The 66,871-nt window shown below is 40.4% G+C and overlaps 1 long non-coding RNA gene and 1 pseudogene across 1 annotated transcript; one reads left to right on the top strand and one right to left on the bottom strand.

Annotated features, from left to right (window-relative positions):
• Positions 1–37,646: 37,646 nt before the first annotated feature.
• Positions 37,647–60,430, bottom strand: LOC116656630 (annotated as a pseudogene).
• A 1,884-nt stretch (positions 60,431–62,314) lies between these two features.
• LOC116667631 lies at positions 62,315–66,539 on the top strand. Its single transcript, XR_004324550.1, has 3 exons — positions 62,315–62,523; positions 64,462–64,650; positions 65,776–66,539. It is a non-coding gene; the product is annotated as an uncharacterized LOC116667631 (long non-coding RNA).
• Positions 66,540–66,871: the final 332 nt, after the last annotated feature.

Below are 66,871 nucleotides of genomic sequence, written 5' to 3'. Positions count from 1 at the left end.
TTTTTTGAGAGGTGAAATGTTCCAGAATTAGTGGTAATGGTTACACAACCTAAAAACCACTGAACTGTACAGTTTTAAAGGGTGAATTTTGTGGTATGTGAATTAAATCTCAATTAAAAAGTAAACAATAAGTAAATTTCACCAGTTTACTTTAGAAATAAAAACAGAAAAATCATGAATCAAGATCTATGCCTATAAGAGAGAACCCAAAATTGCACGTGGAAATAGCAGGTGGAAGTTTCTCAACTATATACTGTGCAAATAAATTTGATAATCAAATAGAGAAGGTCAATTACCTACCCTAACCAGTACTTAGCAGTGGCATTGGGTATGCGAGACTAGATTGGGTTGTAAAAGAGGTGTCTAAAGTATTAATTTGTAGTTTAACTCAGACAGTTATTTCTCTCTCTACAGTCATTTGGGCATAAGCAGTTCAGGGTGGTACGGCACCTTCAGGATGTCGGAAATCCTGGCTCCTTAGACCTTGTTGCATCTCTAAGTGTTGCCCTTGTTAAGTGGTCCAGTTTGACTCATCATCAAGTCTTCACTCCAACCAACTGAAAGGGAAAAACTGGAAGTTGTTCCCTGTTGTTCCCTAACTCTCTCACTGAGACGGTCTGGGAGCAGCAACGTTTCAATATCAATGAGAACCACTAGCATCCAGATCTTGGCTTTTAAATACCATCATCCACTAAAAAGAAACAAGATAGTGATTTCAGGGTTGATGCAGGGAAAGTAAAAAAATGAGTGTGGAACACATTTTTATGCCAGGAAGTAAGAAAATGCTCAGAGATGATGGGAACATGACACTTAGCCAACAGAAAGTGGTTTGAAGGGGGTCCCACTTGTTACATGGATGACAAATTGAGCATCAATAAATATTAAAGTTAGTAGAAAATAACCAATTGAATAAAATAGGAAACCATGACCTCATGTTGATATTAATTAGCTAATAAGTAATAGAATGTTTTCATAGTTTCACAGTTCTCTCACTACAAAACCCTTGCTAATTACAAAGAGAAATAACGCAACTTTATAGTAGAGAAGACAGACAACACCTGAATCAAGTGATGAACGTGAACCTTGTCAGTAACGGGACAGGTAGAAATCATGCACCACCTGAGGGGATGCAACGACAGGAACGTAGCTGCACCTGTGTGATATTCCTGCCAAAGATAACATATGAATCCAACCTTGAGGAAATCGCAGACACAACCAAATTGAGGGATGTTCTACAACATAACTTGTCTGTAATCTTCAAAATGTTTAGGTCATGAAAGTCAAGAAAAGACTGAGGAACTGTTCCAGACTGAAGGAGATTAAGGGACATGACAACTAAATAAACAACATGTGATTCTTAACTGGATTTTGCCTGCCAAGAACAGTATTAGGACAATGGGCAAAACGTAAACAGGGCCTAAGATTAGATGGTAGTAAAGTAACACTGTTAATCTCATTATGATATTGTGGTTGTGTAGAATGATCCTGTGAGTAGGAAACACAACTAAAGATTTTTAAAGAAATTTTAAAATTTTCCTTTTCTGATTTTTCACTGTTAGTGTAAAGAAATGCAGCAGATTTCTGTGTATTAATCTTGTAACCTGCTACATTGCTGAATTCATATATCAGCTCTAGTAGTTTTTGTGTGGAGTCTGTAGGGTTTTCTATATACAGTATCATGTCATCTCTGTTTTTCAGGGCTGTGAAATCATATATCTCATACATTTGACTCTTAGCTTACTATTTAAATGGTAGTGATATTCATGTGTATAGGAAATCTCCAGCTTAGGAGGACCCTAACATATGACCATCTATTTATGATGGCTTGATTTGTTGGATACCCCATTTTAGACCTAGTCTTATTGAAAAGAAAGGCACAACAGTGGTGACAAAAGCTTGCTTTGTAACTGTTGACTTTATTAGGACCAGGCCAGTGCAATCAAAGATAGCAAGAAATCATATACTCTCATTTGTATAGTGGAGTAATTTGATAGGATGAAGGTATTATCCAAGAAAGCAAATTCCCATGTCTCCAAACATTGCAATAATTCCAGCACAGACGTTATTTTCTCTTTGAAATACCTAAGATCATGCCTGGATGAGGCATCAGATGAATAAGTTGTCACTGTGAGAAAAGTGTGGTTTTATCACTACAGAAACAGAAACGTTGGCAAAACACCAGAGTTCTATTAATCCATTTAGGCAGCCACGGATGGGACTTGGGGTCAGGAGACCTGCCCTACCCTTAGCTAGGGATCCTCAGAACTCAGAGAAGTGAGCCTCTCTCAGTTTCAGTTTTCATACTGGTAAAGGAGGGATAATAAGGGAATGCCCGCCTCAGAGCATTATCACATGAGCTAAGTGTTTTTAAATGTGGGCATGGTGTGATGAGTACCAGGCATGAAGCAATTAGAAATTGCTAAGAGAGACACAAGGAGAAACAGTTAGTTTTAGACTAGTTGAAGCATAGCTTCCCAGAAGATCCTCCAGTGGGAAAAGAAGGACCCATTTCCAGGCACCTTGGCCTACTGTCTCTTTGAACTCTTGACATTGACCTATGGGACAATATTATTCTCATTTAAGAGATGAGGAAACAAACTCAGAGCAGTACCTTTGCCTAGAGTTACACTGTTGAAGGTGGCAGAGCTGGGTTCTGACCACAACCCTTTTTGACTCGAAAGCCAGATTTCTTAACACTCAACCGTCTCTCCCCAAAGCTGGGGAGGAAGCAGGCAGAGCTGAGAGGAAGGGGAGGAGAGTGATGTTGATCTGGGGCAGAGCAGGAGTCAAAAAACAAAGCATGGACTAGGGGAACACTTTCACTGAAAGAGGTATCCACTGCCAGAGAGTCTGGGCAGAGGTAGTTAAGTCCGGGTATTTCAAAAGTTTAGAGGAAGAGGACTAAATTATTTAATTTAATAATTTATTTGATAAACTGATTTAGTGATTAGCTTATTTAATTTTTGGAAGACTAAGGTTTTGGTTTTTTTTAAAAACACTGCTAGAAAAAACCTGTACATCTAAAATAGACCACCACTAACAATGTGTGATTCTCATTAGTAGCTGTGACCTTGCCCACATCTTTTACACCAGGTTGTTAAGAGACCCTGCAACCCTTTACATTTTAATAATTTTCTCAGTGCAGTCATCCCACACTGTGCGATCCAGCTAGAATGTGAGTACCATGAGGAAGGGGCCCTGTTTGGTGTACAGATGAATCTTTAGCACCCAGAACTCTGCCTGGAGTATGGGAGGTGCTCACCAAGCATTTTTTGAGAAAATGAATATGGAAATTTATGAACTAAAATATGGCATGCTCTCTGAGAACCTGTTGAAGTAGGGAGCTACACATTCCTCTGGTTCTTTCTCCTTTCAAGAGGAAAATCTGACTCATTGCCCCCATGTAGCATCAAGTGTTTAGATTGAAACTATAGACTACACAGCATCAGCAGGCCTTACTGAATTTGAAGTAAGACAAAGAACTAAGTCTGCCACTGGTGTCGGTAAATAAGACAGAGGGAGAGAAGCACTTGGCGTCCCAGCCAGCAGAGTAGTGGGTCCGAGGCTGAACAGTGGTCAGAGCGTGCTCCATGCAGTTGGTGACCAGGCTCAGATTCTTCTGTCCTTTAGAAACAAGTTTATTAAAATACTGGCAATCTGTTATAGAGGGACAATGTTAGAGCTGTAAAAACACATTAACATGAAAAGAAGCAGGATAAAATACAAGGTACAAACAGTATTGGAGGGGTGGGAGAGTGCAGGACACGAAGAGGAGGGCTCTGTGTTCCAGGTCTGATGGCTGGGTGGTGGCTGCTGGAGGGCTCTGTGAGAGAAGGCAGGCACAGGGCTCGGGGCACAGGCTTTGCGGCTGTGTTATCCTGTACAGCAGCCCCAAGCCACACGTAGCAATTTAAAATAAGAAATGAGGCCAGTCTGATTGAGATGTTCAGCAAGTGTAAGATTCACATTGTGTCTCAAAGACTTAGTACAAAGAAAGAATGTAAAATATCTCAATTGCAATTTTCACGTTGATTATTTGTTGAAATGACAGTATTCTGGAAATGGTCTGCTCTGGATTAAATTCATGTGTCCATTGGTTTTTGGTTTTTTTTTTAAATGTGGCTTATGTTTGTGGCTGGCATTCTATTTCTATTGGGCTAACATCTATAGCAACATTGCCAGGGTTCAGTTCATCACTTTGCACTGTTTTGCTGAGTGATCTTGGGAAATCACTCAACATTTCAGGCCTCAATTTCCTTATCTGTAAATGAGGACTAGCAGCAGCACTTTCCTTCTAGGGTTATGAGGACTGACTGAGTTAGTCCTTCCACAATGCCTCGTGTGTGTTGAGTATGTGTTGGGGCTCAGGGGAAGCCGGCAGCCTGGGCGAGGCAGGAGGGGCAGCAGCAAGTGAGCATAGCCTCGTGCTGGCATGGAGCAAGCAGTCAAGAAGTTTTCTCAAGTTAATAACTTTGCCGTCCCTGCGCTGTGGGGACCGAGGAACTTACAGCCTTTGAAGTGCTTGTCTCCGTGACTCTCCTTCACCTCTGGGGACGCTTGGCCCCAGATCCCCTTGAGTACACCCTGTCTATTGTCATGGCAAATGGATGTTTTAAACTTCCCAGGTGCTGTGTTAGCGACGTGAACAGCAAAAGGACAGAGCTCCCTTCTGAAACACAAGGCAAGGGACTGTTAACCAAGGAAACAGCATCATTCTGTGACCTTATCAGTCCCACCCCTTCTTAAACTAGAATGCTGCAGGCAGTGTTTCAAGAAAGGCATTTAGGCCAAGGAAGAAAATGAAAGAGTACACCCAAGTATCTGGGGAAGATGTTCAAATAAAATTCAAAAGGACAACGCCCATAGACTGCTTTCTGAGAAGCTTCAGATCTGGGCCGGAGGCACTGGTGCTGCCTCTTCCTGCCCACCTCACACCTCTCTCCCACAGAGCCACCCTCTGTGACAGCTCCCTGAGCCCTCACGCCCCGGCCTCCTCCTCCTTACCTACTTGCTCAGTTCCTTTGTGAGGCTTAGGCCTCCTTTGGCCTCTGCTGCACAAAAAGGTAAGTCACCCCCTCATCATTGCCTCTATGTACCTGCACACACCCGTGTTCATATTTGCTGAATACCCACTACAGAAGATTTTCTCCCACAGAACTGAGTTCAGATTCTTGTTTGACCTCACACTTAACCGTAGAGAATCACATTTAACACGCAGGCTTTCTGTAAGGAGTAAATGGAACACTTGGCACAGAGCTTTACCTTTAAATTAACCCGCCAGTGTTCATTCTCCCCTCCTGAGAACCATCAGTCAGGTTTAGTGACTTAAAGCACCTAACTAATAAGGCAAATAATGTGTTAGTAACAAACTCTTAACATTCCCATGTGGGATATACATTATATACATAATATTCATATATATATATATGAATATTATATATATATGTCTTACAGAAATACATTAAATTTGTTTGAAACATATAGACATCTTATAGGAACAGCAATAAAACAAAGTAAGTCAAAAGAATATGAAAAGGAATATATATGAATATATATGTATAAATGAATCACTCTGCTGTACACCAGAAGTTAACACAGCATTGTAAGTCAACTATATTTCAATTAAAAAAAAAGGCCTAATACATTTTTCACATTCCGTAATGTATGACCTTATATTATCGAAAGATTTAGACATTCCATTCCCAAAGTCCTTCATTTCAGTCAGCACCAATAGATCTGGAGCCCAGGCCCATCACTCGCAGATACACTCCCAGCCACAGTCAGGTCTTCCTCAGAGGCTGGTCCTTGCCTCAGGCTGTCAGAAGAAGCTTCTACACTGTATTTAGAAATGCAGTCCACCACCCAACACAGACATTCTCCCATTTGGGCTAGAATCATTGACTGTTCTTCCTCTGGCCTTTCTGACCAGGGGAAGAAAGCTCAAGGTCACCTCGACGAGGCTAATCAAGTTCACATTCAAGATCTTTAAGAAGTCGTCTTTGGTCAGCCATTGATTTGGGACAATAGGCGGGGCAATGCCGGCATTGTTCACCAAACCCAAGAGGCCTGGTAAAAGCCAAAGAGTATTAGTTAGAAATAGGAAACTCATTTAAGAATCATTTCAGTGTTCAAATTACATTCTCTTGAGGAAGATAAACAATGAATTCAATAAACTGGTAAGTTAGTTATAAAGTATGTTAGAAAGTGGAAAGTAGTAATGGATTAAAAAAACAAATGAGCAGGTGAGGAATGTGTGCCATCATATTGAGTCAGGTGGTCAGGACAAGCTTCCTTGAAAAGTTGAGAACTGAGCAAACTTGCAGAAGGAAAATGGGTCAAAGGGACAATCTGGAGCAGGTAGTTCCAGGGGAAGAACAGCTGCAATAAATACCTTAAGGCCGGGGGATGCCTGGCCTGTTGGAGGAGCAGTAGGAAGACCAGTGTGTCTGGGGCAGTAGCAATAGTTGAGAAATAGTAGAGAACTGGTCAGGGGAGCCATGGGATGCCAGGTCATGCAATGCTTTGTACGCCATTTTAGAGTTTAGCTTTTACTTCAGGTGAAAAGGGAAACCACTGCAGGGTTTTGAGTAGAATTGCGAATGATCTAATTTATTTTTTAAAAGGTCATCTGTGTCTGCTCTGTTAAACTGACTGAGGGTAGACAAGAGTAGGTACAGGGGCAGCTAGTAGGAAGTTACTGCAGTGATCCAAGCATGAAATGATGACTGTTAGAACTGGATTGGTGGCAACAGCAGTAGCAAAAAGAACTCAAACTCTCAACAAATTTTAAAGACACAGTATAAATTTCTGACTTTTTGAATATGGTGAGGGAGAGGAAGAGTGATTTTGCTGAAATGAGCAACAGAATAGAGTTACCACTAACTGAGATGGGAAAGGTTTGGAGACGGGCAACAGTCAGGAGTTCAGTTCACTAAGATTAAATCTGAGACGTCTCCCAGATATTCAACTGGAAATATGGAGGAAGCTTTTGTATATTTGAGTCTGAAGCTAAGGAGAGAGTTCTGGGTTGGGGTTGGAGATATAAGTATAGATACCTTGGATATCCAAAAATTGAGGCCTGAGGGCATTCTACATTAAGGATCTGGGGGAAGTGGAGAAACCAGCAAAGGAAGCTGAGTGGGAACATTGAGGGAAGAGGAAATACATTCTAAGAGAGTGGTGTCCTGGAAGCCATAGAAAGGAGGTATATCAAGAAGGAGAGAGAGAGAAAGTGGTCAAATGTTGCTATGGCAAGTAGGGTGAGGCCTGAGAATTGACCTTTAGATGTAGAAGTTGAAAGTCATTGGACACGTTGTTAAAAGCAGTTTGGGAAGAGTGTTGGGTGTTGGAGCATGATTGGAAATGCTCCGGTAGGAAATAGGAAGAGGGGCTGGAGGCAGTGAATATAGACAGATCCATAGAGGAATTTTGTGGCAACAAGAAAAAGATTTCATGGTGGTGATGGAGGTGACAGTTAAGGGATGGGAAGATGGGAGAAATAAATAGTAGAGAGTAAAAAATTAATGATTTAAAAAAAGAAAGAGAATAGAATTGCGGGGTGGGGGGTGCTGAACAGGCTGAGAGGAGTATGCTCTAGAGCACAAGTAAATGGCCTGGGTTTACACAAGGGGAAGGTAGGACAGGCTGTGCTGGTGCAGGTGATGGTAGGCAGATGGAGGCGGTAGGAAGAGTCCTGGGGAAGTTATCTTCCAGTTGCTTCAGTTTTTCTCAGTCAAGTTGGTCATCAGCTCAGAGCTAGGATAGGAGAGAACAAGTTGGAGGTATGAAGAGAGGAAAGATTTGAAATGGTTGTTTGGAAATTAGGACAATGAATGGAGTATAACCATATGACAATAGCATAAAAGCCCACTAAAGGTTTGTGGTCATGAATTTTTCATAAGACTAATCACGTGTGGATTCAGGTTTCTCCATCCACAGTCAACTCCGCAAGGTCAGGCATGGGGAAGTGAGAGGTGGTGGTTGCAAGAATGAGTTGCCGCATGCTTCTAGGAGTGAGACCAGTAGGCCTCAGCCCCGCTGCCCTGTATGTGCCTTGAAAAACTTGCAGAGTTCAAAAAGTATTTATTTTTATAATTATTAAGCTTTGGGTGCAATATCCTGAAGCAGGGTGGAAACATGTCTCAGATATTACCTTTCTCACTCTCCCATACCTGAGAGATAATGGTACTACCCTTCCCTTCCTTTTAAAAACCGATTGGGATGTGATTGGCCAAAAGAGAGTGAGGTCATAGATAATTTCAACTCCTTTCCAATCTGTCTTGAACCCCATACATCCTTTGTAATTCAGATGTTAAGTGTTAATAAATTGCTGCACTGTTCCCATGAATTTTGACCCAGCCTGGTAATTTCACACACCCTGACTAAGAATTGCTAATGTTAGGCAGTGTGCAGAGTGAACTGGCCCAGACAACAGGGTCCTGGCAAAGGGACAGTGACTCAGGGAAAACAGATAAACATATTGCAGTTTGCAAAAATAAACATTCGTTCATTATCTCACAATTCCTGGTCTTCTTCCCACTACCCTCATAACCCAAAACGACTGGAAGGAGAGGGATTTTCTCTCTTGCTTGGTGAAGATGGCCCTCGGGTGCTGACTTTCCAATATCAGTATTACTTTTTCTTTGACAATTACTGTATTTCCTATTTTCATTTTTTAGAACTTTGTGGGGTTGTGGGGAGGTGTGAATAGAAAAGAAGTGACATCTACCACAATTTATACCCTTGGCTTAAAATCCCAACAGAAGCCACTTTCCGCTAGAGAGAGCCTATGCTCAAAAGGGAGAGGGTGAGGGATCTGTGCTGTGTCTGCACTGGCAGACACCACACAGGGAGGGTTGACTGATTCTCACGTGCTGGTGTCATCCAGTCTTACAGGAGACCATATGCGTAAATAGGGCATCCGTAAATGTTTTTTAAGCCATCAGTCCTTCTCTCAAAGGATTTAAAACTGCTTGTGATAAAAGTTATGTTGGGAAAGGGGAATACATGAATAATTATTACAATCAAGATTAAATACCGTAAGAGTCAGAAAAGTATATGTAACTAGATTTACAAAGAAGGCTTTATGCTGGGGTGGGGGTGGGGGGTGGCCTTTAAAGGAAAGGCTCCAATTCAGCATTGCAGAAAGAAGAAACCGTGGACATCAGCAGTCCCCAGATGCATCAGATTTAGCTCCTTAAGTGTAAGAGGCTTATTTCTGAAATGTTGACCTTGTGAGGTCTTGTGGCTTCAAACTTTCATTAACACGTGCAGACTTGTCTCTGGAAGAGCCAAGCCCCTTTTTCATTTTTCTCTCATTACCACTTCACAGGAGACACGCCTCCTGGGGCCTAAGGAATGTTTAGGTGTTTTTGGAAATGCTGGAGGCAGTAAAAGGTCTTTATTCACACTAGGATCTTGAAGTAAAATGGCCAAATAGAGCCTTTATTGAACTAAATGATTAAAAAATGTGCGCCAACCTCATTGATGCTTCACTGTTCTGTAAACAATTCAGGAGTTAAAATTCCTCACATCAACAGATTTCTGAGTGTGTGTGATGATTGCTATAGAGTCACAGCCAATCACCAATTAAAATGAATTATGAGTAGTGCTGATGGTTAGTTTTACTTTTAGCACTAGTTTATTTTCAAATAAAACTTTATTTTAAAATTTACTACTATCTAAGAGAAAATCTTTTTTTTTCCTATGTGGGTATGGGCACATTTCCATGCATTTGACTTGGTGTGTGATGCGAGACCTCCATGGTAAATTGCTGGGCATCCAGGCTGAAGCGAGGCAATATCTTACCCTCTTTTATTCGGCCTCAGTAGCTCCGCAGCTGAGACAGGAAATTTAACCAGTTTTCATGTCATGAATTTAAACCAGAAAATAATGCTGCTGTCAGCAATTGTGAACAAGCATTGTTGTAAAAGTCCCAAAGGAAGACATTTAACTCCCCCACCCCAAAATTGTCCCAGTGCCTTATACAAAAAATGGTAATAAAGTGTTGTCTTCCTGCACTGCCAGGACTGGAGCCCTTGGGAGTGGGAGGACCACACAGCGTGGGCAGAGGGGATTAATTCTTGATCTCCTTCTCAGAACTGGGAGTGGGAGGGCTCTGCAAGGAAGGAACATGCAGGAGAATTTGAGAGTGAATTACAGAGAAAGCAGCAGTTCCTTTATGGTTAGCGCAGCACAGGAGGAGGGGCCAACAGCATGCCTTTCCTTGGCACAGCCTCTCCTTCGGGGATTCCCTGTGCTCCCACTCAAAGTTTTTGCCCAGGATGCATTTGGGCCAAGGCCAAGTGAGTGCAGGAAAGGGAGAAAGAGTCAACACCTACAGCTGCTAGTCTACTAGATGCTCACTCAGTTGTCCTTGGTGGGTTCTCTGCTTCCAGTTCCCAAATGGCCTGCCATGGACTTTCTTCTTGAAGACTGGGAAGTTTGTCTGCTCCCTTGCCAGAGGTCAGGCACCTGCTTAGGCTCACAGGAAACCCTCTCTGTTCCTTGTCTGGGTTTCCTCAGAATCTCATCCCAGGACTGATAAGAGGGAATAAAACACAGGAAGATGTTGCTCTGGTCTTGTGATCAGAGTTTCGGTATAACTTGATCTAACTTATTTTCTCAAAATTGCCTCATCATAAACTCACCTGTGGGCACTGGTGAGCAGTAAAGACATTCCCAGAACCCCTCCTGGATGCAGTAGGTTATTCTGATTTTCACCATCTGCTGAGTTTGAGAAAGACAGGTATATACTGTTTTCAGGAAAAGACATATACAGTGACATGTAGGGAGCATGAATGGCAGCCTGCACTAAAGGAACCAGAGTTAACATTTTTGCTTCGGATTTTCAGAGGATACTACACCTGCAAATTAAAGTTTCTACACCGACAGTCACTCTTTCTTTTCCTTCATTGCCCTTCTACACTAGAAGGAATCAGTAGAACATATTTGAAGATGTAATAGCCAAAAACTTACCTAACCTGGGAAAGGAAACAGACTTCCCAGTCCAGAAAGCACAGAGAATTCCAAACAGGATCAACCCAAAGGGGAACACACCAAGACACACTGTAATTAAAATGGCAAAAAAATTAAAGAGAATATTAAAAGCAGCACAAGGGGAAAGCAACAAGTTATGTACAAGGGAACTCTCATAAAGCAATCATCTGGCTTTTCAGCAGAAATTCTGCAGGCCAGAAGGGAGTGACATGATACAGTCAAAGTGACAGAAGGGTGAAACCTACAACCAAGAATACTCTACCTATCAAGGCTGTCATTCAAATTTGATAGAGAGATGAAAAGTTTTATAGATAAGCAAAAACTTAGAGTTCAGAACCACCAAACCATCTTTACAAGAATGGTTAAAGGGACTTCGTGAAGTGAAAAAGAAAGGCCACAACTAGAAACATGGAATTACAAAAGGAAAAAGGCAAATATACAATAAAGGAAGTAAATGAACCATATCAAAGCTAGTAGTAAGGTTAAATGACAAAAGGAGTAAAATCATTTATATCTACAATAAACAGTTAAGAGGTACACAAAACAATTAGATGTAAAAATGATGTCAAAAACAATAATCATGAGGGAAGGAGAGTACAAATTCAGGGTTGCTAAAATGCATTTGAAATTAAAAGACACAGTGCCAGAGAGATATGAGCAATATGAAGAAGCAGAATAACCACTCCCAATTAAAAGATCAAGAGAAATCCCCTGAAAGTACGAGCAAGGAAATAGACACTGATGGTCTACTAGATCAAAACTTCAAAAAAGAGCTGATCAAAGTACTGAAGGAACTAAAACAGATAGTGTTTAGAGATATAAAATATGTCAAAAATGAAATAGAAGCTGTAAAGAAGAACCAAGCAGAATTAGTAAACTCATTTGCTGAGATGAGAGCTGACCTAAAGGCTGTGCAAAGCAGGCTAAATAATGCAGAGGAACGAATAAGTGACCTAGAAGACAGGACAACAGAAAGCACCCAATCAGAACAGCTGAGAGAAAAACAAATAAAAAACAATGAAAACAATATAAGGGACCGATGGGATAATATAAAGCATGCCAATCTACACATAATAGGGGTTCCAGAAGGGGAAGAAACAACAAAGGGAATTGAAAAGGTCTTTGAAGAAATCATGACTGAAAACTTCCCAAACCTAAAGAAGGAATCAGATATCCAAGTACAGGAGGCTCAGAGGGTCCCAAACAGGAAGAACCCAAACAGACCCACACCAAGACATACCATAATCAAGATGGCCAGAGTCAAGGATAAAGAAATGATCCTAAAGGCAGCAAGAGAAAAACAAATTGTGAGTTACAAGGGAACCCCCATCAGGCTCTCAGCTGATTTTCGACACAAACTCTACAGGCCAGAAGGGAGAGGCAAGATACATTCAAAGTCCTGAATGAAAAGAAGATGCAGCCGAGGATACTCTATCCAGCAAGGCTGTCCTTCAGAATAGAAGGAGAGATAAAGAACTTCACAGAGACAAGCAAAAACTAAAAGAGTTTAGCAACACTAAACCCATGCTAAAAGAAATATTGACAGGTCTACTCTAAATAGAAAAGAAGCAGGATGCTACAAAAATGAGAAACTCATAACTGGAAAGGAGATGACTGCCATGAATTCTGAATAGAATAAACACAGAATTGTAAAAGAAGACATCTAAATCACTGAGAGTAAGAGAGGAAAGCAAGGAAAGCCACTGTGGAAAACAGTATGGAGATTCCTCAAGAGACTAGGAATAGACTTACCATGTGACCCAGGAATCCCGCTCCTGGGCGTATATCCAGAAGGAACCCTACTTCAAAATGACACCTGCACCCCAATGTTCATAGCAGCACTATTTACAATAGCCAAGACATGGAAACAACTTAAATGTCCATCAACAGATGACTGGATGAAGAAGAAGTGGTATATTTATACAATGGAATACTATTCAGCCATAAAAACTTGACAACATTAATGCCATTTGCAGCAACATGGGTGTTCCTAGAGAATGTCATTCTAAGTGAAGTAAGCCAGAAAGAGAAAGAAAAATAGCATATAAGATCACTCATGTGGAATCTAAAAAACAAACAAACAAACAAAACAGAAACAGACTCATAGACATAGAATACAAACTTGTGGTTGCCAAGGGGGCGGGGGATGGGAAGGGACAGACTGGGATTTCAAAATGTGGAATAAATAAACAAGATTATACTGTATAGCACAGGGAAATATATACAAGATCTTGTGGTGGCTCACAGTGAAAAAAATGTGACAATGAATATATATATGTTCAAGTATAACTGAAAAATTGTGCTCTACACTGGAATTTGACAGAACATTGTAAAATGACTAGTACTCAATAAAAAATGTTAAAAAAAAAAAAAGAAAAAGAAAAAGAAAATATAGTGTATACGAGAAAGTTTTCCTAAACTTTAGCAGCCTTACTTTTAAAAGTTGTTTCTAGATGGCTTGTATCATGCTGCCATCCTGTTATTAAAGTTTAAAAGGCACAGGGAAAGCTGGGACACAGGAAGTACAGCATGTAATAACTTTGAGAACATGAGCTGCAGAAGTAAAGCTGGTTGCACCCTCACCCATCATTACTCAGCGTCTGGGTGTACCTTTATAATAGCAGCTTTGTTTGTCTCATGCAGTGGGTCTCAAGGGGGCTGCAGGGGACGTCAAAAGAGATTGTTCCTTGAACATAATAGTTGCTTCATAAATAGTCATTAAGTGAGAAAGCAGAGACAGGTGCTTCAGAGCTTTGCAGATATGAAGAGTTGTTCACTGAGACGTGCTGCAGGTTTTTGGCATGGGTGGAAGAGATAATAAGATGGTGGGTTTATGTGGAATATGCAGGACACAGAGGCAATTTGATGGAAAATAGTGCCATGAAAAACTTCTATGTGCTTATGTAACAAAGTTACCCAGAGCTGACGTCTCTTTATTTAGTCTACACGCAAGGAAATATTGTGCCCCCTAAATTTTTCTTACATTCCTTTTGCTTTTATTTTTTTGAAGTAGTGTCCATTTAACAATACTAAGCTTCTTGGAGCCAGGCACTGGGACCACAGAGCCAAGGAGGCAGGATCCCTCCTTTGGGAGAACATATTGTTAAGACTACAGCAAGCAACTATAACCCTGGGTGGGGTGACAATGGCTGGTACTGGGACAGTGGGGCTCAGAGAAAGGATCCGTTACTTAGAGGGGTAGGAGGAAAGAAAAGAACTTTGGGGAAGGTTTCTTAGCAAATGTAACAGAGAGATGAGCTAGGCCATGGAAGTGAAGCAGAAATTTGCTACCAAAGAAATTGTATGTGTTTATAAGCAGCTACTTGTGTGTGCTTATAAGTAGCAATTGACAAAGTATGAAGCAGGCGATGAATCAAATATGAAGTTGCCAAAGACCATTTTCAAGGATTTTAAATCAGTTAAAAGTTATGCTGAATCACCCTCCTTGTGGCTGGAGGTTCTTCAGGCTGGTCTTTTTCTGAAGGAGTTGTGAGAAAATAAAGGAGAACGAGTCTCCATACGGAAAGAGGAGTAAGGAAGAGGACTTCCTACTCTCATTTGAAAGAGTAGAAAATGATGACTAACAGATGATGGACAGAAGGGAGAAGGCCTAAGTCCACACATAATTTTTCAAGAGGGCCTTTACTTGCTGAGCCCCCTTGTCCCGTTTGCCACCCCCTGTCCCTTTCCTCTGGGAGGCCCTGCCAGACCCCGGCTCCTACCCTCTTCTGAGTTCTCACAGTACTTGTTCCTGGATTCACCCTGTGGTGCTTTGCACTGTACATCTTCTTGTGCACACTTGCTTTGCTGCCCTTGAGGGCTAAGACCTGTTTTCATTTCTCAAGGTCTCTCCCAGAGCTCCCAAGGCACTGGGAAGGCAGCCAGGGCACAGATAATTACACTGGCCTCTGAAGTGGCCCTCTACATTTAGCTTCCTCTGCCCCAATTTTCTTTTCAGAATGCTTTTTCATGACAACCTCAGTTGTCTTCCTCAAAAATTTTAGGTGTCCATCAACTATTAGAGAGTAAAAAATAGTCATTAAAAATCAAGTTGTAGAAGGATGAAGCTTACTGAATAGGGAGATATTCATGCAATATTGTTAAGTAAAATGTGGATTGTGTTCAGTATGATCCACATTTTGTTAAAAAATGGGCTAAAATGACTGAAAACATATAAATCAAGATGCTGACAGTAGTGAGATTTCAAACAATTTTTATCATCTTTTGTATCTTCCAATTATCTACAACAAATATATCTTACTTTTGTAATCTCACAATAAATTTTTTCAAAGACAGAAAGTGACCATCAGTAGAAAAACGGAGAAATACATTGCAGTATAGTCATAAAATGGAAACTATTTAGTAGTGAAAATGAATGAACTGTCCTGTCTAACATCAATGGATTAATGTTAGAAATACAAGGTTAAGTGACAAAAGCAAGTTTAGAAGACAGTAGTATGAAAAGATTTTTATAAAGTTTAAACACAAGAAAACAGAAAGAATATGTTGTTTAGGAATGTGTGTATATATATATGTATATATGTGTATATGTGTGTGTGTGTATGTGTGTGTGTGTATGGTAAGTACACAAAGAAAAAGAGGGGAAAAGACAAAGTTCAGGATGATGGTTACCTCTGGGAGAGGAAGGAGCTTGGGATGGGAAGGAGTCATGTGGAACTTCAATAATACTGGTAATATTCTAGTTCTCAGATTGGTGGAGGCCTCATGGCTGTTTAGTTATTTTGCTTCTGAACTTACCTATGCACACTACACATATTCTCTTGCATATGCAAATAATTATAATTAAAAAGTGGGGGGATACATAGCTTGAAAAGGATTTTGACCTGCTGCTTCTTTGGCCCCCTGCCTGAGACTTTCACCTCAGCTGCCATGCAGCACCGCCAGCAGCCAGGGGTAGCTGAGGGTTAAGAGGGTGAAGCCAAGCTACAGAACATGAAAGCCTCAGGGAATCTCAGGCTCTGGAGCACTCTGGAACGGAGGAGCTGCGTCCTGGCCATGAAAGGAGGCACTGTGGCATTTGGGGAACAGGCTGTAGCAGGTGTTTTTTCCTTCTCTAACTCTGCTGACTGAAGATCCTGAAGCCTTCATCCAGCTTCCTTCACATGGCTCCCCACTCCTTAGCAGAAAAGACTGGCCTCCTCGCTTTCCCTGTATATGCCAGCTCACTCTTATCCCCATCTTTGTTCACGCCATCCCCTCTGGATCGTCTTCCCTTCCCTTTTCTCTCATGGGCCTCTAGGAAGCCTGTTCTGACTCTTCTCACCCCAACTCCTTCCTCCCTAGTTTGCTCCCTGTGGAACTCACAGTCTACACCATGCACTTCGGCACTGTGCAAGGATTGAAGCTTGTTTAAAGATGAAAAACAAAAAATGTGTATAAAGGGCCTAGTGTTTAAAACATAAGATAAACTCAAAAAGAGTTGCTTTAGTTGATTGATCTAGCTCTGTACCCTAGCTCTGGTAGGCATGTCTGGTTTTGCCCCCACATAAACCCCAAAGCAGAACTCAGAATCTCACTACTTTCCCCCCAAAGAATCCACTTACAAAAGAGTAGAGTGGGCAACACAGCTTTTACTGAGGATTTTGTAGGGGGGAAGATGGAAGTTGTTTACATGCCTTGAAGCAAGCAATTTAAAATCCAGAATAGGCTGGTTTGACTCCCCCAAACCTCTCCTCTGCTATCTTCATCACAGGGGCTTCTCGGCCTGAAGCTCTTCCCCCTGCTTCCAGCCTTTTGACTTCTTCCCATTGCTCTTGGTGTCTCCCTGGAAACATCAGCTTCTCCATCATGTAGATTAACTTAGTTTGGTCCCATTTCCTGCCCCAGGTGGCAAACCCAGGTCCCTCTGGGTGCTCAGCAAACAAAGGGTCCTTCAGTTACCCAGATCTGATCTCCTTATGGGGTCCGTATGCCCTTTTTTGCCCAGTTTACTCCTATTGCCCCAGCATAACTATTAATACCCTCCTTCATACTCTCAAAAATGGATTGGTTTGGACGATAAATTATATATTCCAAGTTGTAGATAACTTTTCTCCCTTAAGCAGATAGTTTTTAGAGTCTACCTGGTTTCTCAGATGAGACTGACAACTCTTTTAGGCAAGGAACTCAATCTTTATATGTTCGTATCATGTTTCTTGGCGGCTGTTCAATAGGTACTTGTTAGATTGGACAACACGTGTCAAAGTGTTTGAGCAGGACTGTGCAGCTAGCTGTGTGCGGGCTGAAGGAACCTTCCCTGAAGAGAAAGTTTATGCTGGGGAACCCTGGGGAGACAGCAGGTTGAATGGAAAAGATGGGGCCTGCAAGGGGCAGGAACAGAATGAAGATAAATGAGACTGTGTGTTTGTGTGCATGCGTGTGTGCATGTGCGTGAATGCAGACAGCTCCTAGCACAGTGGCATGTAGTAGGTCTCTACATTTGCCTTTTGTTGGGCAGTTTCCAAAACGCTGGTTAAAAAAAAAAAAGTCTAACTTTAAGCCTCAACATCTCTGTGAGGTGTGTATTGTTTTTATCCCTATTTTACAGAAGGTAAAATAACAAAATAACTTTGTTTTAAATAATCAATAGCTAGATTCTTCAAAAAAAAAAAAGCAGTTTAGAATTTTGCATGAACAGCCTTCATGGAAATGAAAATAAAAGAAAGAGAAGAAGACACTTTAACACCCCAAAAATCAGAGTCTGAGCTTTTCCACATTTCCTTCTAATTCTTGTCACTTCATAGACAGAATTTTAATGTTTTAATTATAGTGTCAAATAATGTTTTATTTTCACTTAATAATCTATCATTCTACACAATCTTTATATATTTTAATAAACTGTATTATAATTCATAGTCCATGGAACTTCTAGTAATTGGACATTAGGACATAACAAATATCTGTGATTGTAAATAATGTTGCAGTAAGAAACACTGGGACTATAGATCTGTTGTCTTTTGTATTATTTTCTTGGGAGGAGGTCAGGGAGCATAAATATTTTTATAGCTTCTCAACAGGTAGCTGAAGAGAGAAAAGTTCCTTTAAATTATAGTAAAGGAGCCTGAGGTCTCCATAGATCCATGTATGTTCTGTCTCACGGTACGTAATTCTGTGGCCCTTTATCTAATGTTGTTTTAATGCTTTTGTCTACCAACATGCATGGATCTCTATATGATATAGCTGTTAAGTATTTGCTTGTCATATTTGCTACCACGTCCATGTCCCAGAGAAGAGATACACTTGTGACCAAGATACTTAAGGTCTTTCACGTCAAATTAGTGGGAACAAGAAGAGGGTAAGACTGGAGAAAGGGGAATCAGAAGGGTACACAGACCTAAAGAGAAGGTAATGATGTTAATGTTCTAGAGAAAGGAGACTATAGTGGGAATAAAAATATCTTGCATTTGTGTAGTATTTTCCAGTTTATAGAAAACATGAAGAAAGTCTATGATCTTATTTTGAAATGGAGAGGAAAAATGCATCCTAGAGGCACTGCAAAGAAAGAATGAGTAGGGTTTTGGTGATGTTATACAAAGCGGTGAGGAAGGACTCCAGTGATTTAAAATGGACCAAGTGTAAGTATCTTGAGCACTTACCATATAGTTTTCTATGAAAAGGTGAAAAGGTGTTTCTTTTTACCAGTGTCATCATTCTCATCTATAAGATATGACTTGTGAACTTTTGTAAATTGCTTAGTGTGTATATGTGAAAACAAGTTTCTTTGCTTCTATTTCTTAAAAGATAAAGTAATTTGGAGTTAGGTTAGAATATAAACTATCTGACAAAATTCAATAACGCCAGCTAGGAAAACACCTAGCTCAACTTATATAACACTTACATAACACTGACACCTTTTTACAAACATGGTATGTTGACAAATGTATTGAAATATGTGGTTCTGATAACGTAGGTCATGGGTCACATGGCTCTGGGCAGAGATATCACAAGGCACTATTTGAACTAAAAAGACTTAAAATATCAAGATGTTTATCTTGAGTGAGCAGGTTAATGTTCAGAATTAATGTTTTCACAGATTAATGTTTTCACATTATTTCAGAATAATGTACTTTAGGAACAGAAAAGGAGTGGATTTGAGAAGAAACATTCCAAAGCATCAATGTGATTAAGACTAACATAGCCACAAGCTGTATATTAAATTCATCCACTAAGTTTTCTAACCCACGTTGGCTGAGGTGGAGCTGCCTTTAAGGGCTTCTCACGACTGGGTTCTTTCTCTGTACCTTTTCCCTCCCGGTGAAGCCAAACTCCTGTCTTAGATGTCTAGTTACTTCCGCCTATGGTTTCTCAAGGGGAAAGTCTTTTCTGTCTTTAATCCATGTCATTTTAAGTCCAAAATCTCATATCCCATTTGAAGATTTGGAACCTAAAATGAAAAAGTCAGAAGAAGGAAGTCTCCCCTGGGATGGGAAGAGTGGCCAAGATAGCAGAGTAGGAAGACCCTGAGCTCACTTCCTTACATTCACTGAGACCACGAGTATTTACAGGTAACTATTGATGAGAATAACATGAAGACTACAGAAAAGATTTCCCACAACTGCAGTTATAAAGAAGGAACCATACTGAGATGGGTAGGAGGGGTAGAGACCTGTAATAGTCAAGAGCCACACTATCCGGTAGGTGACTGAGGAATGGGAGGGTAATCACAACTGCAGAGGTGTTCCCAAAGGAGCGGGCTCTGAGCCCCACACTGGGCTCCATAGACTGGGAGCTCTGCACCGTGAAGATAAGCCCCTAGAATGTATGACTTTTAAGGTCAGTGGGGCTTGAATACTATCCGCAACTAAAGGGACAACTAGAGGGCTTAGGAAACAGAGCCCTTAAAGGACACATGCAAAATCTCACATACTCTGTGACCTAGTACAGAGGCAGTAATTTGAAAGGAGCCTGGGTCAGACTCACTTGTTGATCTTGGAGTGCCTCCCAGAGAGGCAGGAGGCAACTGGGACGCCCCTGGGACCATGGATGCTGGTGGCAGCCATTCTGGGGAGCTTGTTCTACTATGAGGACACTGGTGCTGGCAAGTGCCATTCTGGAGTCCTCTCTCTAGCACACTCGTGCTGTGGGCTTACCCCTCCCCCCACCAGCCAGTCGGCACTAGTCCCAGGACTCCTCAGGCCAAGTCGCCAGCCATGTGGGAACCAGCCCCAACCACAGTGGACCAGCACCATCCCCAGGACTCCCTGGGCAGTGTAGTCTGCAATGCCAGGACCCAGCCCTACCCACCAGTGGGCCAGGAAACCGTAAACAAAATGGAAAGGCCACCTACTGAATGGGAGAAGTTTATTATTTACAAATGATATATCTGACAAGAGTTTAATATCCAAAAAATACAGCGAACACATACAACTCAAGGTCAAACAAATAAACAATCTGATTTAAAAAATGGGCAGAGGACCTGAATAGGTGTTTTTCTAAAGACATACAGATGGCCAATAGACACGTGAAAAGATGCTCAACATCACTAATAATCAGGGAAATGCAAATCAAAGCCACAATGAGATATATTCTCACACCTATCAGAATGGCTATTATCAAAAAGACAATAAATAACAAGTGTTGGGGAGGATGTGGAGAAAGGAGAACCCTTGTGCACTACTGGTGGGAATGGAAATTGGTACAACCACTGGGAAAATGGCATGAAGTTTCCTAAAAAAACTAAAAATAGAACTACCATATGATACAGCAATTCTACTTCTGGGTGTTTTTCTAAAGGAAATAAAAACATTAATTTGAAAAGATACATGCACCACTGTGTTCACTGAAGCATTATTTAACAATAACCAAGAGATAGAAGCAATCTAAGTGTCCATCAGTAGATGAATGGATAAAGAGGAGGAATATAACTCAGCCATTAAAAAGAATGAAATCTTGCCATTTGTGGCAACATGGATGTACCCAGAGGGTATTATGCTAAATGAAATAAGTCAGACAGAGAAAGAATGTATGTATGATTTCACTTGTGTGTAGAATCTAAAAAACAAAACGAATAAACATAACAAAACAGAAACAGACCCATAGATACAGTGAACAAACTGGTAGTTGCCAGAAGGAAAGATGGTGGGGAGATGAGAGAAGTATGTGAGGCAGATTGAGAGGTACAAACTTCAAGGTACAACATAAAGGAGTCACGGGCATAAAATGTACAGCATGGGGGTTACAGTCAATAATATTTGTTTAATTTTTTTAATGGGGATGCTGGGGAGTGAACCCAGGACCTCATGCATGCTGGGCATGCGCTCTGCCCCTGAGCTACACCCTCCCCACTACAGTCAATAATGTGATAACTTTGTATGGTGACAGATGGTGACCAGACTTGCTGTGGTGATCACTTTGTAACCTATAAAAACATCAAGTCACTATGTTGTGCACCCGGAGTGAACACAGTGTCCAGGTCAATTATACTTTGTGTGTGTGTGTGTGTGTGTGTGTGTGTGTGTGTATATATATATATATATATATATAAAATACAAAAGTAGAAATGTATTTTTCTTTTTTCCTCTACATGATTTTTTTTTGATAATTAACATTTTTTATTGAGTACTAGTCATTTTGTAATGTTGTGTCAAATTCCAGTGTAGAGCACGATTTTTCAGTTATACATGAATATATATATATTCATTGTCACATTTTTTCGCTGTGCACTACCACAAGATCTTGTATATATTTCTCTGTGCTATACAGTATAATCTTGTTTATCTATTCTACATTTTGAAATCCCAGTCTGTCCCTTCCCATCCCCCACCCCCTTGGCAACCACAAGTTTGTATTCTATGAGTCTGTTTCTGTTTTGCATTTGTTTTTGCTTTTTTTTTTTTTTTTTTTGTCTGTTTGTTTTAGATTCCACATATGAGTGATCTCATATGGTATTTTGCTTTCTCTGTCTGGCTTACTTCACTTAGAATGACATTCTCCAGGAACATCCATGTAGCTGCAAAAGGCATTATGTTGTCGGTTTTTGTGGCTGAATAGTATTCCATTGTATAAATATACCACTTCTTCTTCATCCAGTCATCTGTTGATGGACATTTAAGTTGTTTCCATGTCTTGGCTATTGTAAGTAGTGCTGCTATGAACATTGGGGTGCAGGTGTCATTTTGAAGTAGGGTTCCTTCTGGATATATGGCCAGGAGCGGGATTCCTGGGTCACATGGTAAGTCTATTCCTAGTCTCCTGAGGAGTCTCCGTACTGTTTTCCACAGTGGCTTTCCTTGCTTTCCTCTCTTACTCTCAGTGATTTAGATGTCTTCTTTTACAATTCTGTGTTTATTCTATTCAGAATTCATGGCAGTTATCGCCTTTCCAGTTATGAGTTTCTCATTTTTGTAGCATCCTGCTTCTTTTCTATTTAGAGTAGACCTGTCAATATTTCTTTTAGCATGGGTTTAGTGTTGCTAAACTCTTTTAGTTTTTGCTTGTCTCTGTGAAGTTCTTTATCTCTCCTTCTATTCTGAAGGACAGCCTTGCTGGATAGAGTATCCTCGGCTGCATCTTCTTTTCATTCAGGACTTTGAATGTATCTTGCCTCTCCCTTCTGGCCTGTAGAGTTTGTGTCGAGAAATCAGCTGAGAGCCTGATGGGGGTTCCCTTGTAACTCACAATTTGTTTTTCTCTTGCTGCCTTTAGGATCATTTCTTTATCCTTGACTCTGGCCATCTTGATTATGGTATGTCTTGGTGTGGGTCTGTTTGGGTTCTTCCTGTTTGGGACCCTCTGAGCCTCCTGTACTTGGGTATCTGATTCCTTCTTTAGGTTTGGGAAGTTTGCAGTCATGATTTCTTCCAATACCTTTACAATCCCCTTTGTTCTTTCTTCCCCTTCTGGAACCCCTATTATGCGTAGATGGGCACGCTTTATATTATCCCATCGGTCCCTTATATTGTTTTCATTGTTTTTTATTTGTTTTTCTCTCAGCTGTTCTGATTGGGTGCTTTCTGTTGTCCTGTCTTCTAGGTCACTTATTTGTTCCTCTGCATTATCTAGCCTGCTTTGGACAGCCTTTAGGTCAGCTCTCATCTCAGCAAATGAGTTTACTAATTCTGCTTGGTTCTTCTTTACAGCTTCTATTTCATTTTTGACATATTTTATATCTCTAAACACTATCTGTTTTAGTTCCTTCAGTACTTTGATCAGCTCTTTTTTGAAGTTTTGATCTAGTAGACCATCAGTGTCTATTTCCTTGATCGTTCTTTCAGGGGATTTCTCTTGATCTTTTAATTGGGAGTGGTTCCTCTGTTTCTTCATATTGCTCATACCTCTCTGGCACTGTGTCTGTTGGGTGGGAGGGTCAATCCCCCTCCTGATGCCACAGTCAGATGCTGTGCTTGAGGGGAGGGAGGTGGGCGGATTATGCCCCCTCCCAGCACCGTGGTCAGGTGCTGCATTCCTACGTGGCAGGTGGGTGGCCACCCACCCTCTCCTGGCCCAGGTCGCTCCACTGCTCTGTGCAGCTGCCCGCTCCACCTCGGGTCAGCGCTCCACAGGCGGGCTCAGGGAAGACCATGGAATGGCCCCACCCCTGCTCTGGGCCAAATCTCAGCTCCTTGTTTTTCTTGGCAGCGTGAGTTCTCTGAGGTGCCAGGGCAGAAAGATCCTATCTGCCTTGGGCTGTAAACAAGTCTCAATCCTGCCTAGGAGATTGTGGAGCCCCTGGGTGTGGATTCAGGTCTCACCCCCGCCCCCGCGCTGAGCACAGGAGGAGATGGCAGCTGTGGATGCGCCCGCCTTTCTTCTCACGAGAAGCGCCAGTAATGGCGCCACGGGTCTTAGGAGACAAAGGCTACGGCACCCCTCCCCCCAGGGCACACCAGCCTTGTTGCATGCTTTTTTCACAATTTATGAGAGACCGAGGTCCTTCTGCTACATATCACCTCCCAGCCATGGCGCGCAGCACCCAGCAGTCCCCCGGGGCTGCCTCAGTGCAGCTGCCCTAGTCCTCCGCCCGGCTCGGTGGCCAGTCCTGGCCCCCAGCTGCCAGCTCGCATCCCAGGGTGGGTGTCGCAGGGTCCTTTTGGGCCCATTTAATTTAGTTCTGTCAGTCAAGGGGTGCTTGGGGCAGATCTGAGCCTCAGAGGCTCCCCCTCCATCCCACTGGCCTCTCCGTTGGAGGGGGGAGACCCAGCAGATGAGCACTAGTCCTCCTTTGCCGCTCCCTCCCCGTAGGACTGGTCCCACACTGTTTCCGTTTTTTCTTCTTTCTTTTTTCCTTTTCTCCTACCAGATTCGTGGCTTCTTTGTCTTTCGAAGAGGGCGATGTTCTGTCAGAATTCGGTAGGTGCTCTGGTTGGCTAAGTGGGTCCGAAAATGTGAGTCTTGGTGTATTTGTGGGAGAGGGTGAGCTACGAGTGTCCTTCTACTCTGCCATCTTGCTTCTCTATACACTATATTTTCATTTCAGCTCCTATAGCTACTGAGAAGTGACTAGAATACATAAGAAGTATAGTATGTCCTCAGACCAGCACAACTAAAGAAATTGTCTGCTCTAACAAAATGCATCACTCTTCCTCCTAAAATGAAATTGCACAGAAATAGAAGTTCAGTTTCTAACTGAATAAAGAAGTTTACAAAGTTGGTTCTTTGTGGAGAACAAGGTTGGTGTGAGGTAATGGGAGCCTGGGGACACACAGAGGAAGGAGCTTTTCTCAAAAGAGACTTCTAAAGATGTGGTGTTAAGAAGATGTCTCAGGAAGGAGGGGCCAGTCAAGAGACAAATACTATAGCAAGGTCAGTTGAGGCCAAAGCTGATTAGCATCCATTAATTTTTTAATTTGGAAGTACCAGAGCAGCTGTGGTGCTGGCAAAGAAAAGAGCTGAATTAGACTAGACTGAGATGGGTATGAGGGTGAAAAATCAGAAAGGAGCCGAAGAAACTTCTCCTTTTGAAGAATTTGAATTTGAAGGAAAGAGCAAGACAGGGCAGTGTCTAGAAAGAGACACCAGGGTACAAAGGGAGTGTTTTCAAGATGGCACAGATGGAAGTGTGTATCTAGACTTGGGGAAAGAACCAGTGACAGGAGTGGTTGAGAACAAGGCTAGGGAAGGAATAATTGCTAGAGAAAGGATGCAGGAAGGGACTGGATTCACAACACAGGAGAAGAAATTCTCTTACTTAGGAGGAGAGACACTTACTGCATCAGACTGCAGGGGAGGAGATTATGTTGGTCAGCAGGGAACTCAGGAAATGGAGGGATTTCTCATTTGCTACCCTCACTTTTCTCTTAGTATGACAAGAAGATTGTGGGGTTCAGGGCATTGAGAACTATGGTGAATGTTTGAAAAAACTTCTAGGGAAGTGGGAGACAGCTGATTAGGGACACAGAAGCCTCTGCAATAAGCTTGGTATTAGACTTCAAACTCCATATTTTAGTAGCAAGAGACTGACTGAAACAGTGACCCAGGTGTCTGTTCTGTCCTGGGAAGAGGTGAAGGCAGCAGCAGGTTCACAGATTGGAGAATATGGAGAAAAGAGTCAAGGAACCTGCAGTCTACATGAGATCAAAGAACAAGAATTTGGAAGGATAGAAAGGAGAGTTCTGGGAACACAGGACCATATGATCAGAAAGTTGGTACTGAAGTTTAAGATTTCAGAGAAGAGGGAAAGATATAACCCAAGTGGTAGAGCACATGGTTAGCACGCATGAGGTCCTGGGTTCAAACCCCAGTACCTCTTCTAAAAAAAATAAATAAACCTACCCCCTTCAAAAAAAAAAAAAGCTATGAAGAGAGGTGGGGGAAAGTCTCTACCCCTCTTACACCTCCTTTCAAAAAAAAAAAAAAAAAACAGAGAAGAAATGATCCTGAGTGTTAAAAATCCAGAACAAGGTTATGACCTGTAGTTGCCTGAAATAGAAATGGCCACTGAAGTTAGGAAGATCAAGAAAGTGTTAAACTAAGATATCATCTTCATGAGCGCTGAAAGCACTGAGACTGATGGCAGACCTGAGGCAGAGAAGAGAACCATGTGATAGAATGTTCTGGAAATGGTGGGCATTTGGTTTTTGACTTACCAGTCTTCCTCTTTTAATACAGCACCTTGATTTCCTTCGGGGGAGTTACCTCTCCCATGGTCTGCAGACTTGGTGGGTGTGCACATCCCAGCTCCTTGCCCTCCTCTACCCGAGGGACTGGTGCAGCACCACAGTTAGACCAGCGGGAATCCCTCTCTCTCCGTCTTCTGTCTTTGTGTCTGTCTCTCTCTCGCTCGCTTGCTCGACTGTGAGCAGTACAGAGCAGTACAAATGCAAAGGACGGTTGGGACAAATTATTTCAGAGTGGTGCCCTGACAAAACTGACAAGGAGTTCTTGGGGCCGAGAATCCTTCTCCAAGGCTGGCTTTTTAGCTTTCAGTGCTGTACCCACCCACCCTGCAAATTCTTCCCATAAGTTGTCTTTCTGTTTAGTTAGCTGGTGTTGGTTGCTGTTGCTTATGTCTAGAGAAGCCTGTGAGACGCACTCAGTCCTGAGCTGTAAGTCTAGGGGGCAGTGAGGAATGCAGGTTAGTGTACCTGATGTATGTACAGGAAGCGAGCTGAGTGGTGCTGCTGGAGTCCGAATGCTCTTGCTCTCAGTGATTTTGTACGGTATAAATCTACAACTTTAAAATTTTTTTTTCACTTTTATTGAGATACAGTTTACATGCAACACTGTATAAGTTTAAAAATTTTTTTTCCTTGTGGTGAGAATTCGTAGGATTTACTCTCTTAACAATTTTCACATGTAATATACAGCAGTTAATTATATTCATTGTGTTGTACATTCTATCCCTAGTACTTATTTATCATATAATTAGGGCTCTGTACAGTTTGACTGCCTTCAGCTAATTCCCCCTTCACCCCCACCTCTGGTAACCATAAATCTGATTTCTTTTTCTACAGGTTGGTTGGTTTGTTTATTTGTTTGTTTTAAAAGTATAGTTGACAGGAACTATTACTGATTATATTCCCCACACTATACATTTCATACCCGTGACTCATTTATTTTGCACCTGGGAGTTTGTACCTCTTAATCTCCCTCACCAAATCTACAAATACTTATTTTACTGTTTGATGTTGCTTTTTTATTTTTCAATTAAACCTTTGGCAGCAGTGAGCTTTAAAATTTCATATTTCATTTAAAATTAAGAGGGGAGGGTATAGCTCAAGTGGTAGAGCGCATACTTAACATGTGGTCGGTCCTGGGTTCAATCCCCAGTACCTCCTCCATTTCATTAAACAGTTAATGTAACTTGCAAAGATTTGTTAACAACTGGGAGCCATACTAATACCACTGACCAAGCCAGGAAGGCAAAAGAAGCATCTGCTTCAAAAGTTAGTCTTGTTTTAAGAAGACTGCACCCAAAGACATAGATTTGCCACCTGCAGCTACAGGTGATACATTTACATTTCACCCTATGAAGAGTCACTTTTCATTTTGAACAAATGACAATTTTGATTTCAAATTTTTTCTTGTGCACATGTGATGAAGCCAAAGTTGTTAATGTGTCAACTCCTTTAGCAGAAAAACATTATAAACAGCTAATGTCATTTTATGCCAGTATTAACATGTGATTCAAGTAGAAAATGAGTTAATTCCAATAATGCTTTGTTTTTTATCCAGTTATTAAAATGAAAGTAAAGTTTTTGAGTTAATTCTGTCAAAGTTAAAAACCTTTGTGACATTGTAAATGTAACTGTAAATTCAACTTTAAAGTTCAACATTGAAGATAAAGTTAATTAGTTTGGGCAGCAATAGTTACAAATACAAAAGTTGATAGAACCCAGTGTCATGATGAGAGCAAAGTCCTCTCTGAATCAAAAATTACGGGAAAAAAATGTACTTGGCCTTGGTTGTAATACACATAATGTTAATGATTGCTTCCAAACAAACTGTGACCTTCTACCAATTCAAACTTGAAGTTGTATCTTTCAAAATTTATAAATATTTTAATTTATATAAAGAATAATTGAACTATAAAATTGTGTTGTGGCAAAACTGATATTAAAAAATAAATGCTTTGTATAAAAATTGACTACATAGGCCATAAAACAAATCTCAGCAAATATCAAAGTCCTCTGCTGATAAAGTTCTCTGACCTAAAGATCGTTGTTCTACAAATCAGTAAGTAAATGATTGTCAGAAAATCCTCATGTGTTTGAATACAAACTAATGAAAATGAACAAACTATTTCCATGTACAACACTACAGGCAAATCTTGTAAGCATAATGCTGATCAAAAAAACACAACATATAAGGAGCGAAATAGGCAAAATAAGACCATATTTTTTAGGAATACAGTCATGATCTCACTTGTATGTGGAACTTTTTTTAAAAAAATAGAACAAAATAAATGAGCTCATGAATACAGAGAACAGATTGGTGGTAGCCAGAGGTAGTGGGTGGAGATGGGTGAAATGGGTGAAGGGGGTCAAAAGATACAAACATCCAATTATAAAATAAGTTATGGAGATGTAATATACAGTATGGTGACCATTGTTAATAATACCGTATCGTATATTTCAAAGTTGCTAAAGATTACATCTTGTGGGGGTGGGTATAGCTCAAGTGGTAGAGCGCACGCTTAGCATGCACAAGGTCCTGGGTTCAGTCCCCAGTACCTCCTCTAAAAATAAATAAATAAGTAAACCTCACAAAATATAAATAAATAAATGAATAGATCTTGAAGTTCTCATTGCAAGAAAAAAATTTTGTAGCTACGTATGGTGACAGATGTTAAACAGACTTATTGCCATATCATTTATCACTAGACCACCAAATGAGGAAGGTGTACACCCAGGTGGCCAGTGTTCCATACATTGATCAAAGTGGGAGTTACAAGCGTATTCACTTTATAATTATTTATTAAATTCTACGTGTATGATTATGCATTTCTTTGTGCATTGTATTTCACAGTAAAAAATAATGTTAAAAATTAAAGGAAATAAATAACTTTGAATGGGTACAGGTTTTCTTTTTAGGGTGATGATAATGTTCTGAAATTAGGCACTGGAAATAGTTACATAGGTCTGTGAATATACTAAACTGTACACTCGGAGTGAATTTTATGGTATGTAAATTATATCTCAATAAGGCAGTTTTTAAAAAATACTTTAGTACAGCAAGACACCCTTCTTCTCTTTCCTGCCTGCCACTAATTAGATTTGAGAGATGTGTGAGCTTTTGAAGAATTACCTTGTAAAAAAAAAAAAAAAAAAGGAATTACCTTGTAAATCAATCTGTGCCCTAAATTTTTTGCTTTTTTAAAAATGAGTCTTTTCAATTTTATTGAATTTTGTTCAAAAAACAGTTGGAAATCTGTATTCAATATTCAACAAATGGAAGAGTGTTATTAAAGCATTTAGTAAACTGCAGCTATTGAAAACACTGTAAAGAGCAAGACTTTTTTTGTATATATATGTTTTTATTGAAGTATAGTCAGTTTTCAATGTTGTGTCAGTTTCTGGTGTACAGCACAATGCTTCGGTCATACATGAACATACATATATTCGTTTTCATATTCAAAAGCAAAACATTTAAACTCATCCCTGCAAAACAATAGAGGAACAGAACAAGGTAAAAGTAAGAATCCAAACAGTATATAAGGTTTACTTTTGAAAATCTATATTCCATAATTATATTTTGGACTCTATGGATTTATGGGATGAATCTTTTATGGAACTCCAATTTTAATGGATGAACTTATATTCTGCACTGGAATGGAAAAAATTGAGAAGGTTATGATTTTGCAGCATCTAGATTTGGTGGAACCATAGAGGCAAGTTTTTTGTCAAAAATAGTTTTTGAATGTAGCCCAAAAGAAGTATATATGAAAATATTTAGGCTGAAATACATATACTTTTCAATACAAAAAAAAATTGAAAATAGATTCCATTTAGTAGAATTTCCTCCAAAGTTATTCAGCACCTATAGAGTGCTCAATATTATGAACTACACATCACTAATTATTAGAGAAATGCAAATCAGAACTACAATGAGGTATCATCTCACGCTGGTTAGGATAGCCATCATCAAAAAGTCACAAATAATATGCTGGCGAGGCTATGGAGAAGAGGGAACCCTCCAACACTGTCAGGGGAATGTAAATTGATGCAGCCACTGTGGAAAACAGCATGGAGTTTCCTTAAAAAACTAAAAATAGAGCTGCCATATGATCCAGTAATCCCACTCCCGGGCATATATCCAGAAAAGATGAAAACTCTAATTTGAAAAGATGCACCCACCCCGATGTTCATATCAGCACTATTCATAATAGCCAAGACATGGAAACAACCTAAATGTCCATCAACAGATGACTGGATAAAGAAGATGTGGTGTGTGTGTGTGTGTGTGTGTGTGTGTGTGTGTCTTGCTTTTGAATTTGAATATGAAAGTGAATATATGTACGTTCATGTATGACTGAAGCATTATGCTGTACACCAGAAATTCACACACATGTGCGCGCACACACACACACACACACACACAATGGACTATTACTCAGCCATAAAAAGGAATGAAATAATGCCATTTACAGGACCATGGATGAATATAGAAATTATTATATTAAGTGAAGTAAGTCAGGCAGAGAAAGACAAATATATGGTATCGCTTATATGTGGAATCTAAAAAAATGATACAAATGAACTTATTTACAAAACAGAAAGAGACTCACAGACATAGAAAACAAACCTATGGTTACCAAAGGGGAAGTGGGAAGGGGAGGGATTAATTAGGAATATAGGATTAACAGATACATACCACTATATATAAAATAGATAAACAACAAGGATTTACTGTCTAGCACATGGAACTATATTCAATATCTTATAATAACCTATAATGTAATGGAAAAGAATCTGAAGCTGTACACCTGAAATTATCAAAGTATTTTAAGTCAACTATAGCTAAATAAAGAAATTTAAAAAAAATATATTCTGGACTACAGAAGTCAATGTTTCTCAACGATTTCAAATTCATTGACCAATTATGTGCAATTTTATGAAAAGTTTAAAATAATAAGACCATATGGAAAAAATATATTCTTCAAAAACAATTCCGGTGATTCAGTAGAGGTAGATACAGCTGATATGCTGATTAAAGAATGTGAGTAAGTTCCAAAAATAAGAATTCTGGATAGGCCATTTTAATGTTTAAATAATCAATATAAAGAATATTGTATGCTTTATTATTCACAGACCTATATTATTACATTTAGAAAAAATATTATTTTGAGAACAGATTTGACTACAACTGCTTATGACTGTATTTGCTCCTCTTGCAATAAGAAGCTGTACAGGTGGTAAGAGCATCAAGCTGGCCCTTAAATTACTATAATCTCCCCAACCACCACCCCATCGTCTACTCCAAGTGTCTTTCCCCTGTTCCCTAGGAACAAAACCCCACCACGCTGATTAGCAGACTGGCTTTCTGGCCTGCCAGGAATGTGTTAAATATAAATATCCTCCCACAATAAACACAATATAAGTTACAGAAAACTCAAACATTATAAACATGTACAATGCAGAAAGTGTAGGTCCAACCCCCTAACCCATCTCTGAGATAAACGTCAACATTTGGGATTATTTCTCACACACACACACACACACCCCCACAAGCTTGCATATAGCGTATGCACATATATTTATTTTTACATAGGTTTCATACTATTACAGGAGTTCAGAATAGACCTCCCCAAAATGGCATGTGGATTATTTTGAGCTAAAGGCAACGGAGGCCCTGTGAGCTCAAGATAAACTATTGCTCCTCCCTTAACTACCTAGAAGAATTTAAATTGGGGATTTTTTTCCCAGGAAGAAAAAAGAGTTATTGCCAGATACAACTTTTATCTAAGTGGCCCCACGTATATGGCAAAGAAAACATCTAATTACTAAACATCTGCTCTTCTTACCATCCTATGAATGACCGCTGTCCTTGGAAGCATGAGGCCCCTAGCTCATTCCTTAGGTCAGGATGGCATATCTGCCTCCTTTTACTTTCCTGTCTGACCCTCTCATGTCTCTGGGGTTTCCATACTTAAACGAAATTAAATCCAGTTCTCCCCAGTTAATCTGTCTCGTGTCATTTTAATTATTCGACCAGCCAAAAAGAACCAAAGAAGGGAGGGCATAAGAGAAATTTTCCCTTTCCCAACACTATATATGCTACTCTATATTTTTTGCTGAATTATGTATCTCAGATGCAGCCTTCCACGTAGATAAGAAGTTAATGATTTGGCGATTTTGCTCAAGTAATTCATTAACAGGAAGATCCACATTTCGTTTATCCTGTCCAGCAGATCTAAGTGAATGTTTAGAGGCTTCTAGCATTGCAAAACTATCTAGTCTATGAAAGAAAACTCCTAAATGTGCATAGAGCTCCCTCACTTTTTTGTGTTCCAGTCAGCAATTTAAATTCTGACTCTTGTTCCTAGGATTGCTAACTTCTCAAGGAAACCTCCCTCCCAAAGCATCAGAAAAACAGCATTTACATGTTACATAATTTTATATTTCCTGTATTTGCTGGATTCAGCAAATATTTATTTAATAACTACTACGTGCAAGGTCCTAGAGATTAAAATTTTACTGACACATTTATTGATGATTTCTTTCCCAAGGACTAAGCTATTTCATAATGCTGCTGCCCTCTAAACATTCTACACTTCATTTACATCATTTGACAGGATAAACAGGTCTTCTTGTTTGTGATCTACTTGAACAGATCTTTCAAAACAGTGTCTGGCTGCAATTAAATTTCCAGCAACATCCACTAAGAAGAATATAGCAAGACAGATGAAAATTACTACACTTTATTGAAAAACTATGGTTTATTTTTTACGTTTAACAAATGTTTTTTACTATTTACTATACATGAGGCATAGCAATAGGTGTTTAAAGAGGTCACTCCTACACTTTGAGATTACACAGATTATGGCTTTTTTAGATTTAATTTTTATTATTACAAAATAGTGTAAGCATTAATTAATACCTGCACCTATGTACCTAACACCCAACTTAAGAAATGCAACAGTATTATTTCAACTGACATCTCCAATATACTCTTCCTAAATCATCAAAGATTATTACCATCAGGAATTTGGTGTTTATTATTCTCATAAACTCTTTAGTACTTTTATTATGTAGATACATATCTGTAAACAATATATAGGACTTTCTGTAAGTTTTAATACTTTAAACAGAAGGTATCATACCACTATTCATATCTTCTGCAACTTATTTTTTTCAGTCATTTTGTTCTTAAAGTTTACCCACGTTAATACATGTAGCTTAATTTTGTTCACAGTAACCATCAAATGGACGGATGGATGGGTAGTTAGCTAGCTAGACAGATAGATATAGACATGCTGACTGACCATTACATGAACATACTACAGTTTATCCGTTCTCCTGTGAGTGGACAGAAAGGTTCTTTCCAATTTATCATGATTCAGACAGTAGGGTGATGAAGATTCTTGTACAGGTCTCCTTTTGTACATGTATGATATTAATGTTCTGTATCTGGGAGTGGAATTGTTGGGTCATAGGGCAAATGTGTTTCAGCTTTATCAGCTATTTCCCAAATGGCTCACCAAAATGGTTGTACACATTTACTCTTGCACCAGAAGTGTATGGTCTCCCATTGATCTACAGCTTCACTCTTGGTGTTAGCTGACGTTTTAATTTTGGGCAGTATGATGAATGTGAAACTGTATCTCACTGTGGATTTACTTTGCATTTCTCCAATTACTAGTTAAAATGAGCACATTTTGCAGTCAAATGCTCTATCACTGAGATATACCCCCTAAGATGAGCATATTTTGTATGTTTATTGGTGATTTAGATTTTATTTTCCTCTATCCATTTTTTCTACCAAGGTTTCTTTTGCTTACAAATTTTGAGGAGTTATTTCTATTCTTATTAAAATTTGTGGTTGTCTCTGGTGTTAACATATCTCACAACTGGTGGCTTGTCTTTTGACCTACGTAAGGAGTGTATTTGATGTAGAGGAGTCCTTAATTTTACTGTAGTCAGACTTAATACTCTTCCTTTATGATTGTGTTTTTGTGTGTGTATCTTGTTTAAAGAGACTTGCTTATCCCAAAGACATAAGTAAGTATGTTCGCAACGTTTTATTTTCATAGGTTTAAAGTTTTGCTTTTCACATTTAGGTATTTGTTCCTCTGGAATCCATTTTCGTGTGTGGGATGGGGTAAGGGTCTAATTTTATTCTTCTCCATAGGAAAAAACAGTTGTCTCATCACCATTATTGAATTGTCTCCCCACTACATCCTTATGATACCACTGTTAGATCTAGTTCCACATGTCTCTCAGCTCTCCACTCTGTTCTTTCCATCTTTGTCTATCTTTACTTTCCATCTATTTGTTTATATTATTACAGTTTTATAGTAAGTCTTAATGCTTGAAGAGGCAAGTTTCTCTCATCCTGTTTATCAAAATTCTCTTGGTTCTGCATGCCCTTTTGCTCTTCCAATTAAATTTAAAAACCAGCTTCTCAATTTGAATAAAAATGCTGTTGGGATTTTGACTGGATTGGAATTATTCATAAAGTATTCGGGGGAAAGTTGATATATCTTTTTCTGATATTGAGAATACCTATTCATGAATACTGTATGTTTTTACATTAACTTAGGTCTTCTTTAATGCCTTGCAATAAAATTTTATAATTTTCTATGTGAAGGTATTACATATCTGTTGTTAGATTTATTCCTAGGTACCTTATTTTTTATAATTGCTCTTGCAAATGGTAACATTTGAAAAACTACAGTCCCTATATGATGCCTGAGATTTCTTCAAAATAATTTAGGTTGGACTTTAGAATCATGTTAATGTTTTATATATTCAAAGAATAAAATGAAATCAATAAGAATGTGGGAGCAGGGGAGGAGGCCAAATTAAATACTAACAAATAAAATGAACCAAACTATATTTCAAATAAATAATAAAAACACACTGAATGGGAAGAAAAGACCTAATTTTGGAAGTTCTATATATATTTTCAGTTTAAAGGCAAAAAGAACCACAAGTAAATATTGATCTTCAAATAGTAGATTGGATTTTTTTAGTGCAGTAGGTATAGGAATTATAAAAATATGAAGCATTTAATGATAGAAATAGTTTATAACCAATTGAATAAAATAAGAATCCATGACTCCATTCTTAATAATAATTTTTTAAAAGGAGATGGAAATTTCAACTTGTAAATGCAAATGAAGTGATGGAGTTAAAAATCACCATTTGGAACCATCACAGTAATAACTGATTTTAAAAAGAACTATTTAATAATTCTAAAGTTAGTAGGTAAAATTTAATGAGGAACAAGACATCCATATAACATCAAAATATCCTCACAAGTTACTTCTTATTACAAAGGAAAACATATTAATTATACAGTAGAAAAACTTGGCAGACTCTACTTTAACCAAGGGTTCTAACTTAACATCACCAACAATGAGATAAACTTGCATTCTGTGCCTACTGATGTAATGCCCTGAGCGGGACACTCTATCACTTCTGTGGCATTTCTGCCAAAATGCGTAACCTGGATCTGATCATGAGAGCAGGTCATACAATCCAAATCGAAGGCCACTTTGCAGAATAACTGGCCTATATTCTTCAAAAATGTCCAAAGCATAAGAGATTTTTTAAGTTAAGAAACTATTATAGACTAAGTGGGAGTACAGGGACATGAAAAATCAGTGTGATCCTATATTGGATCAGTTGGCATGCAGTGGGTAATTCTATGCTCTATTTAACTATCAAGAAAATATTACTGATAGTGTTCTAACACCAGAGAGAACAGCTGAAAAAAAATAAGTAAAAATTTTATGAATAAAAACTCAAAGTGATAACTCCAAGAAAAACAAAAAATAATTAGTACTAATAATTAACTAAACTGTAAACAATATTCTTATACTAACAATGCAAACACTATTTACTGAAATGTGATTAAAATTATATTAGAAATATAGGGATAGGAAATGGTCAGAAAAGTGGTGTAAAAAAGCTAAATTCTCATTTGCCCAAACAGGAAGTTAACTGAGAATGTCTGAAATTAGTAAACCAAGAATAAGTATGTTATTTAGAAATACAGTGGTAAATACCAGAAGAAATAGCCAGAAGTTGAAAGCATTCGCCTGTGAGGAGCAGCAGTGAAGGTGGGGGAGCTGCTGTTTTTTCCATTGTTAAGCTTTTAAGTCTTAATTGAATTTTTTTACTGTGTATGTGTATACTATTTTGATTTTTAAAACTAAAAATTATTTTTTATTGAAGTATAGTTGACTTACAATGTTTTGTTAGTTTCTAGTGTACAGCAGAGTGATTGAATTATACATAAAGAGAGAGATATTCTTTTTCATATTCTTTTCCATTATGGTTTATTATAAAAATACCATATGAGATCGCTCATATGTGGAATCTAAAAACAAACAAACAAACAAACAAAGCATAAATACAAAACAGAAATAGACTCATAGACATAGAATACAAACTTGTGGTTGCCAAGGGGGCGGAGGGTGGGAAGGGATAGATGGGATTTCAAAATTGTAGAATAGATGAGCAAGATTATACTGTACAGCACAGGGAAATATACACAAGATCTCATGGTAGCTCACAGAGAAAAAAATGTGACAATGAATATATATATGTTCATGTATAACTGAAAAATTGTGCTCTACACTGGAATTTGACACAATATTGTAAAATGATTATAAATCAATAAAAAGTGTTAAAAAAAGATATTGAATATAGTTCCCTGTACTATACAGTAAATATTTGTTGTTTATCTATTTTATATACAGTAGTTTGTACCTGCTAGTGTCAAACTCCTAGTGTATCCCTCCCCACACCTTCCCCTTTTGGTAACCATAAATTTGTTTTCTATGACTGTGAGTCTTTCTGTTTTGTAAATACATTGATTTGTATCATATTTTAGATTCTATTATATAAGTGATATCATATAATATTTGTCTTTCTCTGTCTGACTTATTTCACTTAGTATGATAATCTCGAGGTCCATCCATGTTGCTGCAAATGGCAATATTTCATTTTTATGGCTGAGTAATATTCTATTGCGAGTGCGCACTTGCGCCTGCGTGCATGTGTGTATACTACACACACACACACACACACACACACACCATGTCTTCTTTATCCATTCATTTGTCAATGGACATTTAGGTTGCTCCCATGTCTTGGTTATTGTGAATAGTGCTGCTATGAACATTGTGGTGCAAGTATCTTTTCGAATTAAACTTTTCATATTTTCTGGTTATATGCCCAGGAGTAGAATCATACTGAAACTCTATTTCTAGTTTTTAAGGAACCTCCATATGTTTTCCATAGTGCCTGCACCAATTTGCATTCCTACCAACAGTGTAGGAGGACTGCCTTTTCTCCACACCATCTCTAGCATTTATCATTTGTGGAATTGTTAATGATGGCTATTCTGACTGGTGTAAGGTAATACCTCATTATAGTTTTGATTTACATTTCTCTGATAATTAGCGACATTGAGCATCTTTTCATGTGCCTATTGGCCATCTCTATGTCTTCTTTGGAGAAATGTCTGTTTAAGTCTTCTGCCCATTTTTAATTGGGTTGTTTGGTTTTTTGTTATTGAGTTGTATGTGCTGTTTGTATATTCTGGAAATTAAGCTCTTATTGGTTGCATCATTTGCAAATATTTTCTCCCAGTCCCTCGGTTGTCTTTTCATTTTGTTGATGGCTCCTTTGCTATGCAAAAGTGTGTACATTTGATTAGATACCATTTGTTTATCTTTGCTCTTATTTCTATTGCCTTAGAAGACAATTCTTTTTAAGTAAAAAAGAAATACATTCAAAAATAGTTGGCAAATAGGGAGGAGAATACAAAATTAAACATTTTTTGAAATTACCAAGGTACACCCATTTCAAGTAAAGATAAACAGACCCACATATTTCTTACTGGTCCCTATGCAATAATAGTTCATCACATCACAGAACAGCTATTAATTTACATAAATAAATTATATCAAAACAAATTAAATTGTTTTTGGTCTACTCTGTTTAATAAGACAAGGAAGAATGATGCATTTTGAAAATACTGTCATCAAAAAATGTTTAAAATATAAAGATTCATCACCTAAAGGAATAAACTTTGGATATAAATATAAACATGCTGGTTCTCTGATGATGCCAGATAAATGAGTTTAGGCAATAAAGCTTATTGTTGCCAAAAGTATAGATTATAAATAAGGATTACTGGAACACTAACAATCAATTTCAGATTTTTGCCTTCTTCATTTCAAGAGCCACCAAGCCAGTTTTCTTTAGACTTCCTGGGCTGGTTTGGGCCAGGGTCTAGTCAATATGTAGTCTGCCAGTGATGTAGGTAAATAAGATAGAGGGATGAAGAAAAATTGAGCATCCCAGCCAGCTGAATATCAAGTGCGGGGATGCACAGATGTCAGAGCGTGTTCCATGCAGTCCGTGACCAGGCTCATGTTTGGGCTAATTTGCGACAGCCCTTTTCTTGTGGTTTCAAAATCTGTATACAAAAAGATAAATTGCAGTCAGCAATTTTATTCCTTGTATTTTAAGATCCTATTGGACTCAGCCACAGAAGTCTAACTACATGTAATTTCCACAAGGATTAGGATGTACTTCCCAATATAACAGCCACTAGCCACATGGAGGTGTTGAGCACTTAAAATACAACTAGTATGACTGAAAATTGAACTTTTAAATTTTAATTAATTTTAATTTTAAAACTCAATTCTGTTATTGGAAAACTCTTAAGTATCTTTGGAACAATATAGGTATGTTAATCTACTTTTTCAATTGGAAATTTTTTAACATCTCTATTGAGACATAATTCATACATCATAAAAATCATCCATTTAAAGTGTACAAATCAATGTCTTTAAGTATAATCAGAGTTTTGCAGCCATCACCACAAACTAGAGAACATTTTCATCATCCCAAAAGGAAACCCTGTACCCATGAATAGTCACTCCCATTTCCGGCCAACCCACCCAGCCCTAGGCAACCACTAATCTATTTTCTGTCTCTATGGATTGCCTTTTATGGACATTTCATAGAAATAGAATCATACATTGTGGACTTTTGTGACTGGCTTCTTTCACAGAGCAAACTGTTCTCAAGGTTCATCCATGTTGCAGTGTATATCAGTACTTCACTTCTTTTTATTGCCGAGTAATATTCCATTGTACAGCTATACCACACTTTGTTCACCCATTCAACATTTAATGAACATTTGAGCTGTTTCCACTTTGGGGCTATTATGAAATAATGCTGCTGGCAACTATAAATTTTATTAATCTAAATATAGATGAAGTATGTCCTGGGAAAGTTTAGCATCCAAGTTGAGGTGTGCTGTAAGCGTAAAATACATACCAATTTTCAAAGACCAAAGGGAAAAAATACGTTAAATATCTTATTAATAAATTTTATGTTGATAATAAATGAAGAAATGGCAGTATTTGAGGGTATATTCGTTTAAAATTAAATGTATTATTACAATTAATTTTACCTGTTTCTTTTCCTCTTTTTAAAAGTAGCTATTAGAAAATTTATTATATATATAGCTCTTAGATATCTATTGGACAGTACTGACCTACTGACCTAGATTATTCTGATCCATGGACAAATAAATGAATAATGTCAACTCCTTTTAAATCATGAAATAAATACATCCCTCCTCTTACATATAGTCACTTCTTAGTAAATTGTATTTTGCTTTGATTTCTGTTGTAAACTATATGTACCCATAAGGGGAAACAAATTCCCTCTTAGTTTAAAACTTTAGATGGGGAATAGCTTAGAACAATGACTGGCCTCCTGGCATGGTAGGAACCGTAGTTCCCTAGCTTGAGTTCTGAGAAGCTCAGACAGTTTTTTGTCAGACTTTCCTTGATCCAATTTCCCTCCCCCTGTTGGTGGTGACCCTCTTAGGCCTGATGAACCCAGAAGACAGGGTTGTAGGTCAGAAATCTTCTCTCTGTGCATTGCCCTTCACCTTTCCTCTGTACTAAGACATCATCCAATGCCAGGGACAGGGCTACTGCTACCCACCCCACGGCCTTTTTGTGAAATGGAAAGGAGAGCTGCTCCCTTTGGCCTTGGCAAGCTGCTGACTTCTTTGTGTGGGGAAAAAAGCATCCCTTCCCCAGGAAGGTGCCCCACACCGGTATGCATGACTTACTTCTACTAGGAAGATTGCCTTCCATCCACCCCCAAAACTGCCTCCTCCTCCAGGTCATCAGAATGATATTCTTACACAAAATTGAACCATCTCACTCCTACAAGCCTGCTGTGGCCTGCACATGAGGTCCAGCCTCTGGGAATGGTCAATAGGGCCCTGCAAATCTGGTCCTCACTCACTCACCTCTGCCCACCTACATACACCCTGCGCCCCCTCACAATGAAACAGTGGAGTTTGTGGCCAGGCCCTGTTACCAAAAGGGTAGGTGACATTGAAGGCTGCACTTTACCTGAGCAGGCCTCCCGCACCAGCCTGGCAAAACAATGAAGAGGCACGTCCCTCTCAAGACCCAGAGACTCCATGCCTCTAACCGTGTAGTACCTCCCTGTGCTAGGTGGCCAGGCCCACAGGTGACCAGGCAGGGCAGGCCCTGGCCCTAGGCTGCCTGTATAGTCTCTTCCCCAGCCACAGCAGCCATCACCAAGTCAACCATGAGGTCAGTGGGACATTTCTGAGCCCCTCCTATCTTGGGAAGGCTCTGTTTAAGGAGCTTTATTCTCAGAGGATCTGCCAATCAATCCCCACCAACCCTCTTTGCCCTTCTCATGCAAGGCTTTCCATGATCCCCTCAAAGAAAAGCTCACAGGCATCAAAAAACTTCTGTCCATAGGTCTCCTTGATATGAGGAGGGACTTCTTTCCAGACTTGCTTCATTGTCTCTGAGGCCTTCTACAGATCTGTCATCTCTGTTCTGAAGCAGCCAGGTTCAACTATGCTGACTTTCACCCCAAAATGCTGAAGCTCACGCCTAGGGAAAAACCCTCAAGTTAATGCCTCTGATTGGAAGATACCATAATTTCAATGTTCTCAGGGTGGAAACAAAACAAAACATAGTTATGAAAAACACATTTACTGAATATTTTAAGGAGAGGAAAAAAAGAAATTTTAAATATCCCTAGATGCAACAGCCGGGACATGATTATACAAACTACCAGAACCATTCAACAGTTCTCAACACATCCACTCTTCTAACAGAGTTATTAAGTACCTACCATGTGCTAGACACTGGAAACATGAAGAATATAAGGAATAATAATGAAAATTAGCATTTTCATGATATCTAGTGTGCTACATGCACAATCTTAGTAAATTAAGACTCTGCTCCCCACCTCAAAAAGCTCACAGTGAGTGAGTGCGTCTAACAAGTAAGCAAATAATTGCAATATAATTCAAAAGAAGTCTAAAGGAGAGGTACTCAAAGGGCTACATAAGTAGAGCGGGAGACGCAGACTTTCTGAGGGAGTTAGAGTAGGCTTCAGTGAAGAGAAAATGTTTCAGTTGAGCCTTGAAGAATAAGGAAGGAATTTCCCCACAAAGAAAGAGGAGGAGTGGAATATCAGGCAATGGAAACTGCACACACAGAAGCAGGGGGCTGTGAAAAATTACAGTGTGTTCAAAGACTGCAAGAGACCATTAATGGAATAGGATGTGGGCCTTAAAAGTACAAGTCATTGGTCATTCCGGAATAGTCAAGGCAGTTCAAAAAACAGTTCCAAAAATACTTATCAGAGGTTGTGCATGTCCCAGGCACTGTGCTAAGTGCTGCCTTTGCCAAGTGAAGTAAGATGACCTTGTGCACCATGTTAGACGCATACTGTAGGCACTCCAGGGAAAGTGATGAGGCTCCCTAAACTAGAAGTTCAAGCAGCCTTGCTAGGGAAGACGAGCCCAAGCTGATGTCAAAGAGAAATGTTTGGAATAATGGTCCATAAGAATGTAAAACACAAAGCATCATGACCCTCTAAAGCAATGAATGGTTCTCAGAGTGTAGACCCAGAACAACGGTATTAGCATCTGGGGGCTTGTTAGAGATGCAAATTATTGGGCCCCAGTCCAAATCGGAAACACTCCAGATGAGAACCAACAGTCTGTTTGAACAAGCCCTCCAGGTGGCTGTGAGGCATGCCAAAAGTAAAAATTCCCCGTTCCAAAGGAAAATCCTCCCTCATTGAACCAAAACATAAAACTCTCCAATTTAGAGCTTCAGAAAATGATTCTCCAGGTGCTTGAGTGTGCTGGGGAAGGGGAGGGGCTGTGCAAGCCAGGGGCGCTTCTGCCCTCTACATTCCCTTCCCCTTGCAGCTTGCTCACAGATTCCCAGCACATCACAACATCTCCATCCCCTGTCAAACTCCAACTCAGACGTGGGACAAAACTTCCTGTTCCTGTTGATTCCTAGCACAATTAAGGCAAATTGGAACTTTGTAAAGGAATCAGTGATTTGAATGCTGGAAGAGCATATCTTTGCTCTTGGTCTGGGAATGAGTCAAGGAGTCCAAGAGTCATGAGTGGTGGTAAATCAGCAGGGAGAAGCCCCATGGAGGCAGACAGGATGTCGGGCAGACAGGGAGCCAGGCAAGGTGCCTGCCACATAGTAACAACTTATGCAGTGTCCTCGGTTATTTCCCTACTCCCCTCCTAAGCAGATAATGTACTTTGCACATTGTAATTGATACATACCAGTCATGGTATGTGGTAGTAAATAATGGCTCCCAAAGATATCAGGTCCTAATACCTGGAACCTGTAAATATTTGTTACTGTAGGTGGCAAAGACTGCAAGTGTGACTGAGTTAAGGATCCTGAGATAGGGAGATTGTGCTAGATTACCTGGGCATGCCTTGAATGCAATCACAACTATCTTTACAAGAGAGGCAGAGGTAGATTTGAAGGCCAGCAGAGGAAGAGAAGACAATGTGATCATGGAGGCAGAGATTAGAGTGATGCGGCCACAAGCCAAGGAATGCTGGTGGCCACCAGAAGCTGGAAGAGGCAAGTAACAAATTCTGTCCTAGAGCCTTCAGAAGGAACACGGCCCTGACAACAACTGACATTGGCCCAATGATACTGATTTCAGACTTCTAGCCTCCAGAGCTGCGAGAGAATAAATATGTGGTGTTTTAAGACACCATACACCAGACATAAATTACTTATGGTAATTTACTGTGGCAGCCATAGGAAGCTAATACGTGGTGCCTATAATATTTACAGCTCATTTCCAAATGGAATTGCCCTAAGGTCAGCCCTTGCTAAAGGGGGGTTTGTGCAGCACCCTAATGTCTACAGCTGACTGGACCAGGAAGGGTACTTGATGGGAGGGGTGCCCCTCTCAGGCCTGGACAGTGATTAATTACAGTGTTATTACCTATATGGCTGTGACAAATAACTGAACCTCTGTGCCTCGGTTTCCCTAGACATACAATAAGGATAAAAATAATTCCTTCCTCACTGGGTTACTATGAAAATTAAATGATTTAACAGATGCAAAGTACTCACAACAGTGCCTGACACATAGTAAGTGCAAAATATATCACATGATGTGGTATCACCTGGCATACACAAAAAAATGAACTCAGATAATAGGATTCTCTCTCTCAGAAACTGAAATATAAAGGGAAATAAAAAAAAAAGTAGCTGATAGACATGAAGCTGAAATGATGTATTAAAAAAATCCAGGAGGTAGAGGCAGGGCCATTAAGGGTTGTGGCAAACTGAAGATATAAGAAAGAAAAGAAAGCTGTTAGATAAAGAAAAGATACAAAAGTAAAGCAAAGGAATAAGTTAGTTGGAAGCAGATAAGCACCAGAAAGAGTCACCATGAAGAAACAAAGACAAGTGTGCTTTAAGGAGGAAAGAAGACAATCATCCTCTCTTCAGAAATGAAATTGTATCAAGGGTCAATCTTGAACTAAAGTGTGATGTGGTTACAGGAGACAAAGACTGCGGACAAAACACAGGTCTGCCAAGTCCTGATTGTGGCAGGTGAACGTTGATAAAGATACTAAAATCTGAGGCTCAGTTTCGTGTATAAAATAGACCAGTAACAATATCTACAGATCGGATTTTGAGAGTGATGAAATAAGATAATGTAGGTGAAAGTGACGAGCATGGTATCGGAGACATGTTTAAGTGCTCAGTTGTTGCTTCTGTTTTAACTTAAGAGTGTTACCTCAGAACATCTGAAAAGGCTTCCACTCCATAATTGGAGCAACAGTAGACTGTTCCAAAGAGAGCAAGTCTTCCCGGAATGCTGGAGACATTGACGATTCTCCCCTGTGCGCTCTTCACCAAGGGAAGCATACTCAAGGTCACCTCTATCAAACCAATGAGGTTGACTTGGAGGGTACTCATGTAGGTGTCAATCTTCAGCCAGTCAGTGTAGCCAAATGGGTGAAAAGTGCCTGCGTTGTTGACCAGACCCCAAAGTCCTAAAACAATAAAGGCAAAGCAGGAGTTTAGTTTCAGACAAAAATGAGAGACTTCTACCTTGATCAATCTTCCTGCTGAAAACAACTAAAAAATGCTAGACAAAAATACATTTTTTCAATCTTCTTAAACACATCTATCAGTAAGAAAGTATAGAAAGGTCAGGCTAAAAACTAAAAGAAGATAGGAATCCAGGGAGGGTAAACAGAACACTGATGCTAGCTTTTTGATTCAAGAAAATTTGCCAACCAGTGTGAAATTGAAGTTCAGTGCTTATAGCCTCAAAAAACATACACATTAAGAAGGTATGAAGTCCAGGGCCCACCTAAGGTAGGGAATCTAATAAAAGACACTTTCTTCATTAAACTGGGATGCTAACTGGCTACACTATCACTTTAAGGGTGAGGTAGAAAGTCCTTCCAAAGGACTGAAAGTATAACTGCCTGTCTTGAACTCTGGTGTTGGGAGAATTGGCCCTGAGGAATCATAACCACAGGTCATCCCTCATAAGAGTTTGCAGCTGAATTCACACTATCTGAGTGGCCAAAACAACAAAAAACAAAAAACTTCAAGCCAAGAATTAAGTTGAAGGTGGCCAAGTGCCCCCTGGCACCTGATGGAAGCAAATGTAGATCCTCTCTGAAGGAATCTTTATGTCAGGCCTTAAAGAGTCACCAAGAGAGAGTTACTAAGAAAAATAGGAGTTCACTGTCATCAGTCACTACATACACACAGTAACAAAGCATCATAGGCAAAAAAAGAGCAGAAACCATAGGCAGCAGAGACAGGCTCACAAGGACTTTAGATACCAAAATTTATAAGACACATAAAGTAAAATGTGTGTGCTAAATGTGATTTTTAAATAAAAGGGCTTGAAAATATTCATCCAGACAAGATACTATCAAATTGATCAAGAAGATTTAGAATGAACCAAATAGAAGTTCTAGAAATAAAAGGTATAATAGCTGACATTCAGTGGACAGATTTAATAGCAGACAGAAAGAGCAGAAAAGAGAAAATGGTAAGCTGCAACATAGAAAAAAGGAGACATTTAGAATACAGTGCAAAGAGAAAAAGAGATGGAAAAGAGTGAAATAAAAGAGACACAAGAGCAAATTAAAAACATCTAACATGTATCTAATCAGATTCAGGAAGAAAAGAGGGAAAATGGAATAAAGGCAATATCCGAAGTAACAACAGATGAGAATTTTCCAGACTCGACAAAGACACTAACCCATAGAGTCAAAAAGCCAAAGAAACCCCAAGCAGTATAAATAAAAAAATTCACATCTAGACAGACTAAAATAAAGCCTTAGTAAGATCAAAGAAAGAGAATATCCTTAAATAGTCAGAAAGAAAAGACAGATTTACAAAAGGTGAAACAGTTAGGCTGACAGCTGACTTCTCAATAGTAACAACAGAAACCAGGGGACAGTGGAATGGTATCTCCAATGGGCTGAGAAAATAACTGTAAACTTACAAATGCTTATCTAGGAATGAAGGTAAAGACATTTTAAGAAATGTAAAAAAACAAAGAAGAAGGAGGAGGAGAATGAAAAGGAGGAGGAGAAAAGGAGAGGAAAGGAGAGGAAAAGAAAGAGAAGTTTTACCCCTAACATATTCTGAATTCTAAAGAATATACTCAGTCAGGAGGAAAGTAATTTTAGATGAAAGATTCTAGAAGGAATGATGAACAAAGAAAACGGTAAGTAGGGGATAAGTCTAAACAAACATCATATATTGTAGGGCCAAAAACAGAACTAAAATACATACTAGGAATAGCATATATGTCAGAGGAGGTGATTGAAGTTCAAAGTGTTCTGAAGGCCTTAGATTAATCAGGAGAAAAAAATAATAAAATGACAATCGGTAAAGATGCAGTTCAAATTTCTAGAGGAACCACTAAATACATAGGAATAGAATATGTTACTTTCAATTTAGTAATGGAAAAGGTGGAATAAAAATCCAATCAATTCACAAGAGGGAAAGAAACAGAAAATGTGGGACAAACAAGCACAAAATAAGGCGACAGAAATAAATTCAAACATACCCGTCCTTAAGTAAGTGTAGGTGAATGAAATGTTCTAGTCAAAAAGGCAAAAACTGTCCGGCTGAATTATTTTGTATATCTAGCTGTATGCTATTTACAAAAGACTCATATAAAATATGGAGATATAAAAAGTTTGAAAGTGTAAGGTCAGAAAAAGGCTCTGAGGCAACAATCTTTGTCACTGAAGGGATGGTAGCATACTCCCCTGAGAGAAGGGCCAAAGAGAAAAGCAGGTGTGGTGAAGAGAAGATAAAAAGACAGAGTCCTCCTTTAGATTTTATGAATCTGAGGTTCCAGCTGAATTTGCAGATGAGAAAGCCAGCAAGTGGTTGGGAATTCAGGTGTGAAGAACAAGAAATAACTTAGAAATCAAGGGCATAAAGGTAATGGATAAAACTGTAGGTAGGTGGGGTCCATTCAGCATTGGTTGAGCCCATATCACGTACCAGGCAAGATGTCAGAAACTGGAGATACAGCAATGGGTAAGAGAGGTCTGTGTCCTCAGGGAGCACACGCTCTAACTGATGGGAAAACAATGACAACAACAACACTGTAGAAATAAACTGCTCCAAACAGCACAGCACAGAGGCTGTGACTGCCCGTAACTCCTGGTTCTGCCTGGGGGAGTCAAGAACGTCCTCAGGTAGGAGTAATGGTTTAAAGTCAATTTTCAACTTTAAAGTACATTTAAAAGAAGTTAAACATTCTGCAACCCAAGCAAAACAATTTTATTGCCAGTTTGCAACTCCTAGGTTAAATAGACATTGAGGAGGTCCAATTAATAAGATCTATTAAATCATAAAACAAGAGGGAGGAACAAGAAAGAGGTTAAAGAGGATTTGGATAATATCCAAAGAAAATGCAACTTAGAAAAGAGGATTTCTCATAATTGCCGAAAATTGGAAACAACCAAGATATCCTTCAATAAGTGAATGAATAAATAAACTGTGGTAACTGCAATAGAATATTATTGAGCAATAAAAAGAAATGAGCTGTTAAGCCACAGAACGACATGGAGGGACCTTAAATGCATATTGTTAAATGAAAGAAGCCAGTCCAGAAGGCCATACCCAACATGATTCCAACTATATGGCATCTGGTAAAAAAAAAAACTACGGAAACAGTAAAAAGCTGAGGAGTTCCCAGGTTTGGGGGAAGGTGGTGACGGAGGAAGAGATGACTAGATGGCTCACAGAGGATTTTTAGGGCAGTGAAATTATTCTGCATTATGCTATTAATGGTAGATACGCAATAATTTCTATTTGGCAAAACCCATAGAACTGTGTAACACAGTGTGGATCCTAATGTAAATTACAGACTTCAGTTAATGATAATGCATCAATATTGGGTCATCAAATATAATAAATGTGGCACGCCAATGCAAGATGTTAATAACAGGAGAAACTATAAGATGGGGGTTGTATATGGGAACTCCATACTTTCCAATTTTTCTATAAACCTGTAACAACTCTAAGAAATACACTCTATTAATTAGAAAATAAAAACTTTTTTTTTTTTTTTAAAAGAAGAGGACCAAAGGCTGACTTCCGGGAATGTCTATATTTTAGATGGTAGCCAAGGGAAGAAGAATCAGTTTCTAAAGAACACCCTGAAAATTCTTCAAGCAAAGAATTGTGGTTGTAAACATTCTACTTGCAAGGTGGGATAACAGCATCAAATCCATTGGGTTCATTTTTCAACGTGAAATTGTTAAGAAAATGAAACACCACAAAAGATCAAGACTGCCCTTCAAATGACAAAGCCAGCATTTAAGCCCTGCTTTTGAGATTTTATATATATATAAAATATATATATAACTTTAACATCTTCATGCCTAAGTAATGAAAGGAGAAAATAATTCTCTATACCTCTGTCCCCCACACGCTTTTTCACCCACTGGGTGGCCGCAGCGATGCTCTGTGTGTTGGTGACATCCAGGATCACCGTCTCCACCCTATCTGACGTCTGGCCCTTCAGCTTCTGGGCCCCCTTCTCGGTCAGACACGCAGCCAGCACCCTGAGTCCTCGCAGGTCCAGCTGCCTGGCCAGCAGGTTCCCGAAGCCCGAGTCACAGCCCATGATGAAGACGTACTTGTACCGGAGGTGGCTCACCACCTGCCTCTCCCGGTACCAGCGCAGGAGGTGGTACAGGCCCACCAGGGCCGCCAGGCACAGCCACATGGAGAGAAGATCTTCTTCCCTTTCAAAAGAAAATGAACAGTTTTATTTTATTCCTTCCTTTTTTTCTCTAACCAGTGTTGAGTATTTACTATGTGCCAGGCATTGCATGAGTTGCTGGGACTCTTTATTAACTAATATTTAGTCCAACCCTCTAGTCACAGTCCACGGAGGGAGTCAGGGAAGTAACCAAATAAATGCACTGCCTTGTGGTAGGTGCCAACAGAAGCGTACACACAGTCTAATGAGGCTGCAGAAGAGGGCCAGTGACCCACTGCCTGCAGAGTTAGAAACAGCTCCACAGAGGCGGTGATTTGGGAGCTACTTCCTACAAGATAGTTGAGTTCAAAAAGTGGACAAGGATGAAAGGACGCTCCAGGCAGCAATAATGTGCATGTGAGTGGAGTGGTGGGCAACATGAAACTTGCTGATACCGACAGGCAGCTCAGCACGGTGAGGCAGAGAGCACACAGAGGAAGACGTGGAAGGTAAGGTAGGGAAGAGGCGGGCCAGGAGGGGCCCGTGGGCTGCACTAAGGCATCGGGATGCTGTCTTGCAGGCCACAGGGGTGTGCTACTAGAAGGTATTCAATGCAGGAGTAAGATGGCCAGACTTAGCTTTAGAAAGCTCTGCCTCACAGCGGGAAAGGAGGAAAGATTAAACAGGGGTGCGGTGAAGGCAAAGAGATTAGTTAAGAGACCCACAATTTCAGGTGAGAGATTGCAGCCAAAGTAGTTTATAAATATAGACCAATCAGTTGCATTGTTCAGAGATGAGTGTTGGGTGTCCAGAGATGCCTACCTGTCTGTATGTAGTTCTGGAGAAACATCTACCACTTTGGGGCAATCTACAGTTGTTGGCTGAACTAACACATGATTCATAAAGTTACAGGTAGAGGTCAAAGGCAGGGGTTGGGCCCACTAGGGCATCATAAGGCCCACACAGTGCCTGCCTTAGCTTGGCTTTAAGGCCTTCCCAGTGCTCTGGCCCTCGACTTCGTCCTTAGCCTTCTCTTTGACCACACTTCTTTTGCACCCTACTCTTCAGTCATAACAAACACCGTCCAGTACCCTACACACTACAGGCTTTTCATGCCTTGGTACACAATTCTGTGTACAGTTCCTTCTTTCCCAGCTCTCATCCCTTTGAGAAATAACATTCACCTGTTAAGACTCCACTGAGTCATCATTCTCATTCGGCAGACATCAGTTCAGCATCTACTATGAGCCAGACACAATGTCAGGCACTGATATGTGACAGTGAAGGAAACGAGGTTCCATTTTCACTGAATTCACAGTCTTAAGTGTAATGACTGGCAAGAAAGCAATGCGATACACAGTCGTCCCTTGGTATCCACAGGGAACTGATTCTAGGACCCTTCGCAGATACCAAAATCTGAGGATGTTCAAGTCCCTTATGTAAAATGGCATAGTAGTTGCATACAACTTATGCCCATCCTCCCATATACTTTAAATCATCTCTAGATTACTTATAATACCTAATGCAATGTAAACGCTCTGTAAATAATTGCAAATACAATGTAAATGCTATGTAAGTAGTTGCTGGCCTGCAGCAAATTCAAGTTTTGCTTTTTCGGAATTTTTTCCTAATATCTTTGATCCACAGTTGGTTGAATCTGCAGGTGTGGAACCCGTGGATATGGAGAGCTGACTGTAACTGAAGTAAGGGAAGGATGCTGCTGGAGCACTCAGGAGAGGCTTCCAAGCCAGTCTAGGGAGATCTGAGAAGTTTCCTAGTGAGAAGTAAATATAACTTGAGATCTAAAGCACAATCAAATAGCAGTAAAGGCAGCTAACACTTGTGTAGCATTTGCTATGATCAGGCCCTGTTCTGAGCATTTCACATATATTAACAGTGAATTCTCACAACAGCCCTGTAAGGCAGGTCCTGTCATATCCCTGTGTGTCAGTTCAGACATCAAGACAGTCAAGGGCCTCACTGGGGGCAACATCTATAGAGAATAAAGGGGGAGAGTGCAGAAATAGGTGGCAACACAGGCCTGACACCTCTGAAAGAAGAGAGAGAAGGCAGGGGGATTTAAGAGAAAGAAACTTAAACTGCAGCCCAGGCCCCAAACACTCTCAGCTAGGCTGATGGGGGTCCTTGAGCAAAGACTGCCCGGCAGAGTCCCACACTGCGCTGAACACTGGGCTGTAGGAGCTTTACAGTCCTGCCTCCAGACCTTCAGGGAGGGGAGAGGGGATGGAGATTGAGTTTAATCACTAATGGCCAATTATTTAAATCAGTTATGCCTTTGTAATGAAGGCTCCATAGAAACTGAAAAGGATAGCATTCAGAGAGCTTCCGGTGAGCATGCGGAGATTCAGGGAAAGCGCTGTGCTCAGAGGGAGCGCAGAAGCTCTGCGCCCCTTCCCCCTGCCTTGCCCCGAGCATGTCTTTCACCTGACTGTTCCTGAGCTGTATCTTTTTATAATAAACCAGTAATCTGGTAAGTAAAATGTTTCTGTGAGTTCTGTGAGCCACTCCAGCAAATGAATTGAACCCAAGGATGGGGTTGTTGGATTCCCCAACCTATAGTCAGTCTGTCAGAAGCACAAGTGATAATCTGTGTTTGCAACTGGCATCTGCAGGTGGGGTGGGGAGCAGGTAACCTTACAGGACTGAGTTGAATTGTGGGACACCTGGCCGGTGTCGCAGAGAATGGCTTGTTGTAAGTGGGTCCAGAGCTGTTAAGGATATAGGGGAATAAAATTGGAAGAGCCAGTGAAGGGGAGAAAATAGTGGACAGAGGCATTTAATGCTCCCTCCATCACTCCCCTCTCTTTCTCTCCTTTCCCCCCTCCCCCACATCCCTGTTCTCTCCCCCTCCCCCCAGCTTTCAGCTCTCTCCATTCCAAGAGCTCTGTGTTCTCTAGCCAGCTACCTCTGTGCTGCCTGATTGGCGTTCTTTGCTGCACTGTAGTCACAGACAGAGCTTGTCCTGCCTGTCTATGGACTAAAAGGGCAGTTTCCCAACGCCAGTCACAGATGAAAATCCACCCCCCGCTGAGGAGGAGCTCGGACTGCACGGCCTCCGTGGGTGTTACTGTTAAACCATCACACAGCAAGAAGACTGGACTTGCAGAAGGGGCGTGCCAGGCCAGGCAGAGCCCCCAAACTGAGCCAAAGCTGAACATGAATCAGATATATATCCAACGATACCTTGACTATTGCAAACATCTACAGCCCTTGACCTGACCATTTTCTGAGGTTCTGTCCTGTGTTTCTAAATTCCGTAAGTACTCTGCAGCCAGATACTCAATATATCCAAGATAGAATGTATCGTACTTTCTCCTAAAACTTTCTCCTCCAGTACTCCCAATTTCTATCTCTATTGCTTTTTCAGTCTTCGAGGCTCTGACGCTTCCTCCCCAGTTGCCCTGTGCATTACCTTCAGGAGAGGAGGCTGCAGAGTCTCGCTCTGCAGTAGCTCTGGAGCTCCTGCCTGCTCCTCTTCATTCTGTGGCCACGTCCAGTGTTCAGGTCTTCAACATTCGATGCCCCTTGCTTGTCCAATCCTAGCAGCCTTCCCGCTATCCCCACAGCATCAGTCCCTTCCCCTCTCAGCCACACGGTGCTGTCTGATTAATTTTCCTGAAGCACAGTTCTGTTGATGTCTGTACCTGAAAAGCATTCAACCTACTCAGTAAAATCTAAGTCATCTAAATCCATGACTGGGCCTCAACCTTGTCTCCTGCTGCTCCCACTCACACAGCCTGTGTTCCATGCACACTGAGGAGATTGCTGCTTCTCCATTTATTCGTGCGCTGCTCTTTTCGTGCTCCAGATCTGTGCTCTCACTACTCCTTTGCCTGTAATGCCCTTCTTGCTCATCTACGCACGTCACTTATTACCGATCCTGCAAAGCTCAGCAAATCACAGTTCCTCCATATAAAGCCTTCTCTGAATTATCAGCAGTAGATCTGCTCTCCCATAACAATATACTCAAACCGCTCCTGTGTAACTCATCACTCCAACTGGGCTGGTATCCCTGGGGCAGTTCTGTGACTGATTAATCTTTGCAACTGACGAAGTACCTACTTAGGGGCTTTGGTCCAGTATGTAACTAAATTGGATGATTACCACTTCTGAAAGAGCCTGTTTGTAACACATATTCAGCACATAAAGCTACTTTGCCCAATTGATGGACTGTAGTTAAATGTCACTGCTTTTTGGGGGGGAGCAATTAGGTTTATTTATTTATTTTTAATGGAAGCACTGGGGATTGAATCCACGACCTGATGCACGCGGTGCATGTGTTCCACTACTTAAGCTATACCCTCCCCCCGTATGTCACTCTTACTCCCTGCATTATTTTTCTTTTTCTTTTTTTTTTTAACTTTTTTTATTGATTTATAATCATTTTACAATGTTGTGTCAAATTCCAGTGTTCAGCACAATTTTTCAGTCATACATGGACATATGCACACTCATTATCACATTTTTTCCTCTGTGATTCCCTGTATTTTTCTTTTTCTTGAAAGTAGCAACTACAATATAATACATAGTAAGTGTTTTTACAGATCTTTTCCTTTTCTATAGCTGTTTAGAAAGTGTCTAACTTCACAAAGACACACAGAAGTAAGTGTAAGCTAAGACTGTGGTTACTCAACCTGACCATTCCGCCGGTACCTGGGGACAAAAGCCTTTGACTAGTTTTTAGCATCTCCATCTTCCTCATTCTTCATATTCAGGCACATTCCAAACCCTGCAGATTCATTAATATTCTGTCTCACATCTCTGCCCTTCCTTATGTTCTACCTTGGTTTTTACCTTCACTCTGCTCACCTGGCCTAAAGCCTCCTACATTGTCCCCTCACCTCCCACTCATTCTGCACACCACTGCTGGATTAATGTTTCTCGGGCCCAGTCTTAGTCAGGCCATTCCCTCCAGCAGTCCCCACTGTCCACCAAACAAAGGGCAAACTCACTAGGTGATTCGAGGCCCTCCACCTACAGTCCACTCACAAATGTCCGCTTGCAGTCAAGTTGGGAAACTCACCATTTCTCACACCTGCCAGCACATTTCAACTTTCGGAGCTTTGCTCTTGCTATTTCCTCTGCTTTTTCACTGAAACAAATATTTATCAAGTACCAACCATGAACCAAGTCCTGGGTGAGTGCTGCGAGTACAAAGATAAGTAGAACCCAGTGCCTACCGTTAAGGAGCTCACAGAACTAGTGGGGGATATAGGAATAGAATTTGACACAACATTGCAAAATGACTACAACTCAGTAAAAAATGTTTAAAAAAAAGATAAAAAACCATATTTCTTCTGTACAGCACAAGGAACCATTTATAATATCTTGTAATAACCTTTAATGAAAAAGAATATGAAAACAAATATATGTATGAATATGCATGACCGGGACATTGCGCTGAAACACTAGAAATTGACACATCATAACAGACTATACTTCAATAAAAAATAACAATAATTATAAAAAAATTATTTTTAAAATGTGGAAGGGCAGAGGGTATAGCTCATTGGTAGAGTGCATGACCTAGCATGCATGAGGTCCTGGATTAAATCCCCAGTACCTCCATTTAAATAAATAAAATAAATGCAATTACCTTCCCCCCCAAAATTAAAAAAAATTTTTTTTAATGTGGAAAGGACAACAAAAGAAGGTGCTTATTTTTGCCTAAGGTGTCATGGAAGAGGTCGCATTAGAGGTGAACAGAAGTTCAGCAGCCTGAACAGAGTGAAGGGGAGCACAGCCCAGGCAGCAGGAGCAGGATGAGAGCTGGCGCACAGGTTTATAAGTTAACACAGGCCATGGAGTAGCAAGAGGCAACGCTAGAAAGACAGGTAAGGGCCTGATCAGGAAAGCCCTTGGATGGCATGCTGAAGAATGTGGACTGTGTCCTGCATGTTGTCATTCATGCATTCAGTGAACATTTGTGAGCACCCCCATGTGGTAGGCACTGAGTTACACTGCTGGTGGGAAGGTAAAGTGGTATAGTTGCTTTGGAACCTTGACAACATGCTCACTTACAAAAGACCACATATTGTATGATTCAGCTTATATCAACTTTCTAAAATAGGCAAATCTATAGAGACAGAAAGTAGGTGACTGATTGCCTAGGGAAATCAGGGTTGGGGGAAATATGGGAGGGTTACTGCTAAAGTGTAAGGAAATTCTTTTGGGGGTAACACAAATGTTCTAGAATTGATTGTGGCAAATGGTTACACAAGTCTGTGAATATGTTAAGATCTACCGAATTGTCTACTTTAAATGAGTGAATTGTATGTGTAAATTATATCTCAATAAAGCTTTTAAATAAAATAGATATAATAAATGTTAGAAGAGGGTATGCACTTTGGACAAAAGAAAAAGAGCAGGGTAAGGGGGATCAGGAGAAGGCCCCAACAAGAAAGCCAAGAAAGCCAAGAAAACCACATCTGAGTAAAAATATGGAGGATGTCAAACAGCTCAGCATACAACAGGTATGAGAAGAAGGGAAGAAATTGAAATATACAAAAAGCAGATGCCCTTGGACTTAGTGATTAGATGAGGGAGTCCTAGAGTAATTCCCAGTTTCAAATCCCTGAGATACAGGATGGTTCAGTATACATTCTTATGTATCAATAAATGTGATGCAGCACATCAATAGAATGAAAGATAAAAATCATATGATCATCTCAAAAGATGCAGAAAAATCATTTGACAAAATTCAACACCCTTTCAGGATGAAAACTCCCAACAAATTGGGTACAGAAGGATCAGATTTCAAAATAATAAAGCCATCTATACATTTGATACAATCCCTATCAAAATTCCAATGTCATTTTCCACCAAAATAGAAAAAACAATCCTAAAATCCTTATGGAACCACCCTGAACAACAATGCAATTCGGAGAAAGAAGAATAAGGCTGGAGGCATCGCATTTCCTGAATTTAAACTATACTACAAAGCTATCGTAATCAAAGCAGTATGGTAGTGGCATTAAAAACAGACACATGGACCAATGCACCAGAATCAAAAGCCCAGAAACAAACTGACACATAAGTGTTCAAAGCAATATTTGATAAAGGAGCCAAGAATACTCAATGGGTAAGAATAATCTTTTCAATAAATGTTGGAATGTTCACATGCAAAAGAAGGAAACTGGACCTTGTTTTCACCACTCACAGAAATTAATTCAAACTGGATTAAAGACTTAAATGTAACAACTGAAATTGTAAAACTCCTGAAAGAAAGCATAGGGAAAAATTCCTTGACATTGGTCTTGGCAACAAATTTTTGGATATAATACTAAGAGCAAAAGCAAAAATAAGCTTCTGCACAACAAATGAAACAATCAACAAAATGAAAAGGCAACCTATAGAATGAGAAAAAATATTTGAAAACCATGTATCTGATAAGGAGTCAAAATCCAAAATATATAAGGAACTCATACAACTTAATAGCAACAAAACAAAACAAACAAAACAAAACAAAACAAAAAACAAACAAACAAAAAAACCTAATAAAATCCAATTAAAAATGGACAGAGGATCTGAACAGACATTTTTCCAAAGAAGACATATAAATGGCCAGCAGGTATATGGAAAGATGCTCAACATCACTAGTCATAAGGGAAATGCAAATCAAAACCACAATGGATATCACTTTAGGCCTGTTAGAATGGCTGTTATCAAAAAGACAAGACATAGTAAGTATTTGCAAGGATGGGGGAAAAAATGCACCTGTGTCATCAGTCTCCAGGCAGAAAAACTAGAACAACCTGAAAGCGGTTAGGAGAAAGGAAGGGAAAGGCTGGGAGGAGCTTCAGGGAAGTGGGTAATACAGAGGGCTGGGCTCTGCTTAGCAGGCATCTTCAGTGAGCCACCTTCTTGGGCTGAAGGAGCTCAAATTCAAACATATCTCTGTAGGTGTTATCCTTGAGGCTTTTCTTCACCAACAGGGAAGTCATTGGTCCATTCCATCTTGGAGACTTCATCCTGGGACTGTCTACAATGAACTATCGAGGTCATTTGGCCATCCCCTAGCCTGAGATTCCCTTTCTGCTCTCCCCACTTAGCAGAGTGAGTGCTTCTCCAAGTGAAGATCATTTATTTTTGTGGATGGGGCAATGTAAGCATGGGGGGAAAGAAGGGAAAGGTAGGGGAAGAAGAGAAAAAAAAAGTGTGAGAAGTAGAAGGTGTCCAGGAGCTCCAGAAGGAAGGACAGATGGCTTAATCTGCCTAAGCACCCACCAGGTTGTCCCTTCTTTGTTCCTCCCTCCCCATCGTCAGTCTCCAGATCCCATCCTCACCAGCCCTGGTCCTGGAGAGTGACAGGGCCCCAGGGTGGAAGCAGGAAGGTTTGGGGCCCCATGAATTGTCCTCTCTGGATACCTTGGAACCTGCGGCAAACACAGGGTCCCAAGCCACTGGTGTGAGTATTAGAAATGTCAGTACTGACTACTACCCATGACTGTTTTCTCCACAACCAGGAAGCCCAATAGAAACTAACCATGATACCATGTTATCTGTCCCTCTGCAGAGCAACCATAAAAACCTGGCACAGGTGTGGGGGGAAAATGGGTAAACCAAGGGAAAATCCTAGGGAGACGGTCAATCCTTAGTGTGAGGCTCTCTGCTAACCTGGGCTTCCCCCTCCAGCCATTGTGCTTAACGTGTGCCAAAGACTCTCACACCCGAACCTGGAGGTGTTGCAGGCTTCTATGATTTTCCTCTTCAGCAACAGTGCAGGATGTATTCCATTTGTCAGAATGCTTTTTTTTTTTTTTGGAACCTGTTATGATACCAGTGAGACTACCTGCCTAGTTACCTGCCTACTCTGCCTTTTCTTCCTTCCAAGAGTCTCTCTGCATGAGTTCCTCTGCCCCCGACACCCTGATCTTGTGATAACACAGAATCATGAAAATGGATTCTAAGGCCAGATTACCTGGGTTCAAATTCTGGCTTTACCGTATACTAGTTGTGTGGCCTTAGGCAAGTGAATTAACCTCTCTGTCCCTGTATGCTCATCTTCAGCACAGGAAAAGGACACTTCCGTGATCTGGGGGGAGAGTTAGATGAGTTAACACATGTAAAGCACTACATAATTGTTAGATATTAGTATTATTTTGGTGGTGGTGGTTTTATTATTGCCATTCTAGGTCTGGAATCCCTGAGCCCTACCTCTTCTTGCAGGCTTTAACAGAAGGAAAGTTTCACCAAGGGAACTCACACTATCTGGTGCATTCAGCCACCACTTTTTCGCCATCTGTGTAACTGCAGGTACTGCAACATCCTTAGTCATGTCTGTGTGCCTTTCATCACTGCACTGGTCTGTGCTAGCTCACCCTGACTTCTTCAGTTTCAAGCAGAGGACCTCTCTCTCTGTAATACAGTGCTTGGCAAAGTAAGGAATAGCTTTTATTCCCTTCTTTTAAATCTTCAGACCTGGGCTTGTGTATAAGCTTCAGTCAGTCTAGTCACTGATCCTAAGAGTGAGTCTACAAACTGCAGATGGATTCATGGACTGATCAGCTGCGACATTCTTTGTTCTCACACTTGGCATACAAACTAGGTGTTACTTGTAAAACAAAGAATGTTGCCCATGGGCCAGTTCTACAGGGATCAAGTCATTAACCCCTGCAGTCGCTGGCCGACAGCACATCCTGAAAGGAATTCAGGAGAAAAATGGGATAAGGCACTCTGCACTTTGGAAAAAACAGACACCTTAGATAGTTAGAGATATCTCAGGGAAAAAATTAATGAACCCATATTCTCGCATCTTCCCATACATAGAAGAGCACTAAAATCATTACCTGAGATACCTGATCCTCATGACTAGTAGTAACCTTTTATTGAGATGTATGCTTTGACTTCACACACTCTCTAGCCAAGATCACATATGTACTGGCTTCTCCCCCTACCTCTTTGGAGCAGTTCCTCAGAGCTGCCTGAGAGGCTGACTCCCAGGCTATAGCCCTCAGTAGGGCCTTGAATAAACTCAACTCACAGCTCTTACATTCCGTGCTTTTCTTTCAGTTGACATACTAAGCCAGCAATGGTTTATCACAATTAGATGCTATTATGCACCCATCATAATGTTTTAACTGAAAAAGGCTGACAGTGTCTGTTGTTGACAAGGATATGGAACAAGAAACATTAGTACTGAAAGAGTGAGTTGATGCAATCAATTTGGGGGCAAAAATGGTCGGTCCTTATCCACCTTCTCTATACTCAAGAGATTCCACTGTAGGTGTATAACCACCACAAATACCCACATGTGTACCTGTAAGACGTATTTGCGGCAGCATTGCTTGTAATCGCCAAAAGCTGGAAACAACCAAGACATGCACCAACAGTAGAATGGATAAGATAGTTGAGATATGTTCATACAACGGAATGCTACACAGTGACAGAAATGAACAAACTGCAGCTACACACGATTACACAAATGAATCCCACAAACAGACTACTGGATACAAAAGAACACATACTGTATGATTTCATCTACGCAAAGCTTTAAAGAGACCAAACTAATCTGTGTTGCTACAAGTCAGACTGCTGGTTGCCTTTGTGGAGGAGGTAGGGCTTAACCACTGAGGAAGGTATTAGTGGGTTGTCTGTGGTGCTGGTAATGTTGTATTACTTGACATATGTGGCTGTACAGAAGTGCTAACTTGGTGAAAATGCATTGAACTGTCCACCTATGATCTGTATGTTTTCAACTCAAGTCAGAAAAAGTAAAGTAACTCTCTGATTAAAAAAGAAGAAGAAAAGAAACAGTTTGAGGAAAATCCCTTCTGTATTTATTTGTTATAAAATTCTTATCAAGAACACTGTGCATCTGTATAAATCCAGTCATGCGTTCAGTGCTAGGAAAGATTTTGTCTTTTCTAAGTAAATAGTATACTATGGATTATTTAAAAACTATCTAGTTTTTCATATTATCTTAGAAGTTCAAGGCCAAATTTAGTGTTCAATCATAGTAATTCTGTTAGCCCTCGAAACAGCTTTTTTTCTTCTTTCTTTTCTTCTATTCACTTTGATTTTTCTATTTCTTTTTACATTTCCACTTGCATTTCAATAATCTTATTGTATATGTGTCATTTACTTCAGGTAACCTGAAACTTTGAGAAGATGCTACACTTGTCCAAGAATAAAACTTAGCAGATTCTCCAATCTCAGCCTTGTCCCAAAAGCTGACTCACTCAATCCCTCTGCCAAGTGAGAAAAAATGAAAAATTAGCAAATATGCTGGAAGTGGATGCTTTGTTCTAGCATTGAGATATGCATCTCTATCTCACTTCATGTCATATCAGTATACAAGATCCCACAAAGAGAAAGGAAAAATGTTACCTGAGGAATTCTTGTTTGGGAATATCTGTCAGATTTCAAACACTTCTTGTTTAACTGCCTTTGGAATTTTACTTCTCTGTTCTCCACAGGATTAGAAATGTTACAAGTGAGAGGGAATAACAGGACTATTTAAACTGTTACTTAGGGGTCACATGGGTTAAGACAAAAAATAGAAAAAAAATAAAATAAATCACCATTCCCACTGCAAGGACCTTGTTCACAGTGGGAGTTGGGGGTAGGGTTAGGGCAGGACCCAAACTGGACCATAGAATTTCAGCAACACAATTTTCATGGCTGAATTACATAAGTCGCCATTTGCTTACCCAAATTTTCACAAACTTACCCCACAGCTCTCAGCATTAACCATGAAAGAGCTAATTTTCCCCACTGTCAAGAATATCAGTTTACAGAGCATACCAAGGACGTCCTATTTGTAAATATAAAATCACCCCCAACTTCTAAGCAATACTTTCCCAAACTCCAAAGAGTAAAGATCCAAAAAAGAAAAGAGAGAGAGAGAGAGAGAGAGAGAGAGAGAAAACAATGGTGATGAAATTTCTTTCAGAAATCAAAGTTGAAGGATCTTTTAAGAAAATTGAAAACCATAATCAAGACCTCTCTCCAAACAGATCTTATCCCCAACCAAACACACACACACAAACACACACAGATTCATTTGCTCAGGAAGAGTCCAGTCCTGGAAACTGAAGAGGACTTCGTGAATCCGCACGGGGCAGCACCCCCTTCTTTTCCCCCCATGCTGCCCAGCCCCACCTTCCACACCGCTTTCACAACACCTTCCTCTTGTGGTCAGAGTCCAGGCTGCTCCCCTCCCTTGTGCTGAGTTGGCAGTTCTCACCAGGGTCATCCTTGCTCAGCTGGAGAGTCGTATCTGATACAGCCAAAGTAAAAAGCAAAAGAAAGAAAAGAGCTGCCCTAGCCAGCCAAGGAGTTGCACCTGCCCTTCAGCCCCCATCCTCCGAGTTGGAGCCTCTGCTGGAGTCAGGGAGCAGAGAAGCAGAGCCCACACTTAGACTGCCAACCTGAGACCAGCCTCTGCAAACTGGGACTCTCAGCCTTAATGCTGTCAGACACCTTTTCAAAACAGCTGCAGCTGCTTCGTGTCCTAGTCCACTCTAGCAAATTAGTCAAACCCAAGGAGGGGGTTGTGGGAACCTTTGATTTATAGCCAGTCAGTCAGAAGCACAGGTAACAACCTGGGCTTATGACTGGCATCTGAAGCAAGAGGGGGAGGCTTGTGGTACTGAACCCTTAACCTGTGGACTCTGACACTAACTCTGGGTAGATAAGACCTCCAGCTTGGTGTCCGAAGAACTGGTATGGATGTGCGAGGAAACACACCCATACCCAACATTGGAACTGACATCAGAATCCTTCAGCAGCCTTTCATAACTCTCTTCTCTGGGCTCCTGTGAAACTCTCTCCTAGTTCTCCTGCCTCTATTCCTATTCATTCTCATTGTCCTTTGCTGGCTTCTCTTCCTCTACTCAATTTTTTAAAAGTTATTTTCTTTTTGGGGAGGGGAGGGAGGTAATTAGGTTTGTTTGTTTAATTTAGAGGAGGTGCTGGGGATTGAACCAGGGACCTCGTGCGTGCTAATCATGCACTCCACCACTTGAGCTATATCCTCTCCCTCTACCCAATTTTTAGAGTCAGTATCCTGAGGAGTTCTATCCTGGCCCTTCTTCTCTTCTCACTGTACACACTGCTCTTTGAGGATCTCAGTTATCATCAGCTTCAACCCTAATCTGAGTGGTGATAACTTGCAAATCTCTTCCTTCAGTCACGATCTCTCCTGATGGCTAGCTCCTCGTATCCAACTGCCTGCTGGACACCTTCCACCCGAATTCATCCATTCATTCCATAAACATAGGCCCCTTACTATGTGCTAGGTCCAGTACTGGTTACTAGAGATATTAGAGATGAGTAACGTAGACATGATACTTGAAATCTTAGAATTTACAGTTTTAGTGGGGATAACAGACATTTTATAGTCTCACAAATAAATATGTAATTATACACTATCATGAAGGCTATGAAAGAAAAGCATAGAGAGCTTAGAGTATCACAGCAGTAACTTGACCTCAACTTTTCAAACCTGAAATAATAATGATCCTCCTCCTTATTTTCACATTATTTCCTTGTGGGAACAGGGGGCGGCCGGTACGAGGCAGTGGGCGGGGCCGGAGCGCCCAGGGGCGGGACCGCGTGGGGCGCGGCCTTTTGCCAGCGGGTAGGTTGAGTCCCTTGGACTGCGCGGTGGTCCCGGTGGCGACCTAGCGAGAGATTGGCGGCGGTCCCGGGCGGCGCTCCCGAAGGGCACCGTGCTCAGTCGGGGTCCCGGAGTTTGGGTTCGGTGCCGGCGGGACCGCGGCGCTAGGCAGCGCGGAGGCGAGGCGGCTGTGGCGGGGCCGCTGGTTCCTGGAGAGCGGGCTCCTTGCGCTCTCCCGCGGCCACGGCTCTGGGCCGGTACCAGGTTAGCCATTATGAATTCTCAAAAATAATGCTGGGAAATTGAGTATTTTGGAGAAATCATGTAATGCGAGGATTTGACGGGGCGGAGCTGAGATTACTTGCTTTCGGCAAACACGTGGAACTCCTAAGCGTGCCAGTGCGCAGTCCAGGACCCCGGATCGCGCGCAGGTTCCCAGGACAGGACAGGATGGGAGCTCTGCGGTGTGGGGCGTCCTGACCTCCCACAGGGTACCTCTGACCCGGAGCTGGGGGGTGTCCTGCAGTACCAGGTAGACGTGAGAGGACAGAGCACTGCGGTGTGGGGCGTCCTGACCTCCCACAGGTGACCTCTGTGACCTGTGACCTGGAGCTGGGGGCTGTCCAGCAGTACCTGGTGGACATGAGAGGACAGAGCACTGCGGTGTGGGGCGTCCTGACCTCCCACAGGGTGACCTCTGTGACCTCTGACCCGGAGCTAGTGGGGTGTCCAGCAGCAAAGACGGAAGAAGTGTGAAGCTGGAGGTGTCCGTGGACTTCCTTAAAGGGGGATGAGGATGTGGTGGGGATGGTGCAGGGTCAGCCGTTGTGCCCAACAGTTTGTTTTATCCCAGGTAACTCGGAGCTATTGTAAAGTTTTCTGGGTTTTTTGAGTAGTTTTTCCTCCAAAAATTTTGTTATGAAAAATTTCAAACCCAGCAAACCTTGAAAGTATGATATTGGTTCATTGCATTCTCATATATGGTTTTTCATTTCTTCATGGTATATGATAAACACTCTGAAAATCAATGTTTTAAAAGGCTAAAGTCAACTTACTCAAGGTACCTGCATAGGACATGGAAACGTTTTAACCATGGGCATGACGAGGTCAGTCATCTAGATTCCAAAATTCTACTATATTAGCTTCATCTATACTTGGGTGTATTTTTTCCCTGCAGCTTGTGAAAGTAGAATGCAGACATTAGGATACTCAGATACTTCAACATGCATCTCCTTAGAATAACACCATCTGCAACACGCCAACACAATCACAATACCATTATCACAGCCAGGAAATTAGCAATAAATCCCTGATATCATCTGAAAATTAGTTCATATTTAAATTTTACCAGTTGTCAACAAAAAATTCTTTTCCTGATTTTTTTTTTCCAAACCAGGTTCCCCCTTTGCTTCACCACCAGATTGTATCAAACTTTGTATCACACACTAATGCTTTTGACTATGTCCACTTTGAGGGCTTCCAGTAAAAGCACGAGAGAATAATGAACAGCTGATTTGCATATATATACTTTTTTACATCTTAGATGCACATGGCACTCAATAAGCATTAAGATCAACATTTTAGATCTAACTCATTCTTTTTGATAGGTGCATATGACATAGCACATAAAAGGGCTTTAATTGGGGTCCTGTGACACGATTAGGACTGAGGTCCCCATTTCATTGCTTTCTTGATGGCTGTTAACCAGGGACCACTCAGCAACTAGAGATGGTCCTCAAGTCCTAACCACGTGGCCCTCTCACAACAGAGTAGCTTCTGCTTCAAAGCCAGTAGGAGGATTTCCCTTGCTTTTCCTTGAATCTCTGACTTCTTTTAAGAGGCTCCGTAATTAGTTCAAGCCCACCTAACTTAATCTCATTTTTTATGACTGAAAAGTCAGTTGACCAATAAGGTTATCATGGAAGTGAAATCTTCCATACTCACAGACTGGCCCACACTCAAGCAGAGGCATTTATACCAGGCACATTCATCAGGGCCTGGGAGTCTTGGGGCCATGTCAGAATTCTGCCACTCCTCCCCACCCCTGCCCAGCCCCTAAACAGGTAAAATACAGGTAAAATACAGTCACCCCTTCCCAGTGTTCCCAAGGGTCTCATCCTAATACAGCATGAGCTTGAAGTCCAGAACCTCCTCTAAACCTAAATCTCATCAGCTCAAAGTCCAAAATCTCTTCTAAATCAGGTGAAGACGCGGCCCCTGATTATAATCCATTAACTCGCCTTCCTCTGTGGACCAAACTGAAGAACCAATTTACCTGCTCCCAAAGCTGAGGTGGGCCAGGCGAGAGGACAGCTGTAGGCGTTCTAGTGCCCAGCGCAGAGGAAGGAAGATGGGGTCACGGTTCTCAACCCACAGCCGCCTTCCACAGTGGTGAGAGTGCCCCTCTCTTCCCTGAGTACGGTAGTTGGATTGGGGGTTGGATTTTTTTTTTTTTAAGAAAAAGTCCCCTCTGTGTTACCCTTAACTAAGAGGAAACCAATAGGTAAATGAAATAGAAATCTATAAATAGATACAGATATAAATAGTAAATTTAATATACGATAAAGTTCACGTTTCAAATCACTGGCACAACTAGTTTTCCTCCAAAAGAACCCCAACCTAGTCTTCCTGTGTTACTTGTGTAGAAAAATATGTTTCAAATGTATTAAATTCACTAGATAATTAAAACACATGAACATGGAGATTATTTAGATAATTTTGGGGTGAAGGAATATTTGCTTGGCAAGGTGAGAAACCTAGATGACAAAGAAAAAGACTGACAGATACGACCACAAACAAATGTACAAGTTTCTGTCTGACCAGCGATACCATAAAACATCAAAACATGGGTGAGAGACTGCCAGAAATACCTGTTCCACAGCGTGACAAAGGTTTAATTTCCATATTTTACAAATATCACCTACAAATTGATAAAAAGATAATGGAAGAGAAAAGGGGCAAAGGCTAAAGAAAGCAGACATGGAAGAGACATCTAAAAATTCTGCAAAATTAAGAGAGAAACATCCAGTGGTAGTGGAAATAGGCACTTTTTTAACAAAGCTATTGGGAGTGTGAATTTCTTTATTTTTATTTGTATTTATTTTTCTAAATTGAAGTACAGTCGGTTACAATGTATCAATTTCTGGGGTACAGCATCATGTCCCAGTCACACATATACATACATATATTCGTTTTCATATTCTTTTTCATTAAAGATTATTACAAGATATTGAATATAGTTCCCTGTGCTATTTGGAAGAAATTTGTTTTTTATCTATTTTTATATATAGTGGTTAACATTTGCAAAGGGAATGTGAATTTCTTAAACTTCTGAAAAGTAATGCGGAATGTGGAAGATGGTCTACAAGCCTGCCAGCTTTAATTCCTCTCCTCCTTGTAAATGTTGTCAGGCCTTGAGCCTTGTTTTCACCAGGAACGTGGCAGAGAAGACAGCACACCTGTTCCTGGCCTTGCCTTTAAAAGGACTGACAGATTCTATTTCTTCCTTACTTGAAGCCAGCTCTTATGTAAGGGGTGTGACTATCCCGAGACTACAGTGTTGTGAGCATCCCAAGCCACCCCCGTGGAGAGGGGAGCCTTATGCAGGGGCACCAAGGCACCAGACACGTGAGTGAAGCTTCTTGGATCATCCGGGTGGCACGGTTGCCAGCAGAGGAAGTCAGGTGACTGACCCCCACTGGAGCCTCGTGGAGCCACCCAGCAGAACTCTGCTTGATTTCCTAGCCTCAAAATTGTGAGAAATTACAAAGCATTGTTGTTTTAGGCCACTAAGTTTTAGGGTGGTTTGTCACACAGAAACATATAACAAAGCACAGGAGCAACTGTTAAAATAAAATTAAAAAAACTTTTTGACCCAGCAAACCCACTTTTAGGAATCTATCCTTCAGAAATAACAACATGATTGGAAACCACCTCCAAGTCTATCAAGTGGAATATGGTTACATAGATTTTGGTACACCCGTATCATGGAATATTTGATATCATTAATAAGAATTCATTGATCTCTGCAGAAATATTCATGATTTACTGTTCAACTAAAAAAACATGTTGCAAAATAATATGTATATTATGATCACATTTTAAAAGATTAAAACTAATATCTATGCATACAAGCTCATTTATGTTTTTATGATCTTAGAGAAAAGTATACGCTATTTGCCTAAAATGGTTAACAGTGGCTTTCTGGGAGGAGTGAGCACAGGGTGAATTCTGGAGGTAGACTGTAGGCCTGAGAACCTTTGTATGCTTGTGTTATTGGGTTGTTGCAAGGAAAAAAGCATTTTTTGTTGTTTGAAAGAAAAATGCAATAAACTATTTAAATAAAAAGAATCAAAGAAACCCAAACATATTCTTGTGAAAAGGAAAACATAGGTATAGAAATACCTAAACCAGAAAGAAAAATAATCAGGTAATCCTCTTAACTCAGGTCATGAAACCAAGTCCCCCTAAAACCGAGTTCCCTTACCAAGTTTACGATTCATCTCTTTAGCTAAAGCTTTATCTCCTTTCTTGTCCCCTCTGACCTCAGTTCTGTGGTCAGAATCAGAGTCAGATGACTACAACTGTTGTCAGTTGCACTGTTAGGTACTAA

This window comes from Camelus ferus, chromosome 12, assembly GCF_009834535.1.
Source record: "Camelus ferus isolate YT-003-E chromosome 12, BCGSAC_Cfer_1.0, whole genome shotgun sequence".
NCBI lineage: Eukaryota > Metazoa > Chordata > Mammalia > Artiodactyla > Camelidae > Camelus > Camelus ferus.
This window is presented reverse-complemented; position numbering and strand designations above follow the sequence as displayed.